General features: G+C 40.1%; 3 protein-coding genes across 9 annotated transcripts; all 3 read left to right on the forward strand.

The window, feature by feature from the left end:
• Window positions 1-2,073: 2,073 nt before the first annotated feature.
• On the forward strand, window positions 2,074-20,437 carry si:ch211-198m17.1 (mucin-2). Of its 3 annotated transcripts, none has more exons than XM_063472323.1 (13): window positions 2,074-2,261; window positions 11,497-13,077; window positions 13,221-13,403; window positions 13,662-13,760; window positions 13,880-13,989; window positions 14,073-14,131; window positions 14,229-14,359; window positions 14,452-14,586; window positions 15,298-15,340; window positions 15,498-15,535; window positions 16,805-16,892; window positions 17,493-17,688; window positions 18,747-20,437. In XM_063472323.1, the coding sequence occupies exons 1-13, from the start codon at window positions 2,210-2,212 to the stop codon at window positions 18,873-18,875; spliced, it is 2,844 nt and encodes a 947-aa protein (XP_063328393.1). In that variant the 5' UTR covers window positions 2,074-2,209; the 3' UTR covers window positions 18,876-20,437. The 3 variants fall into 3 exon arrangements, with proteins under 3 accessions (XP_063328393.1, XP_063328395.1, XP_063328394.1); XM_063472325.1 differs by having other exon boundaries at window positions 11,497-11,940; XM_063472324.1 differs by lacking the exon at window positions 18,747-20,437 and adding an exon at window positions 18,369-18,740.
• A 5,248-nt stretch (window positions 20,438-25,685) lies between these two features.
• On the forward strand, window positions 25,686-28,483 carry LOC134625567 (trichohyalin-like). 2 transcript variants are annotated; one of them, XM_063470812.1, is made up of 3 exons: window positions 25,686-25,916; window positions 26,000-28,231; window positions 28,315-28,483. In XM_063470812.1, the coding sequence occupies exon 2, from the start codon at window positions 26,872-26,874 to the stop codon at window positions 27,637-27,639; it is 768 nt and encodes a 255-aa protein (XP_063326882.1). In that variant the 5' UTR covers window positions 25,686-25,916; window positions 26,000-26,871; the 3' UTR covers window positions 27,640-28,231; window positions 28,315-28,483. The 2 variants fall into 2 exon arrangements, with proteins under 2 accessions (XP_063326882.1, XP_063326883.1); XM_063470813.1 differs by lacking the exon at window positions 25,686-25,916 and having other exon boundaries at window positions 25,929-28,231.
• A 5,277-nt stretch (window positions 28,484-33,760) lies between these two features.
• Window positions 33,761-62,110, forward strand: mpp3a (MAGUK p55 scaffold protein 3a). 4 transcript variants are annotated; one of them, XM_063472326.1, is made up of 20 exons: window positions 33,761-33,890; window positions 45,474-45,536; window positions 45,654-45,772; window positions 48,211-48,288; window positions 48,652-48,732; window positions 48,958-49,095; window positions 49,232-49,313; window positions 50,295-50,380; window positions 50,563-50,637; window positions 51,080-51,276; window positions 52,014-52,078; window positions 52,956-52,976; window positions 53,919-53,960; window positions 56,558-56,623; window positions 57,273-57,428; window positions 57,548-57,628; window positions 57,713-57,806; window positions 57,890-57,998; window positions 58,233-58,361; window positions 58,698-62,110. In XM_063472326.1, exons 2-20 carry the CDS (start codon window positions 45,500-45,502, stop codon window positions 58,875-58,877), a joined length of 1,836 nt encoding a protein of 611 aa, XP_063328396.1. In that variant the 5' UTR covers window positions 33,761-33,890; window positions 45,474-45,499; the 3' UTR covers window positions 58,878-62,110. The 4 variants fall into 4 exon arrangements, with proteins under 4 accessions (XP_063328396.1, XP_063328399.1, XP_063328398.1 ...); XM_063472329.1 differs by lacking the exon at window positions 56,558-56,623; XM_063472328.1 differs by lacking the exon at window positions 53,919-53,960.
• Window positions 62,111-71,873: the final 9,763 nt, after the last annotated feature.

Here is a 71,873-nt window from a genome sequence, read left to right on the forward strand (position 1 = left end):
AAAAATAGCAAAGGCCTGGGCAAAATCCCTTGTTTTGTTTACTAGCTTCATTGGATTGTCTGAGTAGTTACATAACAACTGCAAATATAATAAAATGCTGTACAGAACATCGCTTCTTTTCATATCCTGACAGGACCAATTTAGCCTGAATAGTCAAATCCATTTCGAAGTGCATAACAGCATGAAAGAAAGAGAGGATACTGTGCAGAGTTTATGTTTTCATCTAGAGGACTCGGTACTCTTGTGTTCTAATTCTTTGAATGATGGGTCTCTTTAAAGGAAAAAAAAAAAACCCTAAACATATTAAAACAAAACAACACAAAAAGAACACCACAAAACGTAATGAAGAACTTAAATAAGAATCACATCTCTCATTCAGGTTTTTCCTGCACATCCCATCACTCCATCTCATGTGCTAGTTTCACATTACTTGTTTGCCACTGAGATCACAGAACTCTCATTCTTTTCAAAGTCAACATGACCTGGACCTGATCCTGATCCTGGTCCAGGCCTGTAGAGGCCAGAGTTTGATCCAAACCGGCTGAACTAAATGTGAGACAGTGCATCTCAATGGGAGGACAAAGAGAGTAGATTATCAAATTAAAAAGCAACTGTACCAAAGGGAAATATTAGGATACATTGAAAATCCATCGTGAGGTCAAGGTTTGCAGCTGAAGCACTTTTGGCTTTCATGTACTGTATGTGTCATATTCTTTCTGGAAGATAAGACTGGTGCTTTTTTTAGAAACAGTCAGTGAGGCTGTAAAGCATCCACCTGATATTTGTATTGTGGGTTGGTCATTGAGGCACATTGTAAGAGAGATTTATAGTCATATGATACAATTGGTTAAATATGAGTGGAATTTCTTCAGTGTGTATTATTGTTATCTTACAAGTGTTTAGTTGAGATTTCAGTGGGTATATTCATTCTTGTAGGACTTTTAATCTTCTACTTTTATGGTTCTGGCAATTGGTCTATCAGCCTACCATAAAATTGTTTCTAGGATAAAAGACTGAGTTTTCCTCTAGTTACATCCTGAAGTTCATCTAGTAATAGGTGATCCTATCTGCCTTAATTCTTAAGTATAAATCCAACAAACTGCTGGAAACATTCCTGAGAGACTTTGGTCCATGTTGACATGATAACATCACACCGTTGCTGTGGATTTGTCAGCTGCATGTCCATGATGCATATTTCCCATTTCACCAGGTGCTGCTCTATTGGATTGTGGTTGTGATTCTGGTACCTGTGGAGGCTAAGAAACAAGTTTGAGATGATTTGAACTTTGTGAGATGGTGTAGAAGCATGCTGCTGGAAGCAGCCATCAGAAGATGGCTACACTGTGGTCAAAAAGGGATTGGCATGGTCAGCAACAACACTCTGGTAGGCTGTGGCATGTAAACAATGTTCAGTTGGTACTAAGTGGCCCAAAGTGTACTAAGAAAACATACCTCACATCCTTAAACTCCTCTTCTTTCTACTAGCCTGAACATTTGATAGTAAGCAGGATGGATACATGCTTTCATGTTCTCCCACTAACATCTAAATGCTGCACCTGAAATTGCTGATCTGATCAGTGTTTTTAAGGTTAACTCAATCCCCCCTCATTATAATATAAAATCCCCTATAACTAATACTGAAATGAATGAAAATTAAACTAATGTAAACGCTACCAAACTGAAATCAGCAAACCCCCAGTGTAAAATAACTGAAACTGAGGATTTGTCTCAGAGCCTCTGAGGGGGGCAGCCCTAATTAACATCGTCGCCGTGACCAAGTTGTTGTTTGATGAATTTTTCTTTGCGACTCTTTCGTCATTGATAAGGCGCTATTTGTTCTTTTTCAACTTTCACGTCATTGCAGAGCTAAAATTAGACTTGCACACTCTACCAAAGTCCTCTTCTGTGTTGTTGCTGGCATAATTATAACCAAAGCCCTGGTCCGTGGGTGGAGGCAGAGCCATTGCAGCTCCGGTACAGTAATGATAAGTGACAGGAGAGGCAGCCAATCAGAGGAGGGGCTAAAGCTTTTAACCGTGTCAAAGTCTGCAGCTCCCAGTCTAAGATCCCCAGCCACCTGTAGCAGACCAGAGGAGACAGCGCCTGAAGTGAACCGTTATACACTGTTACGCCCGCCGGACACGAACTTCATAACCGGCTAACCACCTCTCTGAAGAGCGGCTTTACAAACTGTCAGAACAACTTAAAGATGTTTCTCATTTGTCTGCTTGCTGTGTTTCTCTTTGGTTCTGCAGCCAAAGGTGAGTGAAGTTTACTTCCAACGGCGTTAGACACCGTGTAGTTACTGTTTATTGTTCTGTAGTTGGGATTAAATCTCCACGTGAAGCCTTAAATTGTGATCAACGAAATGTAATTTGAAGTACTTTTAGTAAAAAAAAAAACACACAGTAAAGGTAAAATGTTCCAAATTGTATTTTAATCCGTACAAGCCAAGCAGCAACAATATTAGAATTTATTTTAGGGTCAAAGTAAATATAGCCCCTCTTTAAATTTAGTGCTGAAATAGATATATTACAGTATATTTCGCCTATTTCTAACAAGAAGAAATCTCATTTTACTGTGCACACGGTATGCATCTATGGTTAGATACTTTTATTATAAAATGCAAAGTGGATTTATCATTATTGGCCCCATGATTACATTTACATGACCTGTAGAACAGTAAAAGGGATTATTCATACAGTATGGATGAATACTTTTTTTTTTTTTTAAATGTACAACGATAAAAATATCCCACCTTCCCCAAAACGACAAAGTCATTTAAAGTACAAGATGCAAGTTTTAAAATAAAGTAAATCCTTAACATATTCATACTGTGGTGGATAAGTGGAAGAAAATGGGTGGATGGATATTTATATTGTTACAGTATACAATGTAGCTGCTACTTAAAAGGATGTTTCTCTTTCTTAATTAGGTTGTTACATTGTTTTTTCAACAGTGTTAATGCAAACAGCTTCATTACTTAATTTCAATTAGAATACGTGATTTATATAAGTTTTTAGTTATATTGAGTTATATTTTACTTATATTGAGGCAAGAAGAATGTAATTGGGCATTCTTGTTTAATTTAATGGTTTGATTTTTCTAAGCACAGAAAGCTCATGGGGCCGTTGGTGTTGTGTTTAAATTCTTAATAGTGCCATTACTTCAGTTATGAGTTAGTTAGACTTTGATTTTTCTGGACGGGTAATGTGGTTTCCAGCGCTTGTGTGGCCAGGAAAAGTGTAAATGTTTAGCTATTAACAGGCCATCATGACTGAGACTGGTGATTAATGACTCATGGTCAGTGTTCGTGTTCGCCTTTGTTGTACAAATGTTAATAAATCCAGTCTTCGTGTGCAGTAACCGAACTCACCTTCTAAAGAATTTAAGGCCATTTGTTGTGAGTTTGTTTAATAGTCAATTTAGGAAATTAAGGTTGAATAAAGTGCATAAACTTTTTTCCTTGGGTATACTATAATCAAACCACGTGACTTATCCCCAGTAAGTGCTGCACACTCAACTTTTTGTTTTTTAACTAGACTTTCATTTGTGGGGGTTTTCCCCAAATAGTTTTGAACCTGACTCAACTCCTTCAGTGTGACTCAAAGCTCTCTGGGGGTGGACTCATGCCAGGGAGAAGGCATCGTTCAAACACCAGGCGACCCCCTGAAGCGCAACACACTCCACACACAAAGTTTACTCTGTGCACCCTCCAAACTGTAGTGAAGCTGCTCAAGGAATTCTGAGAAAAATCTCCACTAGAGCCTTTGTCACTAAACTTAACCGCAGTTAAATAAATCTGTCGCTCTTTCTATTATCTTGCCTCTCAAGTGGATCTTTGTGTTTTAAGCTCCCCGTATGATGACTGAGAGTAATTGTCGCTGTCATGTGCCGGAGTCTCACTTGAAGCCTGCAGGCTGCGTGTTTCTCTTTTCTTGTCATGTGTTTACTTCTATAGCGATGCAGTTAAGCAGGCAGGGAGGAAACTGTGGGGAGCTGACGCACTTTAGTGAGTGTGACAGAAGCGGCAGTAAAGAGTCCAGATGAAAAGACCTCCTGAAGGTTGTGCTCCTCCTCCTCTGAAGCTGCCGCCTCATGTTTTTGAGCCTCCTGTAAGAAAGCAGCAGAGCACATTCAGTGCCTGTCTCTCCTCTTCCCGCTACTGCTTCCTCTCACGCCATGTGCTGTGTCTTGTCTGTTTCACGTGTCGTGTTTTCAGGCCAGTCATCATTAGGTCATTACCAGAGCATGGCAGACTCAGCAGTTAAGGAACAGATGTGGAAGTTAAAAAAAGGAGTATTTTTCTATTGAGTTTCTCTTGTGGACGGTTTTTGATTCACACATTACTAACCCTGCTTTGCAACAATCATTTGTCCTACAACACAATTGCCTCTAAGTTATTCTTTGCTTCTGAATAATGGTAATTGTTCTGCCATATTAAACGTTCCTATCTGTGCTACTATCTGCTTCACTTTCTCATTTCCCTCCATCCTACCTCTTGGCACCTGGTTTTATATCCACTTCTCATCACGTTTTCGCTGCTGTTTCTTCTCCTTCTTTCCCTCCTCTGTCACAGTGTCCCTGCTGTATCCAGCTAGATTAGACCTGCTTCAGGGCAGTAAATCTCACTGTGTAATTGGAAAGCATGTGCTGGCAGAGCTTTAATTGGATATGATATGTGCAGAAGCCCTGCAAGTGTGCTCTTGCTCCAGGGAGCCATCTGTTACTCCCAAGTTGCAGTAAAAGAGCCCTGTTTGCTCACATACAGAGGATAGAGAACTCATGTCTGTCTGGCTCCTCCCACTGTGGATAACACAAATTGGACTGTCTGATGAGGAAGGGGCCAAAGAAAAGACTAGAGTATGACATAATCAGCTGGAATGAATAGAAACTCAGATTAGATATCAGGTCAGGTTCATGTATTTATTTATTCATTTATTTAACTCCCACCTCTGCAATAAATATGTTTCTATGCGTGATGGCCAGCACATGTGGGTGTCAGGCATCAAGCAGCAGGAAGAGCTACCGTTCTGACCAAGATTACGTTTATATGATAATCCAGATGTAAGTAAGTAAAGATTTACTAATAGACTCTATAACCTGTTTTTGGAACATAAAAAATAAAATGTGTGATAAAGAATTTAAGAGTTTAATGAAAGGATTTCAAACAATAATGACATACAATAATATACACACTCCAATGCTAGCCTTTTAGATAGCTTTTATTCAAGACATGCAAAATATAAAGATATTTAATATATAATATATATAAGACAATTAAAAATATTAAAGCCTTGCACCTTTATTAACCTATTGATAACAAATCAATAAGAAAAATGCATGTTCTTGACTGTGAGCAGATGTTAGAGGATGCTGCCTCCAGGTGGGGAATCTACATTTTTCCTTAGCATCCCAAGCCTGTGTGATTGAAGCTATAGCAATAGATTTTATATCAAGTGACAGCAACCAAACCAATCGCTAATTTAAGCTGTCTGGGAATCGACATGTTTTCTTAGAGACGTGTGGTTGTCAGGGGCTCAACAACTGATCTCTAGGCCTGTGTGATTAATGATCCCAATCAAATTAAATTTAAGAATAAACTTTTTTTTACAACTTTTGCATTTGGGGGCACTTTTGCTTTCATCACAGTAATGCGTCAAAATGATTCAGCATCATGCCCTTCTATGATTTAGGCTATCAGTTGCATAAATATTAGGTACACCAAGCTTGAAGGTATTAACGAAAAAGTGCAGTAATCCTGGCTGCTGATAGACTGGATTTATTATATAACTTGGAAAACAAAAATACTTGCAGTAGTTAAAAAGCTGTAAATGCAAATTGTTTGTTGCTACTAACAAAAAGTTGTCTGTTAATTTACTATTTGCTACTCTTATCAGTTCTGTGTATATACTGTACATAATTATATGCATATAATTAACGACTCGATCCAGCTTCTGAGGCATCTGTGTGCATCCTCTTATCAGAACTGTTAACATGAGACAGTTAGCTGCATGACTGACTGTTGGTTAATGAATATTAAAAGTCTCTCTGTGTCCTGTAAGGACGCTCCTGCTCAAGTGGCATCAGCTGTGTAGCTTTGATGTGGCCTCCCTCAGTCCTGGTTTTACCCCTCTGTGGATACAGCAAGAAACTGACCTGTGTGTGTATCTGTCAGTGGTTCATGACATTTAAAACAGCCTTTAAATACCAGGAGGTCATAAAACAGCATGCAAGACTTGTTCGCTCTCATTAACCTACAAAGTGTGCACAGTAATTAGCTGCGAGCCATGGTCCAGTATGCCTGTAGCATTTTTGCCTTGGAACAGCATGTTTCAGATGTCATTTTAGATGATTTTAGGCGCACGACCACTGCACACACTATTGGTCAGCCCTCTGCACGACTCTTCTTTCTCCTTAATGAGATCCTGCCTTCTGGCTTCGGGCTCTTCCTGGCTATTGGGTCACAACCTGTCAGTTCATCTCCTGCTCTGTGTGCAGTCTTTGATCAGCTGGTCCAGCTCTGTGCTGCTGGACGTAATAGACAATTATTTCAAGACTGCAGTTAGCACTGATGAACTGAACGAACAGTTTCATAGCAACACAGAAAAGAGGAGATTCTTTGTCTGCAGTTTTGTACTGTTCCTTCTAGATTCCACTGGCCCTCGCCCAGTGTTATCGGCAATGACGACCATGTATTATCTGGGAGTGGCAGCACTGAGAGGAAGTTAAGGATGTGTGTTTGGGGAACAGGATCTAATGGTCTGTTCATGAGCAGGTACTTTATAGAAATTCTACTGCGTCACTAAAGTACAGCCCTGAACTGAAACATGAGCATCAGTGCCAAAGTCTTGTTCTGTCTCTTTCTATTTCTGTGAGCAAATTGAAGTCTGGCGAAGCTTCGGCAGCTAAAAACAAACATCTCCTTGACTACAGATAAACTTCCCCATTGTGCTTGTTTGATGTTAACATTGAGAAATAAAGGGAAAGATAAAGGTGGAGAGTCACAGGGGCTTTTAGCGATAGTTTATTAAACATCCTTATTGGAATCGGAGCAAAGCCGGACCTTCTTATCCATATCCTCCCGAGTGTGTGTTCACAGGTCGACCTTAACCCCACTTGTCACCCTGCCTGTCCCAGTCATCTCTTTTATATTTGCACGGGGATTATCCGGCTGTAGGCTAAATCCTTAGAGACAAGGCTGCCTGTTAGACTTGCAACACAGAGTGTGCTCTTAATTACTCTGTTCTTTCAACAATACTACTCACTGATTGTCTGTTTGGACTGGGTCTTGGGTTTTTGGTAACCTTTTCCAGTATGGCAACTTGCCAACTGAAAAATAAAGGCCTTAGGCTGGGCCTTACTGCACGTAGTTTGGAAATAATGTGGTCTGTGGTCAGGCGGGCACAATTTGTTGCTATTGTGCCATCAGTCTTCAGCCAGGACGTCATAGAAGTGTACTGTTCTGTACGGACTTTTTGAGACGATGTTTCCATATGAATGGTAATAGAGAAGCAGCAATAAACAAACAATAATATGAAAATGAGGACAAAAAGAGAACCATTATATTTGTGTTTCTCATGACATATGCATTCGTATCCGTGACACCCTATTGTCTGTTACTTCCCTCTGTCCATAAACAAACTATTGTTTTTACAATGTGACCGTAGCATGCACTAATTTTCATTCAGATAAATATCCAAACACTGAGTGTATCAGCAACCCTTTTAGATATTACCGTCCCTGCATTTTGGTTCCAGTTTCTTTCCAAGTATTAAGCTGTAAGCAAGAGATAAGCTGAGACAGAGCTCTGACAAATCACGATTATTGCTTTTGAAAGCAAGATATTTTTTTTGTTCCCTTGTCATAAAAGCGAGAATGAATAACAGAAAATAAATAATAAATCAAACATTTGCGTTGGTATCTGCTGTTTGCCAAATCATTATGTTAAACTTAAATATCGACCCAGAATTTCACAATCAGTACAACCCTACTTTAAATGGCTGTTAAAGTACACCACTAAATTCAATTACTTTTTACTGCTGCCAAGACATTTATCTATAACTAATCCTCAAACGGACAAAGGGCTTTCATGTCTTGGTAATTAAATCTGCATTTCATTTAGTTATTGCCACATCAGTGTTTGTAAACAATATGTCCCACAGACACAGCCAGATGGCTTTCATTGCCTGAGTTATTTTTCCAGTTTTGCGTGGCCAAAGTGGCAGATAGTTATTAAATCAGATGCAGTAATGAACCTCTTGGTTTGTTTATGTGATTATGGCATTGCATGTGAACATACTTCCCTCTCAAGTACAGTGGTTATATTGCATTTATATGTATATATCCTTCTCCTCTGCAGCTCATGGTGTCAGTAGTCGGTGATTTAAAAAGACATTCGATATAAGTTGTGATTTGATTTGTAAGATTTTGTATTAACCCAATCAAAATATTACAGCTTTGTTACTTCAATGCCAGAAACCTGATCCCAGTGACCTTAAAATGAATAACCATTAATCATTGATGGTTAAGTACCGTTAACTAGCAACAGGCCTCTGGGTGTGAAAAAGGAAGAGACAAATTTGACAAAGAGAGAGGCAGTCAATTGATTTGGACTTTGATGTTAAAACTCCAAATGTCCAACTCCATCCTAAAATTGACAGACTAAAAAAACTGTTTTTGTGTCTATAGTTGATTTGTCGCATCGTAAAAGGAAGCGGTGCATTTTTTTAACCCAACAAGACTATTCGAGCATTACTGGCAGTGACCAAAATGCTAAAGTTGATGTTTCAAAAGTCAGAGCTGAGGAACAAATGTGTGATGTCATGGTGGTTTAATATACAGTCTGTGACTAACACTCACCATTACTTTGACAGAAAAAAAATCATTGCCTTTCACTTCCCAATTGATGGCACTATTGACACATCAGATACAGCTAAAATAAACAAAATAAAATACATATTGTACTTTTTAATGCTGTCTTTCTGGCAGCAGTGTAAGGCCAAGAGATTTCACATCTGTTTAAAATGATTTTAAAGATTGGATGCCGTGACGCTGTGGTTGGGATACTGCGGTGGGTACTATTATCTCTCCATATCTCAAAATTTGGAAACTTATTTGAGAGCATTGGGTTAGCATACCTTTGCTTGCCAATTAGCTCTGAGCACAACTGTAGCTAATGTTAGGAATGACTTTAGTTCCTTATTTTAAATGACATTGATACATATTTATCAAGGTGATACTTAAAAGCTACTGCAACTCATGGAGAATGCCTGGAAACTTTCCATTCTGACCAGTATATAGAAATACTGATAACAAACGATAAGGCTCTTTGACAAAGTTTATCATGACTCCTTATACATAGAATAAATGCTACTATTTTTTTTTTTGCTACTTCTATGGGGTCAACAAGATTAATTGCAATTGTAGAATAATGCTGTGTGCTAAATCGGCAGTGCTACTAAAATGTTCAGAATTTGCAGTGCCTCAAATCAGCACGAAAATGCACCTGCTGCTGGCAGTGACATTAACTCAGCTGTAGTGGAGTCACACACCTGACAGGATGGTGTGCTTAGCTGAAACTGGCTGTTTAGTTTCAGTTAAAGCAAAACAGTTTTTAAAAAAATGATTAAAAACTTTAAGTATTTTTGATAATAAATATTATTAATAAATATTTTTGACATAAATTTGATGTGAGATTGTAGAGAGTTGAAGATATGCAGGAATGATGTAAAAAGGTACAAATTGAACCTTCATCTTTAGTTGTTCTTGGAAACACGTCTGCATTATATCTAATTAAAATGTCACTGAGAATGTAACGTCACTGCGTGTCTGGCTGGATCTGATTTAAGAGGTTTTCCATTAATCTAAATCTCTGGTTATCCAGTAAGATTAATACGATGTATTTAAGCCATAATCTTGAATATCCAGGAACTGATATGCATTTCGTAGCAATGATTTCATGCTCTGTTGCCTCATATATCAATATCTAGCTCTGCCACTCCTTTAATTTATGATCACTGAAAACGTCAATTGTGACAGTGGTAATTCCATAATTTGTTACTTTATCTATTTAACTGCTCAATGTCTTATTTTTGTCTTCCAGTACATGACTTTTGAGGTTGGGTATAGGTGTGTGCTCACTGAATGCATCATATCCATAAATGTCTACTGTCACAGGGTGTGTCATGTTGGAGCCTCTGGTTTTTCATCTTTAAATGAGTCTCGGTTACTAAGTGATAAAGACATTAGGTCACACACTGGCCTTGTGCACACAGTGTAATCAAATCAAGCTCAGGATCTGATATTAGTCTTGATCTTTTTCACCACTGGAGAAAACTATTTGTGTAAGGCGTCCACCCATCTGACTCCTGGCAGTAGAATATCTATCCTCTCTGGCTGCTGAAAAAACATGCTTTGAATGTAATCACTCATTATCAAAGACCTCCTACTGTTTGTACTGTTCCTAAAGAATGGGAACAGGCTAAATGAGAACAGGCGTCAGAACAGCACAGTGAACAAACAGAAGGCAGCTCGTTTACGGTAGTTCTTATCAACAGATTCAGTATTTTTGTCAACTGTTCTATGTGCTGTGTTTTAGATTTTTATTTAAGTCATGACCTCGTGTGATTACAGCTTAAAGTCCTTGTCCACCAAAGTAACAGGGTCAACTGTTGCTGTGGTGGACAGTCCTGTCGACCTTACTGTTTAGGTTGGTTCTCATTGTGTGATTTTCAGCAGGATCATTCTGCAAATTTCAGTTAAAAAATGATCTCTGTACAAGTCTGAGATGGTTTTGACATATGCAGAGGAGGGGTAGTGGATATATTGTAAAGCTGTTTAGCACAGAGCTACCAGGCAGGAGGAAAAGAGGAAGACAACAGGTGAGCTTTATGGATGTAGTGAAGAAGGACAAGCAGAAGGCTGGTAAGACAGAAGAGTAGCAGAAATCCTTTCATTTTTAATCTAGAGTAAAGGGCATCTGGACTTGGAAAGCGTTGATAAAATTTTCAGGTCAATTTAATTCAGTCCATGAGTAAACAACTACCCGCTCCACTGCAGGTGGGATTGATTTAAATAGGAGAGTATCTTTTCTTTTAGACATTGGATGTTTAGCATTAAAATTTGGGCTAAACACTTATGCCTGAATTATACCTGAATCTATGTTGTAACTTGGGACATAACCGGTAACCCCTCTTAACCTTACACCACAACCTTCCACGCCATTCAGTCAGTGCGGACTTCATCGGTCCGACATGTAGTTACATTTCTTGGGAGGGGCACTTCAGGTTACGTGGAAGGTTATGGCAGATTTAAGAAGGCTTTTCGGTTACATTGTAAGTTATGACGTAGATTTCCCACTAAAGAATAGTTGAGGCAATATATATATCTGTCCTATACATGCCTTTTTTAAAAAATTCATTTTACTGTGGCAAGCTTTGGACTTGAAGAGAAGGTAAAAATCTGATTATTTTTGTGCTTTTGTGTTCATTCTAGGAGTAGCAACTGAATCTGTTACATCTAATTTCACAACCAGTGGAGAAATGAACAATGGGACTTCAACAGCTTTTCCAGCATCACTCTTGACTACTGCCACAAACTCAAATCCAAGCAGTGCCCTCACAGACAGCGGCTTGACAACTGCTTCAGAAGTGACAAGAGCAACAGAAAGTACTACTCGAGAATTCACAACTGTGCACACAACTCTCACCAATGCAGAGACATTTAATGTGAGCTCTCAGTCCACGATCACTACTAATGCTACGGTTACTAAGAATGGTACTGTGACCACTGGCAGCCCAGCTCCCTCTCCATCACCTCCAACCACTGACGCAATCATGTCGACTGCAAGGCCAGGGACGAGCAATTCTACCAGCGATAGCGAGACTACAAATACAACCACCGTTCCGGTTCCAGCCACGAATCAAACAATGAGCACAAGTACATTGATCGCACACACAACCACCAACATATCTCTAAGTACACCACACTCCACCAATGGCACAACTGGAAGTACATCAATCACACAGACTAACAATGACACCACTAGTAGCACAGCAGTTACAGACACTGGGAACGGCACAACGATGACACATTCAACCACCTACACAACTCATAGTACACCGTACACCAACAATGACACATCCGCGAGCACAACAGTGACACACATTGCCAATGACACATCTACAAGTGCACCAGTGACAAACTCAACCTCTCACACAAATGTAAGTACACCTGTGACCCAGACTAACAACGACACCACTGTTAGCACACCAATGACCAACACCAGGAATGACACAACTACAGTTATGCCAATCACAAACTCAACTACCCACACAATTGCAAGTACACCAGTCACCCAGACTAACAACGACACCACTGTTAGCACACCAATTACAAACACCAGTAATAACACATCTACAAGTGCACCAGTGACAAACTCAACCTCTCACACAATTGCAAGTACACCTGTGACCCAGACTAACAATGACACCACTGTTAGCACACCAATTACCAACACCAGTAATGACACAACTACAGTTATGCCAATCACAAACACAACCATCAACATAACTGCAAGTACACCAGTCACCCAGACTAACAACGACACCACTGCCAGTACACCATTTACACACACAAGCAACAGCACGGCTATGGTTACATCTCCCACAAGCAACCATTCAACTAGCATTACTCCAGTCACACCCACAAGCAACAACACAACTTTTATTACAGCAACTACACCACTAAGCAACATCACAACTTCAACTACTGAAGAAACCAGCAACAGCACAGCAATTACCACAACACTCACCTCAGTAAGCTCTACAGCTGTGTTAACTCCAACTACTCAACCAAACACTACTACCACCTCTCCTAAGACTGCTGCATCTACTACCGCACCCTTGTCCTCAACTGCTGCCATAAACACAACACTCACAGCTGGACCCTCACCCTCTTCACCCAACACCATCTCCAACTCCAGCTCTTTCCCTCCAAGCACCTCCCCAGGCAATAGCACCGTACCCCCCAGTGGAAATGCCACCACCCTTAGTCCCTCAACAGCAAGCTCAGGAGGTAATACTAACAGCATGATACATGTTGATGTGTGTTCTTGTAAATAATATACTATAACATGGAGGTGAGAAGGAAATTCATGAAAATCCATCCATGTATTTTCTATTGAAGATCTGATTGTTTCTCTTTTTTTGATGATATAGTGACAAATCACACTGCAGTAACCGCAACTACAACTCTTTCAACTGAAGCTAGTGGCATTACAACTGCCATTCCAACAACCATCTCTAACATCACAACCACCACCCTGCAACCAACACAGATCACTACCAGCAACCAAACCACTCCAGCTCCACCCACCACCACCACGCAGAGTCCAGTCATAGGTTTGTACCTTTAAAGTGCTTTTCCATAGACGAGAATACAGATTATGAAATCAGACATGCACCTTGACATGAATAGTAATGTTCCCACATATCCTGGAAATATAAAGAAGCAACTGTTAGCTTGCAAAAAAACGTTATTTAAAAGCTGTCTATGACTTCTTTTTGTGCTCACTCCATGTGGCCAAAAAAGTATTTTGTAATTAACAAAACAGAAATAACATTTGTTTATGGGATACATTTTATTTTCTTGCTTGCCAGTGTGTCCAGCTGTCCCATGTCCACTTGAAAGCGTCTGTCTTAATGGCACTTGCCAGTGTCTCTCTGGTAGCTACCTGCTGAATGGACGTTGTGTACCTGGTAAAAAAATTAAAGCATTTTATGTCTGTTCAGACAAAAAGTCTGTGTAAATGAAAGTGTAATTGGGTGTTAATAGTGAATTTGTCGTCTAATATTCTCTTCTCCTCTTCATCACGCAGCCCATGTGTTCCCAGGGAGGCTTCATCTTACCAACTTGAAATTTGAAAATGAAATGTACAACAGGTCCTCAAAGATATTCCAGATGACAGCTGCTAATATTTCAGCAACAGTAGGTCATGAAGACAGAAACATGTTGGGTAGCTCTAGAATTTGTCAACTTAATCGATAAACTGTGTTTATTCTGTTTCACAGCTTAGCAATATCCTCAAGAACCAGCCAGGGTATATCCGATCTGATGTTGTGCAACTTGAGTGAGTACATGTTTCACTTTCCTATTACACAAAGATGCGATGCCACATGTTAAAAAAGGTGTCTAACCTCTGTTGGTTGTTTTCTATAAATCTCCAGACCAGGAAGCGTGCAAGCAACTGTAAATAATGTGTTTAGTGGCACCACTGAAACTCAAGCTACCGTTGATAAGGCCATAAATGAAGCTATAAAAACTTCCACTGGAATTCTGGCTCAAGCTACATATACAGGTAAATGCTGACTACATTCTATACAAGTCAAGTGATCAATTAATAACATATCTTTGATTTACAGAGCCTGTTCTGTTCTCGTCCCTTCTTAGGTACAAACCTGTGTGAGCAGAATCCATTACCTTGTGAAGTTTCCTCTGCAGTATGCACAAATGCAAATGGCCAGGCTACATGTGCCTGCAAAGACGGCTACATCTCCAATGTGTACTCAAACACTAGTTGCAAAGGTAAAAGTGACTATTTCGGATTATTACTTTTTCCATAATCCAGACCTGTGTTGGATTTAAATGAGGAAACTACCACATGCTCTAGTATTTACGTCAAGTCTTTAATGTTTTTTTTTTTGCCTTCACAACGTCCTGCTGCAATAGTGTTATACATTAAAGGCTCATGCATAGACCATCAAAGCTGACCACCTGCAGCTTTTAAGACTAAGCTCGAGTGAAATTTCCCGAGCTTGTCTACAGTCACGAGAACTGTAACAAAACCTTCTTATCCTTGCAAAAAAAATTCTGTGTGGGAATGAGAAGGAGAATCAACAGGGAGTGAGACTCACGTACAAGGTCAAGAGCTGTAGCCTTTTCTCCATGCCGACCCCTGACACTTCCTTCATTTATCTCTCTAATTCATTTCTTTTTAATGGGGATGTTTCCCTGGAAACATGTAGAAGAATTGCAGCTTTGCCTCTGTGTATAGGGTTGTGACCAAGGAGATCGGCTATAGGAAATACTGTTAAAGAACAAGACCGTAGGCCTCAAACAAATCCAGCATACAACTCGTAAACTGTTTAATAGCAAGCCTTTAAGTGAAGAGACTCCCAGAGTGCTCCTATTTTTGGATGTGCCATCATGAGCACTAAATGTTTCTGTCCAGTGAATCTGAAACATTCATTGGACAAAACATGATCTCTATGTTACAATTGCTGTTTCTTTTTGCAGCGTGTCCAAGCGGACAGAGGGCAGTGGGAGCAGCGTGTGAAGCGTAAGTACACACATTTTTAAATTCTGTCTACTGGTTTTGCACGTCTTCCAGGTGGTGCACAGTGTTAAAATATGGCTCCCCCATGTGGATTTATTGTTGAACTCCATTATGGTTCTGGGGAGTTCTGAAATGTGAATGTCACTGTGCTTTCTTTTAGATGTCCCTTTGGGTATGCTGGATTCAACTGCAGTGACTGTGAGTATAACATCAGTATTACAAAGGGGAAATGCTAAAGAAGCAGAACTCATATAGACTGCACAGTATATGGACTGGTTCCTATATAGCGATTTTCTGCTTTCCCAGAGTACTCAAAGAGCTCTATACAACATGCCACATTCACCCATTCACACCCATTCACACAAGCACTGTCTTCTATGTTTGTTTTAGTGCTTAGTTAGTGCTTTCTAACTACCATTCATACACATTCATACTCCGATGGATGCATCGGAGAGCAACTTGGGGTTAGTATCTTGCCCAAGGATATTTGGCATGCAGACTAGTGGGAGCCAGGGATCGAACTACCAACCTTCCGATCAGTAGATAATTTAAATATATATCTGAGATTTCTAACTAGGGATATTAATACCTAAGGGAATACTTCTGAAGTAGCCACAGGGATATGTTAAAAGTTCTACTGTTTAGTTGAATAACTAAGTGGCTCTAAATATGTTAGACAGCCAAAGGTTATACATAAGGGATTAAAATAAAGGGCTGTCAAAAAGTATTTACCCGCTTCCTGATTTCTTTTTTTTTTTTTTTTTTTTTACATCTTTGTCACACATGTTTCAACTCATCAAACTGATTGTAATATTAGTCAAATATCACCAGAGTAAATACAAAATGCTGTTTTTAAAAGGTGATTTCATTTGCCATATTAAATCTTTGTGTTCCCCAAGACTTTGGGGAAAATATTCTTTGGACTGACGAGACAACAGTTTCGGAAGGTTACTAGAGCTATTGTCCTAGTCCAATTCAGGACCATGGCGTGAATTAAACGGGCTGGAAAAACCTCCAATGTGGCTGAATTAAAACAATTCTGCAAAGAAGAGTGAGCCAACATTTCTCCACAGTGAAGTAAAAGACTCATTGCCAGTTTCTGCAAATGCTTGATTGAAGCACTTGCTCCCAGTGGTGTTACTACCAATTATTAGCTGTTGTTTCCTTTATGTAGGGCTAGGTACAGTACGTTTGGTTAGTCCTTTTCCCTTAATAAATAAAATAATCTTTTAAAACTGCACTTTGAATTTTCTTGGGTTATGTTTAGCTAATATTAAAATTCGTTTGGTGATCTGAAAGTTACACAGTAGTCAAATCGATGAATGGTGGTGATGGTTTTATAAGATGAAAGTAGAATACATCCAGTTTAAAATGAGTTTCAATAAGTACAAAATGATGAATAGTGTTGATGAAGGTGTTCTTGGGTCCATCTGACAGGGCACAATGTTTTCAATTGTGTGTTCACAGCGGCCCTGCTGGCAGTGGTGATCATTTCCTGTGTACTAGGAGGAATTCTACTCATTCTTATCCTGGCTTTGCTCATATACTGCTGCTGGTAAGAATATTATAGATCACTTATACCCCCCCCCCCCCCAACATTGCTCATATGTACTGATTGCCTGTGATTCACACTGAAATATAATGAAGTCGCTCTGCATCTTACAGCTCCACTTCTCTGTGCAAATGGTCGTTTGTAGCTTGGACTAGATTGGATGGAAATGGGCAAGTTGTCATATGCCCAGAATAAATAAAATGGCTATTAAAAATCTTTAGGACTTGAGGCTAAAGTTGTGATTATATTCTGCACTCCTGTGAAAAACAAAGGCCTCAATCGTGTTAATTTTTCTCTATGAAAAACTATACTTAACTAAAGACTTAGTGTGTCTGCAGAACTGAATCCAAAACTGTTGGACAAGCAGACGGAATATGTTTTAAAGAACTGACACAAATTTTAAGATTTTAAAAAACCTCAGGACTTTGTGTATATGTGGCAACTATAGCATTAGCAAACACGAGTAGCAAAATTGCTCAGCTGCAGTTAATAATAAACTATTGTTGCTGTGTCTGTGGGAGTTCACTGCTTAAATTTAAAAAATAAAGCAAGATATAAAATAGAACATAAAATGTGACTGTTGCTCTATTTTCTGTATGTCAGGAGGCTGTGCTCAAATAGAAAGCAAGACATTAGCAGCAGCCCTTACTCAACAGAAGACTTAAACCAGCCCTGGCCTACTGGCATCATGCCCATCCCCCGTGCCAACAGTAAATGGGATGGAGCTCCTTCTATAGAGATGACAGAAGGGGGCAGCAGTAATGCCCTGGTGGACAAAAGGCATCAAAGCAATGGAATGGTGAGTTACCGCAGCTGTTTTTCTGCTGTCTCAGTTATTTACTGCTAATCCTCAGTCTAACAGTCCTGCATATTGTTGCTTACTAACTAAATCAAATGTTTGTTCACTCAGTTGCTTCATTATCTCACATCTAGATTGGATCTGCTTATTAACCCACTCAGTAAACAAGGATTTGCAGGTTGAAAACAAAACAAATTGCATGGAGATGGAACATGAAACAGCACTTATATAAAAAAGTTTTTACTATAAGCCTCATGCACATAAATACATTTAAACAAGTGCTTTTTTTCTATGCTTAAGAACTTAAAATATTTACACACTTACTTGGATGTACTGGGGACAACTTCAGTAACTTGTCCAAGGATACTTCAAATCACAGACTGGGAAAAACCAGGAACTGACCCACCAATCTATTGATTAGTAAGCAACGATCGCTAGCTCTCAAGCCACAGCTGCAACTATGTGTGGGCAGAGCTTGCTTTCTGGCAGATTTAGCTAGACTAGACTTTTGTTTTTGACCTGCAAATTAATAACTGGGCACATAACCTTCTTGCATCACTCCCCAGATAAATCAGATGCTTTGATGATGCATTTTAACTCCTGTGATCATAAATAAAGTGCTAGCATGTAGCCCCCTGCCACGCTCCCTGCTTTGCCTGACTCCCAGTATGTTGCTTTAGGGGTTTCAGCGGAAGCAGAAAGGATGGAAAAAGGTAAGGCATGGCTTTGCTTTTAGATTCTTGATTTGCCTTGATACACCCCTGCTGATAACTTAGAGATGCCAGAGTGAGAAGGTGATGGGTTTTCTGGGTGATGGGGAGCTTCAACGGGGATTTCTCAGCAGTGTGCTTTCATCTTCACACTAAATCCAGCATGTTCAAAGAAATTCATCTGATAATATTTTTGGAAGTAGTGATGAATAATTTTTCAGTCTACACTGGTGACTGGGGTTACCTATGTGTGTGGGTCTTGAGTTTTGTGGGTAAAAGTGTGTGAACCTATGAAGTCCCTGCTTCTTTATGAAAGTGTCACACTCACTCCTTCTACTGACTTTTCAGACGGGATCGTACGATCTCAACCCAGAAGGAATGATGACCTTCAAAGGTAAAAATACATCTCGTTACTCGTATCTGGTTCAAGGCCATGAAAATCCTTACTTCTTACCTGGAGACGAGAAGAAAAACTGAAACTAAAACACTAAAACCTTCAAATGAGCGAGGAAGACGGGATCAAAAAGAAGTAACTGGTTTGAAACTCTGGGACTACAGATACATATCCTGAGAAGAGTTATTTATAAAGATACTTTACCCTCTGAGCTTATTTGCATTAATGATGAATCACAAAGGACATTTAAAAAAAAAAAATCTTGAAAATTACCAAAGAGATTCATTTGTGTGCATCATGTCTGCTCTTAATGGTTACAACCAGTGGATGTCGCTGTTGCTCATTACATTCATATATAGTATAATAGTTTGTTTGTTTTTTAACAACAGAGCTGACTTTTAATCCTTTTTTTATGCTTTGATGAATTCAAATAGAATTTTAAAAATGAAGCATCTTATTTTGCTAATTGCACTAAAGTATATAATATGTTTACTATTAGTTTTTATATAAATCAGAGGTAAATTGAATGTTGGTTCTTATGGGGTACCTGCTATTTTTCCTAAAAGGATGTGATCTTTTTTGTATTAAGCAAATCATGAATGACTAAAGGGGCTGGATCCCTGTTTGGGAGTATTTAAAGGGATTTATGTTGTAGCAGTCTGTATCTGTTGAAGCTACACTTGCAAAATGTGCCTGTTTAAGAGTCTGTTTGATGAATAGGAAACATTGTGCTAAGCTGGTAAAAAAAAAGAAAAAAAAAAAGAAGCCTGTCTGCTTTTTTTGGATGTGCCAAAAATCATTTGTAAACATTGTTTTGAGGATTCTGTATAAATTATATATTTATCTTTGTGCTTCTGAGAGAATGGACTGTTTTATAAGTGTGTGTTTTTGTAAAGAAAAAGACTGTGCACACATCCAGCAGAAATAAATTAATTTAAAGAGGCATGCACTTGGTTTTCATCATTCACATATGTAAGTCAGTGTAACTGTAGATTTTTTGTAAAATTATAAATATATGTAACCAAAACAAAGAATTACAACCATTACCAACTTGGAATATAGAGCTACAAGAATATTATGGCTGCATGCAGCTTGCACTAAACTCCCACTACAAGCTCACATTGTCCAGTCCAGTAACTGTTAAATATTATTTTAAACCAGGTGTTTTGTGCACAGTGGAATTAAAAAAATGTGGGTTATATTAAATGACTGTAGGTTGTAGTCGATTAACAATAAGTAGCTGTTTTTGTTCAAGAGGACTTCAGTCTTTGGGACCTAACTGCATCCATTAGTAACTTTTTCCACATGTCACATGTAATGCTTTCTTTTCTTTATTGTAAAAAAAAAAAGAAAAAAAAGAAGAAGCTTTGTGGTAATTTCTGTTTTGTTTTCACGCATTTGTCAAATGTGCAACCTCTGGTGTTGAGAAAGAATAGCTCCGCACTTTAATAATCTCAACCAAGAACTTCCCTCAAGGCATTCCTAAGAAATCATGTTCAACAGGAAGGCACAGACAAACAGACGACCTAAAAAACATGTTGCCTCCAGTCATAGTTGTTGTTGCTACTGAGGCATGAGAATGAGTAATTTACAACAGATATATCAGCGTGGCCTTATAATGAGGAAATAAAACAAATATAGTGACCGAAGGTGTTTTATTTTTGTATTCTTGATTTTTTTTATATCACATATCGACCAAAGTCAATATCAACCGTGATCTAGCCTCTGTTTGTTTGTTTAGAAATTATATGCATAATTAAGCATTTAATTAAAAGTATTACCACTGTCATAATTTAAGCTGAATATGAGCGCAATTATATTACAGCTGCAGAAGGCTGTGGGATATAATTTAACTGCTATATGAATCTCAGTGTTGATGGGACTATTCTTGGAGGTAGATGCAGATGCACTTTACCTAGAAACTCCCCGCTCTGTATATTATGCTGCACTATGTCACATAGATTGATGAGGTGGTTGCTGCTGTGGTGTTGCAGTCAGTCGGCAGTCAGCCAAGCTCTTAAAAACTGGGATTTGGTTTGTTGGTGCTAAATCTGGCTTTGCCAAACCTTAATCCCGGGCACTGGGTCACTTGAACAGACTGTGGCGAGTATACAGGAGGAACAAATCAGATGCATGTAAATCATGCATGTAAAGATTAAACATGTGTGTAGAACCCTGATCCATTGCTTAATAGCAATGGCACGTATATGGCTGGAACTTAACTAATCTGAGAGTGAAATAAAATTTAGAATAGAATAGAATAGAATAATCCTTTAATTGTCCCACAAGGGGAAATTTGGTATTATATTTAAATATATGGTCTGGTCCAATAATATATATGTGTATATAAACCCTAATTCAAAGAAGGTTGGGCCATGTGCTATTAAGAATAAAATGTGGATTTATGAAATTTACAATCATTTGATTCAGTGTTTATTTACATTTTACACCTTTTAAAACTGTGTTTGTATGTTATTGGTGCTTACAAATGTTTACAACCATTTTATTATGGAGCAGTGTCTCCATTTGGTTGCCTTCATTGTCAGTTATGGCAATAAAGATGATTTACTTTTAAGTCGTGCAAAATAATCTTTTAATATGTTTGATTACTTTGTTGCATTAATAAGAATTTAGGTGCTTAGAGGCTAAGTAACATGGGTCAATTACAATGATTGCTCAAGTTATGGATTTTGTCTTTTGGCTTCATTGTCTTCTGTTACTTGCAGCAGTTGAGACTGATGTGTTTTGTCAGAGCTTTTGGGACAATTGATTGAAATTAGCAGTCTTCACACAACATCACTTTAGTCTGCGAAGCAGCAAACAACTTAATATTGCTGATATGGTCAATACTTATCTGAAGAGGCAGGAGAGCGAGGATTCATGAAAATCTCTGACTTTGGGACAAAATCAATGAAAGTTTGTTCACACACACACAGTCGAAATTAAAAGGTTTTATTTCAAATTTTCAACCACTTTTTGAACACAGCCATGGAACTATACTCTGGTGCTTCTCATCTGTGTAGGAATGCTTTGTATTTTACAGCCATTACCAGCTTGCCAAATCCTGGCCGAGTCTGCTGCAGCACATCCCATCAGCCCACAGACTCAGCTGACTGATCGATAGACCACTTAGCGGCCGTGAGCTACACATCCCAGTCATTTGACCCGCTGGAGCTGTGGGAATGGGCACGCAATTCAATAAGCATCGAGCCACTGAAACAACTGAACTGGACCGCCAGCTTGAGGAACTTCCTCCTCCCGGATAGATCCACATACATCTGCTCTGACTGCAGAGTAGGTGCGTCAAAGCTATCGTCACACACTCATGGTGGGATCGAGATGTGGATTAACATGGAGCTATTGATTCCTTCTTGTTGCATATAAAGAAATAGTTGAATTAACTGAAAGCTTATCCCTTGTATATTTCAGGTTCTGGACTCACCTTAAATGTGAGTCTGTGAATATATCGTTTTAGGATCAAGAATATTTCTGATGGCATGAAATAATAATAGTAACTGTACATCTCTACCAAGGCCATTGCCCAGTTTCACAATTTTAAAGACAGTTATCTGAATCTGCATAAATTTAATTAGCTTGTTCTCATTTTTCATCATGCCTCATCATCATCAAACTTCAAAAATGTTTTATGGTTTTTCAATGACTGATCACAAACCTCCATGTCTCACCTTAGCAGAGGAAAAAGGCTTGTATAATACAGTTTTAGTGCAGAGATACATTTAACATTGCAATGAATCTATTCAGCTTCAAAACTCAAAACATAAAGAGTTGATTCAATCTAATCTAACTTAAGATCACCACCTTCTGCAGCTCTGTTGAATTTTAAGAACAAAATAAGCAACAAAGTGTAGCAGCGTTGTGGTTTTGTGGTATTCCCAGTCCCCTTACAGTAAATGATCCTTTTCATTCGGTCCTTTTGAAAATGAAGGTATTTTATATCAGTTAATAAAAAGACTGACATTTTGAGGTTGCACACTTTTCAAAAGACCGCACAGAGCATCAGATAAAATGAGCCGCTCTTTCTTTCATTTGCGGCCAGTTATTCTGTCAGATTCTCAAGGCCCTTAAGTTCAGCTATTTAACATGAAAAAATAATGATGAAAGTTTATTTTCAAGTTCATAAAATATGCAAAAACTGTCTTCTGTTTATAATATATCGCATGAGCAATGCAATTCTAGGACTTCACGCTGAAACAACAGAGGAACTGCAACATATGAAGCAGATGATTGTTTGCAAACACTAAAATTTACACTGCACCATTGCCAACAAACCAGTCTAATAAATTCCTGCCAGGAGGCCCACAAAGGAAGCTGAAGCCACCTGCTCTACCATTTTATCCATTTTATCGTTGTGAATGAGCAGAAATCAGTCGCTTTCTGTCTTCTCCCCTCCTGTCTCCCTTTCCCTTCTCCTTCTTTCTCTATCAGGTCACACAGAAGGCTGTAATTCACTTTCACTAATGCAGTTCGGCAGCAGCCTGTGAAGGACATGAAATTGTGGAACATTTCCCAGCAACGTTGTGTGTCTGGCATTAAGCTGCCAAAGTATATAAATAAATGAAAATAAAAGAACTGCAGTCTTCCTCTGCCTCGCTTTTTGATAGAATTATAACTTTTGATAAAGGGGTCCCTTAACTTGAGCTCACCATTTTTTTTAAATGTGAAAAGAACTTATTATTATTTTGATTCAGCTTACACCCTTCCCTTTACATGTTATATCACCTGTTTCCGGGGCAAATTTAGTGGACGTTGTGCACACAGTAGTGATTGTGTACAGTGAGTAATTGTTGTTTTGTTTTTTCATCTCTGTGTTTTGCAAGTTGTGGTTGCTGATTTGAATTTCTTTGTGGATTTTTTGAATCATTTTCTGGTCAGAAGAAAGCACACTTAAACAAATTTCACATGCAGGTTACCAACTATCTGTCCCATGTTGATTCTATCAGAGGTGGTGGACCATGCTGCTACCCCCGTCAGCTACTCTGTCTGGCGCGTCTAACCATGCATCATCATCATCAAGTAAAATATTATCAAGCAAGATAAAGTGTTCCAAAATTATTGCTTTAGCTTTGTTTCTTATAAGTTCCCTCTGACAAAGTAGTCAAATAATCTAATTTGTTATCCTTTCATCTTGCCCTCGGTATCTCAGGCATTGGAGAAGGGCTCGGCCTGAGTGCCAGCAGATAATGTACGAAGGGCCAGACAGACAATCAAATTGACGGGTCCTGGAGGAAGAGAGAATGGTGAGAAAGTTGTGGCGCCGGGCAGACGTTAGCCTGAAAGGACGTTAAGCCTTCTTCTAAGCAGCAGAGATCTGACTGAAGGGAGAACAGTAAATATGCATATCTTCTTCCTCATTAATCAGCCGCCACTTACAAGCCAAGTGCAGACTAAACTAACCTTTTAAAATCCACACGCCGGACGATAACATTATGACAAAAATTGATTTTTTTTTCTTATCCTTAAAATTAATCAGTGTTTGAATGTTTAGCTTTTAGTGTAAGATAAATTAGGAATTTTTTTTAAAAGTATCTAGTAGAGATGGCACGATACCACTTTTTTATGTCCGATACCGATACCGATATCATAAATTTGGATATCTGCCGATACCGATATTAATCCGATATAGTGTGTTTTTTAATCAATAAAACTGTTTTTTTTTTAATATCTTGCTGCATTTTGTATAAGTTCATACTCAAGTTTAAATAAACAACAACACTAAAGCTATTCTGTTATACCTGTATGTAAAAAATACACTGCACCCAAAATATTTCATAGTTCAGCAATACTGATCAATCTAATAAACTTAAACCTACTCCATCCTTCCTATTCTGGTATTTTAAAGAGTACTTAGCAGAAATATTAAGCAACCTAACTAATAGGGTTACAAACTCCCAGCAAAAAAAAAAAAAGGGAACCACCCCCACCCTCCACCTCATGATGCTTAATCGACGTAATCAACTTTAATTTGATGCAGTGTGAAAAAAATGCACAGAAATAAATTATTTTTCAAGAATAATTAAATATATTCAACATCTTTCTTCTACAGAATTGCAGACTGCACAGATGGTTCCCAAAGGAAAAAGTAGTATAGCTTACTAGGGTATATTAGACTTAACAGTTACTATATACAGTAATGACTTCTATACATTTTACATCAGATTAAAACTTTGGGTGTAAGAGTCAGATAATTATTTATTAAAAGCTAGACATTTTAAATGAGAATAAGAAAGATAAGTATGTCTTTGTGCCCCCCTTTTCCCTGTTAATGCCCTATCGGCCCCCCTGGCTAAACTTTGCTAGATCCGCCCCTGCACAGTTACCAGCCGTCAGCTACGTAGAAAAGGATCCTGGTGTAGAAAGTAATATTAAATAAATTCTAACAACAGCTTATCAAGGTTAAACGTGCTGCTGTTGTTCAGCCGCTGGTTTCCTCTTTCTGGTGCAAAGTGGGCCAAAAACAAAGAAGAGAGACGGACTCGCGACAGAAAAGCCGATCAGCTGATCATTAAGCAGTTTCATGATTGAAGTAGCAGCAAGAGAGAGGGAGAGAGAAGAGGCTCCATATATCGGTTGTTAAGCTTAACGTAGGTACGCTTTACAAACATTCAGAGATGAACTTACACACTTGCTTTACTTCTCTCTGGGATAACTTCCTCGGAGATGAAATGCTGGATTGCTAGCGAGGTTACAAATAAACACAGCCTCTCTATCGTGAGCACACTGCTTCGATGTGCTACGGTTACAATGTCACGGATCCGGCTCTGGGGACTCGGGGTCCGTGGGCAGTGGGGACTATGACTATTTTTGTTATTAGTATTATCATTATTATTATTATTGTTATTATTTTTGTCATTACTATTATTATTTGGTGTGTTCTCTGCACTGCCCCTGTGCGCATCTGTTTGTAGGCAGGTATGTGTGTGTGTTGCCTTTCTTCTGTGGCCAAGTTACAGGCACCTTCAGCCCTGGGGGCGTGGCCTGACTTGAGGGCTGGCCACACCCGAGGTCCTTGCCGCACACCTGCTCCTCATCTGGGCTCGTCGGGGAAGCTATATAGATAAGCGATGGAGCTTCCACCGACACTGGATTATTGCGTTTGACTACACGTCAGTCTTCAAGCACAGTCAAGTGTGAGTGTATGCCTGCTGGAATAAGTGTGTAATGGCTGTCTCTATTGTTGTCCCCTCAGGAGGAGTGTGGGACGAGAAGGAGCAGTGAGCACGAGGAGTGCAGGGACACTGGGGCAGAGAGCACTACACGGAGACTTTTGGGAAGAAGACACTACACGGGAGTCTGGGAAACTGGGGATTTACTGTTGTTTACTTCACCACCTTGTAAATAAACACTGCTGCACTGTAGAGTCCGGCGTTTGGGTCCTATTTCCCCATCTCCCCACGGTCTGCCTACACAGACCCTGACAGAATAATCCAGCCTGTAGCCGTAGCACAGCCAGCTGCCCAGCCTGTAGCCGTAGCACAGCCAGCTGCCCAGCCTGTAGCCGTAGCCCAGTCACCTACTCCACAACCGCTTTCATCTCAAGTTCAGTCAGCCGTAGCTCAGTCTTCACCCTCGCTATCCATAGCTCAGTCAGCCGTAGCTCAGTCTTCACCCCCGCTATCCATAGCTCAGTCAGCCGTAGCTCAGTCTTCACCCCCGCTATCCATAGCTCAGTCAGCCACTCATTTTCACCCTCAGCCAGGGATCCCAATTGCCTCTGGCCCTGCATCTGCTCTAGCAGGAGGGCCCGAGTTGCCCGTCCAGTCTCAAGTTCTGTCAGCTGGAGGGTCTGAGGAGCCCATCCAGCCTTTGGCCACGTCTGCTGAGGGTCCTGGAGGACCCAGCCAGCACATCCTCACATCTGCAGCATTCGCATCATCGCCTGCAGCATCATTACCTGCGGCATGCGCATCATCGCCTGCAGCATTCACATCATCGCCTGCAGCACCGCTGCCGTCTGATTCCGCAGCTGTCCCGCTGCCGTCTGGTCAAGCCTCTGTGTCTTCATCCGCGCCGCAGCCGAAGGAGCAGCTCAGCGAGCGGGAGGAGCCCGCGTCGCCAAATATGGAGCTCAGCGAGCCGGAGGAGCCAGCACCGCTGCCGGTGAGGCTCAGTGAGCCGGAGGAGCTCAGCGAGCTCGAGCTGGAGCTCAGCGAGCGGAAGGAGCCCGCACTGCCTGAGGAGGAGCCCTGTGAGCTCGGCGAGCGGGAGGAGCTCGGCGAGCCGCAGCAGGAGAGAGCGCCGCCTGATCAGGAGCTCGGCGAGCCGCAGCAGGAGAGAGCGCCGCCTGATCAGGAGCTCTACGAGCAGGAGCGCGGCGAGCGGGAGGAGCGCGGCAAGCCGGAGGAGCCCGCACCGCCATCGGAGGATCTTGGTGAGCCGGAGGGACTGCCACGTCCGCGACGTCCAGCAGCCCGGCGTCCACGTCCAGCAGCCCGGCCGCCGCGTCCACGTCCAGCACAGTCAGCACATCGGGAATCGTGGGTTGTGCTGGAGCCGGAGCGGCCACGCCTCCACCGCCGGACCCGTGGCCGGCCACCAGAGGAGCAGCAGCGCCGCCGCCGCCGGACCCGTGGCCGGCCACCAGAGGAGCAGCAGCGCCGCCGCCGCCGGACCCGTGGCCGGCCACCAGAGGAGCAGCAGCGCCGCCGCCACTGGATCAGTGGCAGGCCCCCTGAACCGTTTTGTCGCTGCTGCGGGACCCATGGCCCTCCACCAGAGATCCAGCGTTCCCTCCGATGGACTAGAGGTAGGCCTCCTGAACTGTTTTCTGCCTCTGCCTACCCACAGCAGGTTTCGCCTGCATTGCCAACCGTCGGGTCGGCCGCCTGAACTGTTTTGCTCCCGCGACGGTAACTTGGGGGGTTGTTGAACTGTTTTGTGCCTCCGCTGGAGTCGCGGTTGAGCCTCTGGGACTTCATGAGAGTGACTGTTTGGTCATTTGGGGGTTGGTTCCAGCCCTCTGTCCTGTTACCCCCCGCCGCCCACCCTGGGGTGGTTGTGTTGTGGTTTTTGTTTTGTTTTGGGTCGTCGGGAGCCGACCCTTAGAGGGGGGGTACTGTCACGGATCCGGCTCTGGGGACTCGGGGTCCGTGGGCAGTGGGGACTATGACTATTTTTGTTATTAGTATTATCATTATTATTATTATTGTTATTATTTTTGTCATTACTATTATTATTTGGTGTGTTCTCTGCACTGCCCCTGTGCGCATCTGTTTGTAGGCAGGTATGTGTGTGTGTGTGTTGCCTTTCTTCTGTGGCCAAGTTACAGGCACCTTCAGCCCTGGGGGCGTGGCCTGACTTGAGGGCTGGCCCCACCCGAGGTCCTTGCCGCACACCTGCTCCTCATCTGGGCTCGTCGGGGAAGCTATATAGATGAGCGATGGAGCTTCCACCGACGCTGGATTATTGCGTTTGACTACACGTCAGTCTTCAAGCACAGTCAAGTGTGAGTGTATGCCTGCTGGAATAAGTGTGTAATGGCTGTCTCTATTGTTGTCCCCTCAGGAGGAGTGTGGGACGAGAAGGAGCAGTGAGCACGAGGAGTGCAGGGACACTGGGGCAGAGAGCACTACACGGAGACTTTTGGGAAGAAGACACTACACGGGAGTCTGGGAAACTGGGGATTTACTGTTGTTTACTTCACCACCTTGTAAATAAACACTGCTGCACTGTAGAGTCCGGCGTTTGGGTCCTATTTCCCCATCTCCCCACGGTCTGCCTACACAGACCCTGACATACAAGCCGAGTTACGTCATGTCGCAAGTTTTGTGAGGTGCTTTTTTGATATTTAATGGATCGGATTACATTTTTTAATTTCTCGCTGATATCCGATCCAGTAATTTAGGTCAGTATCGGACCGATACCGATACTTAATATCGGATCGGTCCATCTCTAGTATCTAGTACACAGTCATATTGTGACATGTTTTTTTTCTCCTATCCCTGACGCTTTTATCTTTGGTGTTTTGGGAATGGTTCGGATTGAAACTGCAGTTCAAATAGAAATTAAGTATGTTTTTCTGCTTGTTTGATAAAGTAATTTCTCAGTTTCATTGTATACTTACTTTATTAAATTCGTTTTTTTCAATTAGTGCAGTAATAGAATATATTTCTTCACCTTCATTCTAATTTAATTCACTTCAAATTTCAGTTTTCCTCCATATAATTAAATTAACTTTGCTTAATGTAAACTGTAGACATTTGTCAGATTTTATCAACGTCAACTGAACGTTGGTACATTTTTGGCTCTTGAAACTGCTATATTTTATTTTGAAATGATAAGTTTTCATATTGTTATGCCTATCCTGTGGTACTAATTATTAATACATGAATTAATTCAACAGAATATCTAAAATTGGAAGAGGAATGCAATACATTTTCAGGATATTATAAAGCAAATGACTCAGTCTTCTGAAACTGAAGTCACTACCTCCATTAAACCAACATGGAACATCCAAAATCGCAGTTTCTTGAATGGTCACTTGAGGCAATGAAAGAAAGTCAGTCTCTGCCATTTATTTATATGGGATACACTGTCATTCGAACTGCAACATAAGATGGGGGAACTCCCCATCTCACCCCTTAGTCAGTGACACAGCCTTGGCCAATCGTGTGACCAGCTCCACCCTGCAAAGGTACCAGCTGTTACAGCTGTGCGGTAAATTTCACTGTCTGATTGTTCTCTTCAGTTTTTTTTTTTACTTCATTCGGCCTGTTGTTTTTATTTATCTGGTTGTTTGTGCATCATGCAGCTCTTGGTGGGAGGTAGTGGTGCAGAGATGAGTCATGCTCAATTTAGACTCAATTTTTAACAACTATGCGTAATAATCTACTGGTGCTTTAGCTTTTTGGTTCCTGCAGTCTGCTCTAAGTGTTACATAAGGCTGAGTTCTCATAGATTAAAACAAAGCAAGGCAAATCTGTAAGGAAACAATGAGAAACTCTCATGTACCAACTGTTTTGTTGGGTGGCTTTTTTCGAATAATTAAAAAATTACTACTAAATTACTTTCCTGATACTGATAGCGGTTTAATCATGTGAAACTTTAGCTGTATAGGTGATGCTAATGCTTTCTGTCTTTCGAGACACTTGTTTTACTATGTTGCTCATAGTTTTGCTGCTGCCAAAAATGTAGCTTCTCATACGCTACTTGGCGGTTGTGATGTTTAAACCAGTTACTCTCGTAGTTCAGTTAAGTTTAATTTTTTTTTTATAGCACCCATTCACAAAAATGGGTGTTTCAAAGCACATATACTGTGAGCTAGAGACTCTGCAAGGCCAGAGAGAGAGAGAGAAAGAGAACCACCATGTTTCTTTAATTTCTGTCCAAATGGAAGAATATAGTGTGTCTTCTATCATCTTCCAAAAGGTTAGAATTTCAATGTTTATTCTGTTACCAGAATGTATTTAGACAGATTTTTACTACGGACAGGAATTTGCTATAAAAAATGACACCTGTTAGTACCCACTGTTAACTGATTATCATAATTAAAATCACATCACTTTCATTTTTTTCATCTTGAATTCACAACATCACTTGGCTGTTGTTGTGAATTAAAAACAAACAAAACCACATATTTGTTTAAAAATGTGTAAGTTTTATATTTCTGACATTAATGAGTAGAGCTCATTACAATGTTTCCAAATATTTAGAAGTGATTCATAGCAGTTTCCCAAACTCTTTTGTTAATCTTTTAAAATCTAATTTCAGCTCAGCTCATTTCATTATTCATTCTTCTCGCATGGTGAGAAACTTGATGACAGGACATGTTAACACAGTAATATAGGTGGCTCTTGGTGCTTTTTATTTATTTATTTTTTTTTAATGTAAGTAAATACAATCTGTGCCCTAGCACAGTCTCAAAAGCATGAAGGAGATTTTAGGAGACAAGCAGTTACTCTAGGAAAGCTGGACAAGGCTGTAGAGGTTCCTTTACCCCTCAGCAAGACTGATATCCTCTCCTTTGTGCACAGAGGACCAGAATGAGCATTGCCAAGCTCTATAAAATGACCTCCAGAAGGAGACTGGTGTGAATGTCTCTGACCAAACAATCAGAAACAGACCTTGTGAGGCTGACCTGAAGGCCTGATGTGGTCTAGTGGGCCCTGTGTTCACTGTCCGGCACTGTGGAGCCAAATTTGGCATTTACTATAGAATACCAGAACTGGCAGGTCCACCAATGGCACCCTGTGAGAGCAGCTTCAACCTGAGCACATGTGACAGACATAAAAGTATCTGGAGAAGCTGTAGAGAACATTATGCTGCCTGTAACATCATTCAGCATGATCAGTTTGCTGATGGTCTGGGGAGGCATACCCATGGAGGAATGCACAGACCTCTGCAGATCAGGCAATGGCACCCTGACCACTATCAGGATGAAATCCTTGGACCCATTGTCAGACCCTACGCTGGTGCAGTGGGTTCTGGGTTCTTCTTGGTGCATGAGAACGCCCAACCTCATGTAACAAATGTATGCAGGCAATTCCTGGAGGATGTAGAAAGTGATAATACTGACTGCCCTCCACACTTACCTTACCTAAATCCAATGCAACATATCTGGAGCTTTAGATTTTGGTCTATCCATTGCTGCCAGGTTGTACCTCAGACTCAACAGGAGCTCACTGATAGTCTGGTCCACCTCTGGCATTTATACAAGCACAGTGGGGCCTTGTAGGAGCTTTGTAGGTTGATTTTTTTTTCATTTCTATCAAATCCTAACACATTACCCAATCCATATCAGTATTGATATCCAGCTTGATTTTTTTCTATTGAGATGTGGCGTGTTTTCAAAGTGCTCCTTTAATTTTTTGGAGCAGTCTATATCAGAAGAGACTGGAAAAACATCCCTCTCCCAAAAGTCCAGATGTTTACACCGTTGTTAAAAGATAAGGAATGCTACACAGTAGTAAACATGGCCCTGTCCCAGATTTTTGAGAGTTGTTGCTGCCATCAAATTCAAAATGAGCTAATATTTTTTGCAAAACAGTAGTTCAGCTTAGTTTCTTATTTTAAACACTTGATATGTTTTCTATGTTCTATAATATGTAAAATATGGGTTTATGAGATTTACACTGCATTCTTTTTCTATTTAGATTTTACGCAGCACCAAAACATTTGTGGAATTTGTTTTGTACTTGGAATTTGTTTTGTGTCCAGATGCAACCAACGCTGTGTCTGGTTGCATCTGGACACAGCATGGAATAAATTCTCACACAGTTTCCTGCATGTGTTCTATTATCTGATGACAGCTCTATCCCTTTGGTCCCGTTGGAGCAGGCTGAACACAGAAACCCAGTTTATGGCCTATTTGTGAGGTCAGGGGACAGCTTAGCCCTCCTGCCCCTCCTCTCACTGCAGAGCCGACCCTTCCTGGTCCTCAGAGAAGGAAGTTAGCAGATGCTTCTGAATCAATTTACCCAAAGAATCACAATGACCGTTCAGAATCCCTCTGTCCAGATCACCTGCTCTCACTGAACAGTCCTGGCTGCAAAAGGTCAGAACTCAAAGCTCTTTAATAAGTTTATTTCACAGATACTCACTGGAATAATAATTTATTTGTTAATAATACCGAAAAAACCCAAACAAATAAAAAAGACCATATAGAAGAAAGAACACGCACATAACATATTTAATGTTTAAGATAACATTTATTTAGGTCATTCTCCCAGTGAATGTTTGCTTTAATATCATTAAAAGCTCAGTTAGTGGCAATATTTATAAGACATCAGAAAGAAAAAAGACATTTTGGTATTTCCCATTTATTATTGTACATTTGATTTGACTGCATCGTGTACGCACATCCCTGAGAACAGATGGAGGTCACCAGTTCACTGTGATTAAATTAAATCACTTGTTGGCATGTTCATGGCATGTTTGTATGTGCAGTTCACTTCTTTGTGTCCTGACAGCTGTAAAGGTCTGGTCCCAAAAAGAAAAAACCCCAGAAGAGATCCACAAATACAGACTGGGAACGCCCCCAATTATCATAAGAAAGAAAGTCTCTGCGTGTGTGTGTGTGTGTGTAGGTGTGTGTGTGTGTGTGTCCACTCTGAACAGCATGCATGCAGACAAAGCGAGCAGCCGCTCCCTAACTGGATGTGGGCTCAGCTTCATCCTGCCTGGCTCTGAGAGGAGGGGGAGGGGAACTCCCTGTTAGAGGCAGCCACTCAGATCCAGTAAGTAACCACAACATGTGACAGTGAAATTGAGTCAAAATAAAAGGAGAAAATATTATATTAAAGAAAACAATAAGTGGATTCTCTGGCAGCATTGTGCTTGTGCCATTTTGTCCCACTGCTATTACTTTCTTGACAAATGAGTCACACAGCTAAAAATATAGATATTTTTAAAATCAATCTTGAGATGTTAAATCAACAAGGCTATAACCAACCCTAGTTGAAAGACTTTGAAAGTGTGTAATCAGACTGCTCTGTCTGCCTGTAAATACAATTTTGGCTGCTGTAGTTTTGGCTCTGCTTTTGGTCTCCACCAAATTGTTCTCTCAAAACTGTTGTTAGTTACAATGTGTTAAAACACAAGATGAAAAACAATAGAATTTGGTGATATTTCTCAATACATAACCTTGAAGATATTGCACAGTATTTCACCCACTGCTAATTAAGTACAGCTTTAATGGTTTTTTCAACTGAATATCTTCATTCATTATCACATACTTGTGTTTTTTTTTCTATTTTTTCTTTTCTTAAATAATGCAACTCATATTACAAAGGCTGGTCTATTCTAACAACCCCCTGAAAAAAAGAAGATTAGATAGCAGACTCAGGGGCATTGAGTATGAAAAATATAAAATCTTAACCCCACTCTGGCATTCTTTACTGATGTTGTTAGCAGAAAGAGCATCGGGGATGTAAAGGGAGGAGGATGGGGAGGGGAGGGCTGAGAGAGGGCACGAGGCAGAGAGGGAGAGGCGCTCACTCAGTGGTAGCAGGTTTGTGAGACCAGCAGCCAGAAGAGCAGGAAGAAAGAAGGAGGAGGGAGAGGATTCAGAGCGAGACAAACAGTGTGGCTGCAGTCAGGAGACACAAACGGAGAGAGAGGAGGAGATACAGAGAGAAGCGAAGGTAAGAAGGCAGCTTCTGTCCACATTGATCTGTTTAACGCCTTTCTGTTTTTCAGAGTGAACATAGGGTATCAGCTGGAAGAAAGGATGCTCTGCTACCCTGTGCGAGCTCTCCTTTTCTTCCTCTGTCTGCCAGCTGACGGCACGCTGTATGTCGGGAGAGCAGAGCGCTGTAGCACTGCAGAGTGATGCAGAGAGATGGAGGAGAGAGGAAGAGGAGGGGTGGGGGGAGGGAGGGATGGGCAGCATTATGCTCTACAGACATGAGGAAGTAAGAATAGAGAGATCAGGTGGAAGAGAAGTGGAAACAGGAAGAGATAGCAGACATCTGCCTCCGTTTTGCTGTGTAGAATTCAGGAAGTGGGTGTAGGGGGATTTAGCAGGGGGAAGCCTTTTGTGTGACAGTGTGCAGGAGCAGGAGTGTGTCAGCTGTCAACATCAGTAGTTTCCCTCCATGTTGGAGATGATATAAGTTTCTGTCTGGCCACACCCTCTGCTTGCTCCTGTGAGATGAGATTAGATGATGGGAGGTTTTTGTGGTTGCGCAGAAGTGATGGTGTGAGCCTGGGAAGTGTGTGTGTGTGTGTACGTTGTGTGTTTGTGTGAAAAGCATTTTGGATGTTGGCCAAACATGCTTAGTATTGCCTCCCATTACTGTCAGTTCAGTGGATTAGCCGTATGTGAGTGGTGTTCATTCTCGAGGCAGCGACAAGTCGAGCCAAGCCGCTCAATCATGTGCTCACCGAGATGTTGCTCTCAGCTCTATGTGTGTGTGGAGACCAGCACGGATTCTCCAGTGTGTGTGTCTGTGTGTGACTGCCTATGTCTTTATGTGTGGAATACTGTAGTGGAGCACACACAGCTGCAGCTGTATACAGATCGAGCCTTTAACCCCCGGCATGATTCCTCTTTACAAGTTCCTCACATCCATTCTTTAGTGACATGATACAGAAATAATATATTGTAAAAGCAGAAAGAGACTGAATGCTCCTGAAGCAGGGCTGACCCTTGTCATCTGGCAAACTGAAACAGTCTCTGAAAGGCAGCACACTTAGAACAGCTCGACCAAGCATATGTTGCTTTAGTATCTCTATACCGAGGCATATTACAGCAAAGTAGACAATGCATTTTCATTAAGCACTGCTATGTTCAACAGGGGGTTTCTAATGATTCCTACACACAGGCTGCACAGTAAGCACTGCAGCTGGCCTATTTTGTGTTGTAACATCTTCAGATATACACAGAGAGCAAGGGCATAGTCTCTGTGCACAAAAACAATAACAAGCAGCACCACGATGACTGAATGGAAATATACTGTGACAGGAATCAACAGTCTGAATGATTCCAGATAATACTGTATGAAATATATAATATTTATGATGGCAAATCAGTTCTTTGTTATTGAAAATAATGACCAAAGAGAGTTTTAGCCCTGTTTGTTGGCCTTTAATGGAAATATAATTCTGTCAGTTGCATAATGAGCAGCTTATTTCATATGTGAACAGACTCTTGTGTATACCGTTAAAACACCTCGTTATGAATTATCTACAAAGAACCTGGAACCTTTGAGAACAAGCAGGATATAAATTTTACATCCATACTTTCCAACTTCTGCTCCAAATCGTTTATCATGCATGTCATGAAAATGCACTTTTTTCCTGAAAAAGCCATTATTTAAATGTCTAAAAGAAATCATGTTTTTGGAAACTGTAAATTTAGGAGGTAATAGCAATAAATTAAATATTAATTACATAATTAAAATAATTAAATTAATTGTTTGTGTCCTTGGAGCAGTGAAAAGTCGTCTTGTTTCCATGTAGAATTAGATTTATTATTTTAACCCTCTACTGCATGACTTTTTAATTTTTGGGGAAAAAAATATTTTTCCCTATTTTGGGGGAGCTTTAGGGTCACTAACAATATATCAATCATAAAATTTGACACCCTGCCCCCCCCCAAAAAGATATTGGTTTGTTGCCTCAAGGCAACACTGTGCGACAAGGGTAGTAAAATGCCAAGTTATTCTATAATAAGTTGTATTAGTACAACAAGGATGAACAAATAAATAAACAACAAATAAACAATGTAAACATTTTACAGAACATAAAACACCAAAATACATCCAACATTTGACCCTAACCCCATGTACGCGCGCGCGCACGCGCACACACACTCACACACCCACACACGTGTTGTGTTTCCATCACTTTAGGGGACATTACATTAACTTACATTAATTTCCTGGAGATTTATCCTGACTCTACCCATCACAAGTCCCTGCCTGAATCTTACCTTAACCCTGACTCAAGCCTTCACCCTAAAATTGATGATTTACCTTGCAATTTGTCCCCATAAAGTAGGCGAGACCTCAAAATGTGAGTGTGTAAAGAAATTTGTGTCCCCACAACAAGTAATACATGACCACACACACACACATACCCACACAGCAAAATTGGTATGGCCCAGATCAGGCCCACACAATGTGCTTACACATGGCCCACATACCGCAAAGAATGACGGCCCTGTGGTGGCCCCGACCTGGTTTGCCAGAGGTGGCCCACACATGGGCCAGCACAAGGCCAGTTTCAGACACACTGGTGGTCCTGTGCTGGCCCATGTGTAGATTCCCTTTGGCAAACCTGATCTGGGCCACCAAAGGGCCGTCATTCATTGCAGTATGTGGGCCATCTGTAGGTGGTGTGCAGCCACGGGCCAGTTGTAGACACACTGCTGGCCCTGTGCTGGCCCAGAACGGTTTCAGCTCTGGCCCCAAATGTCGGCCTAATGTGGACCTTAATCAATCCATGCAATAACAACATGTGCCAGAACATGCAAAACAGTGCACAAGTAACATGCCGAAACTCTGTTCAGACAGTGAATGGACTGATAGCACTTTTCTACTCTCCCAGATTACTCAAAGTGCAACATGCCACATTCACCCACTTTCGCTTAACTGAGTGCTTCCTAACTACATTCATACACATTCACACTCTTGACATGCAGACTGGAGGAGCCAGGGATCGAATCACTAACCTTCCGATCAGTTTGTAACCTGCTCTACAAGCTGAGATATGGCATGCCATCGCATAAACAGTGGCGTCATTGCCAGACCTGGTACATATCTGGTTGACATACGTCTTGTCATGCCAGAAGTCAGCCAGCAGTGACGACTTGATACCAGATCTGGGCCAGACCTGCTTGCTATGTGGGCACTAACACAAACACAGGCACAGTTACTTTACCAACTGACCCCTGACCCCTGAGCTCCTAAGTGTCCCTCAAACCTCATTTAGGGATTCACTCCTCTACTTCACTGTCACTCCCTGAAAGCTCACTGTGCTCACTTTCTGAGGACAGAAAGTGCACATTCCCTTGGTTTCCTTCCATAAAAGGTATTTACATCCATGTCCTGTAATTATGAGTAGATTGTAAAGTAAAAAACATATACTATGATCATATAAATGCACACAAACACATCTGTACACACATATGCAAATGCATTATATTGCCTGAAAAAAATTGGGCTAACTGCGCAGTGTTGCCTTGAGGCAACGAATGAAAATTAACAGTTTTCCTGTATAAATAAATTTTAAAAAGTAGAACAAACAATCAAATATGCTTCTTAACATATTCATGCACATACAAGTATTTTTTATTATACATTTATTTCACTATAAACATGTAAAATAGTGATCTTTATCTTGCCTCCTAATCGAGATGTCTCTCATGTAGTGCAGCTTGCAGAAAGGGGTCCTCCCCCCCCAAAATGAAAGTCACACCACCTTCAACTCATCATTTTATTGGAAAGAGATGTGTCTGGTAGCATTATTTGAAAAAAAAAAGTTGGTTTTTTTTGAAGGGCCAGTGTAAGGCATGAAAATGTGGTTTGTTGCCTCAGGGCAACGCTATGCTGTAGAGGGTTAAATTAAATATATTTAACATTCTGACAAAGTAAGACTGATTTGAAACAATTTTCTTACATTTTATATTGAAAAATCTTACAAAGCCCTGGATCCTTTAAAGGAAAGCTCTCCCTCTGTTTGTTGCAGGAGAGCAGTGGCTGCTCTGTAGCTCTCTTAGGGCTAAGATTTTGCTGGATGAGGCGTCAAAGAGACTCAAAGCGACCTGATGAAACTCTTGGCAGTGCGCTGAGTACTTTGAGGGCCAGTGACTCTCATGGTGAACCGCCTGATATCATGCCACCTCCGGGGCTCGTGACTGAATGCAGAGGAATAAAAGGCTTGTGGACCAGCTGTGTGGTTCTAACAAAGATAAAAGATGAATCAGGACAGAAGAGTGGAGGAAAAGTGAGAGCAGGATGTGGTGGGAGGAAGATAGAGGATGTCTGAGTATGTTGGTTGTGTGCTCACACGGGGTGGCTCTTGTAAGTGTAACCTGTTTGTTTTCTGTTAATGTGAGTATCACTTTGGATAGAAATCACTGAGATTTCTGTTTAGAATAATTTTGATTTTTAAATGTCTTATTTAAGGCAGGATTATGTTATTTATGCAGTAATAGGAGTGTTTGCATTTTAGCAAAGTACAGAAGAATACTGTATGACGAAAGCTGTTATCTGGTCAGCTGACTTTTGAGCTGTGGCTTCACCACTCCATCATGTTTATGTGATCTGCAGTTAAGCTCTTAACTAGATTTCAAGAGACATCAAGCGTCATTTTTGCTGGAACAAAGTGCAAAAAACGTAATGTCTGAGTCTATTTCTGGATCAGTGACGTTGGGCGATTTGGTGATTGTAGTCCTGCTGATGTTTTGAGCTACAAAAACATGAACTCAACTGTGCAGGATTTCAGAATTCAGGGTGTGACAGAAGAGGCTGATATAAATATGCATGTTGACGGTGGATCTTCTGGCGCATGTCATACCAGGCCTCAAGATACCAAAATGAGAAGAAATTTCAGACTAAAATACATCATTTCAATGCACAAGACATCATTGCAGTCCGAGGTTTTGCCCTTAAATCCACATTAAATGTTCACAATGTTGTTTAAAATCTCCACCAAGTTTACACATGTAGCAAGTTTGTTCACTCAGCATCTTCCAGTCTCCTAGGAGTGCTCGCTTAACGGGCTGGGTTTGAGTTGTGTTGTGAATGATACAAACTTTGACCAGAATGCTGAATGTGCAGCATAAACAGTATCTTTGGATTTGCTTTGATTAAAAATGCTTCTTTTTCTTGTTTTTAAATCAAAGCATTTTTAAAAATGCTTTTTAACCCCCGTGACCTTGAATTTGATAAGTGGAACTTTAAACTTTGTGAATTTGATGCACTGTTTGGCTGTAAAACGTCTTAACAACACTGACCTTTGAGGTAGCAAAGAGTTTAGAAAAACCCAGATGTTATAAACTAATGCGTAGCATAGTATATGTAGTATGTGTACTAGCTTTTAGCTTTCTGGATTAACCCTAAGCTACTAATACTGTAAGACAATTAAGACAGCAAATAATGATTAACTTTAACACACTGGTTCTTTAAAACCAGGTTTTATAAAACTATTGCATATAAAAGATAGACATAGTCACCCGTGTGTCATCCTCTAGCTTTGGGTTTGGTATTTTGACTGTCAACATATTTTTGGCAAACAAAAACCAATTACTAAAAAAAACTAAACAGCTTATAAGACAACTCAATACAGAACATAAAAAAGGATCTCCATCTGTGTCTGTGTGCCTTTTAGTGCATAACCTTAAACATTAATACAATGTAAATGGAGCGTTATTGATAATCAATCAGCAGACAGTCGCTATGATGGGGTAGATTAACTACTGAAACCAAACCTGTGTTTTTACCGGAGAGCAAACATGTTTAATTCTTTTCAGTTTTTAAAGTGGGATATTTTAAAAATGCAACCCCTGAAGGAACTGAACAGCTATTTAAAGTTTTTGGCTTGTGTACACTATTTTTCATCTCTGGAGGTTGCCACTTCAGCAGAGCTATTATTAAAAAAAAGAGACTTTGATTAGCATAATTTTAGCAACCATCCATTTTCTAAACCAGCTAGGCAGCTGGGGGTTGTGTGGGGACTGGAGCCTATCCTAACTGCCACCAAGAGACAGGGTACCCCTGACCAGGTCACCAGTCTACCACACAGGTCTAATGAGGTGACACAGACAGCCACATGTAATCATATCCACACCAATAGTAAATTTAAATTCAACAATTAGGTAATATGCTTGCCTTTGGATGTGGGAAAAAGCCCATGCACAGGAAGGCCTGACTTAATGAAGAAGTTAATGAAGAAAACTAGGAACCTTCTATTTACCATATAATTGCTGACATTAGTGCACATGGTAATAATGTATATTTTGATATCTTAGTGTAAATGTTTTAGCAGGAATACATATGCAGTGATCGTAACAAGAGCAGCAAAGAGAGATGCAATAAAGCACGAGCTTTTGATTGTTTGAAAGCTGCAGTTTCAATCATCAGTTTAATTATTCAGAAACATATCACTTGGATGCAGTTTTTAGCAAATTAATCTTAAATTCATGAACACATTTCCTTTCGTGCCAAGTCGCTTTTGTTTTTGGATTTTGACATTGTGCGTGTTGGGGATAACAAACGATCTGAACAGATCCTTCTAATTACTAATAAAAGGGAAACAGTCATGTAACATGCTGTAAGCTGCTGAAACAGGAAATTCTAAACTGAGTCAAATATTTGGAAACAAACATCAAGCTCCAGGATCCCGCACACATAGCAAGCTCTACATACCCGGGATATCTTTCCATTATTTGGAATCACTTACCGCTACACGGTAGATCAAGATACGCAGTCACGCTAAGCTGGTCATCAACTTACCTTGCCAACCCAGGGCTTTCTGATCTTAGGTATAAGTGTGTTCACAAGAAAACAGTGGCATTCATAGCATAATATAGAATGAAAGCAACACAGCTGCTTCAGATAAATCTACATGTGAGCGCAAAAACACTATATAGTAGCTAAGTGTTAAAAGAACTGTATAAACGCATGGTTATGCTTTAAAAGTTTTGGTCAGTAAAACAGAAAAAGAACTATTATATTAATAAAATTTGGCCTGTTTGATGGCAGGAAGAAAAGCTGGCAAAAATCCTAATTTTGTGAGTAAACAGACTTATCAACATCCCAATTATTATGACAGGGAAAATTCAAGTACGCCATTAAATTCATTCTTAAATTAGCATAAGACAGTTTTGTTTTGTTTTCCTTCCAGCTGGAGCCCAGGTCGTGTTTAACTGAGAGCGAGTAAGAACTAACAATTAATAAATAACACAATTCAAATATAGGCTTAGTTAATGTTCAATTGATATAATAGCTAATAATTAATAATAATCTAGTAACTATCCATGCACAAAGGTCTGAAAGATCTGACACTATTTTCTGAAGTAAGGGGTGATGTCATACTTGGTGATAGCTAATCTCTAGCAATAATTATAGTAATAATAATATAAGTTATCATGGCAGTGTAACCTGATAAGAGCCCTGAAATTTTTTGGATAAAACAAAATCCTGGTTTGTGGTACAGGCCTCAGATCAAGTATCAATATTTGTATGCTAATGAACCTAACAATAGTCATCACATATCAGTTTAGTTACATGTTTTGTTTTAAAGTGTTTTTAAGGTCACTGTGAAGTTGTTCACAACCCTTTCCAGAGAGTTGTTTATTCGGCCACAGAAGTCAATTTAAACAAAAAACAAGCCCCTCTAAAACCCACCGTGTTCCACCTACTCAGCACTAAAAGATGAGCTTGCAGGTGAACTCTGAGTATTTAGCAGCTGCAGAATTAGATGTTTCCCAAAGCAGGAACCCAAAATCATCAAAAGAAAAAAAAATGCAGTCAGTTTAAAGGAGATTTGTGGATTTGTGGATCTGTATTTTTTTTGTTTTTTTGATTTTTATTATCAGACACTGGAAGTAAAAGTGAAGGAAAATCTCCAGTATGTCTGTGCGCTCAGTATTGCCTGAGTCAGGCTGCAGAGTAGGAGCTTAATTATTGATCCCACTTGCGGCAACTTTTCACTAAAGTATAGCTTGGCTGCCATCATAAGATGTTTGCTACATGGTGTCATGGCTATTATTGCTGTTCTGACTTCTGAAGTGGTTCAAATCACACACAAAAGAAACAAAAAAATAAAAAGGAGACAGTGATAAAAGCTAAAAATGATAAAGACATCTAATCAAATGCGCAGGACTGACCCTGTAATTCTCTACAAGGATCAATACTTAAGCACGGTCTAACCATACATTTAATATAAATGAACTGCTTGCTCATTACAAAGGAGGATATTAAATTTTCATCAAGTGGAAGATAGTTGTGAGGAGATGAGAGGAAACCTTTAAAGCATTCTTTGATGTAAAAATGTATCAGTGAAAACAGTGACCACTAAAGCCAGTCTATCATTCCTAGAAACACAGAACTGGCATTTTTTTTTTCCTTCCTGTGAGTTAAGAAGTCAAATCTAGCTGACAGAGTTAAGAATAAAAGGTTGTCTTTTGTGTTGACAGAACAGAAAAAAGTGCAGCCCCCTCCCTCTCTGCCTCCCCCACCTCCTGTAATATCATCTCTGTTCATTATTCATGAGCTCGCTGCTGTCTCTGCTGAAGTTAATCAAATTCTGATTGTGAACCATCAAAGGCCTTGGATAGATTTTAAAAATGCTTTAGGAGGAGTGAGACAGAATGAAGAAGCAAAAGAGGCAAAGATGAACACACTTGCTGAGATTCGAGATCTCTCTGTACATAACAACATAACTTAAATTTCTAGATGCATGGCCCAAGTGCACATGTCAAAATACAGATGGAAACAGAAGATCCGTGTTCAGGTGTGATTTATTTAACTGTAAGAACAGCGCGGATGAAGAGAAACTGAGCCAGCTGCAGTTTGTTGATGTTGCTCTGTCCTAATTCAAGAAGTCTTCACTTGCCGCGCTGCATATCAGTGATGATATATTTAGGTTACAGACCCTAAGAATACACTGCTGCTCTGTTAGCACACAGGAATGAATGCTGTTCTATGTCACTGCAGACTCTCACCTAATGACCACGGGTTGGCCACTGTAGTAATCCAGTGCTTTGAATTGAATGCTCATCACTACTTGCTAACATCCTCACTATGGTCACTGTTGGTGTGACTACCTGGTTTTATATTAGCATATTACCATTTTACATTTTCTAATAGTGCTAAAGACAATTTTAAGCCTTTTTGTTGCAGTTTTGACACAGTTTGAAGGGTTTAATTGTATTGCTAAGATATTACACTGTAAAATCAAATTAGGTGTGAGTATTGCAATAAATAAATAAACATGCAAGCTTGTTGTATTAGAAAAACTAAAGTACAGTTTACTTTAGATATCTAAGTTAGGGTAGTACTTAGAATAACTTTATTATTTTGAGTGAGCAATATAAAATGAAGTAGTAAAGCTAATACAATAATTTTAAGTTCAGGGAACCTAAAGGAAAGCTTTGGAGTAACTTAGTTTTTGAGTACATGACACAAATTCAAGCCAGTTTAATCACTAGCCATATATGACAAGCTTGTTAACTTTCCACTGAAAGAATTCTAGTACATAACTCTTTCTATCAATATAAACATTAAATAAAAAATAATGTTAATCTAAAAATACATTTAGAACAATGGCATTAGATCAATGGCATTAGAACTTTTATTTTTAACTTCCAACAAGTACTTCAGCCACGATTCAAAGTTGGATCGATCTGGTGAAGAATAAATAATTATGTTTCCATTATTACTGCGGCGAAAACAAAGATATATATATTTAACCAGGAAGACTAATCTGTCTCTGAACACTGAACAAGATCCAGCTCTCTAAAAACCGTTATATCTCACCTCTGCTCTAAGCTCCTTATTCCCTTGTATTTCTAATCCCAGACTTGCTATTCATCACCTGTCTTCTAGTGACTACTGCCGAGGCCCAGTCACTCCACCGCCCAGCCTCCACCTTATGTCAGTTGACCCAAACTGGACTGGATGGATCCTCAGCCTGGATTTTGAAAATCCACCTGCTTATTTTAGCTTACTGCTTTCACCCCACTGGCTACTGTTAAACCTGCCTCTGGAAATCCACTGCTTCACACCTGTTTCTTCAATGTGGCTGAGATTATACAGTAAAAAACGGCTAGCATGCTGTGCTAACAGTACAGAAACCAACGTTACTTCTTGGATTTATTTTCACTGACTGGATTTGTGGGTTGTGTATGTTTAGAAAAATACATTGCTTAGGTGTTACTACTTTTAAAGGATGATCATATTTGATAGGTAGATAGACAGACAGATTGATATATGGATAGATATGAGGGCCTCATACTGTGAGATATACTGTGTAAAGTGTTATCTATGCAAACAGTGAGAAAAAACCCCAAAGGAAATATGAAAATTAAACTCTATCTTCTAATTTGCCATTTCCTGACATGACTAAAAGAAGTCCCAGAGTCTGATTCATAAATGTCCAACATAACTATGAGAAACAACTGAAAATACTAATACGCTTTGTTAATGTTTTAGCCATAGACTGCGGTTTTGGCTTTGCTGCAGTTTTCTGTTGTTCTGTCATCAGATTACAGTGTGGCATGAGTGACTCTGTGTTTTTTTTGTTTTTTTTTTCATATTGATCCAGGTTTCCAAGTGAGGAAATATAGAGAATATTGAATCAAGTGACAAAGTTATTGATTGGCTGGGACTGCAATAATGCAGCAGTCTGTGCTGGGCTTACGCTAAATAGATCTTTGAGTCACTCACAGGTCTGAATACCGAAGAGTGCTGCCTTCGTTTGTTACTTTAACTTTTCATTTAGCTTGGTATTTTGCCCTCAGAATCCCAACTAAAGTTGTTGCTCTCATCTGCCTCATTTATGAAAGTAAATTCCTCAAGACAAACTGGGATGAGCACTGCTTGTTTTGTTTTTAATTAAAATAAGTCTCAGTTGTTATTAAAAGACTTGTGACAATAGATGGCTTTTGGTTTGTATATCACTGAAATTATTCATTCAAGCAAGGAAGGGTGGCTCTTTTTTATAAGCAAGGAGGACAGATTTACAATAGCATAGTGTACTGTAAATATGTGATAGGTATCCCTTCGAGTCCTCGTATCAGCATCTTCTTCCTTAGAGGTTTGACACACTGCTTGTTTCACACAGGTTTGTGCCAGAGTATCCCACTCTGCTCGTTTCACACATACCAACACAAGCTCAGACGGCCTAACGAGAGTCGGTGTGATTAATAGTACCAGCAGTGACTGTTTATCTTAGTAGTACTGCCCTATAATGCGAGCAGACGTGCAGATCCACACCTACACATTCACAGATGAGGTAACTACTCTGCAAAATGGAAATTGCAACCCCGATTTATTGCTTGAAGTAGAAAAGAGGATGAAGTACAGCTATAATTACCAAACATGGGTTTCTAGGTACGTCAAGCCTACATGTTCACACACAAACACACCCTTACATTTATTTTTTTAGGAAGAAAGAAGTTCTTTTTTTTAATCACTCAATTAAACTTCTCGGAAAGCAACCGCCAGAGTCCGAGTGGAAGTGTGAGGAAATGCTAATTATATTTTTTCCCCTCCCAGGTTTCCCCTCCTCACCTCACTGACCCATGAAAGAAGCCATGCCGGTTCTCACAGCAGGAGCGGGTAAGACAAGCGAGCGCAGATGCTCAACACATACTGTCCATACTGCTCAAGGCTAGCTGTGCCCCATCTGTTCATGCTAATATACATGATGGATTTTCTAATTCATGTCCTGTGCAGGGCTACATGAAACGTTGGCCCTGCTGACCTCTCAGCTGCGGCCAGATGCCAACCACAAAGAGGACATGGTGTTCCTCAAAGATGTCTTCAGTGAGAGGAGTTTGGGATACCTGATGAAGGTGAGGAATTATGATTCTTGTGAGGATGGTTCAAGCTTTACAAATGATAACTTGTAATATAATTATTTGGATAACTAATTTCTAAATTGAAACATCTATTATTTGTTTATGCAGTAAAGGGGTTTTTTTTTTTTTTTTTTTGGATGACTACCTGATTTCATGGAACAGGAAACTGGTATCTAGTAGTTTCTTTGTGAAACAGTGCAACTACAGTAGCATCATGCCAAAATGCTCCCAATGTCTTTATAGTCTGTCTATAGGTCTACAGATGGCATAATTTATAAAAAAAAATAAAAACATAACAAAACTCAAACCAAATCCTAAAATTTGATCATTTTGATGTGCACGATAATAAAAGTGCAGAATTTGGAAATAAAACCAGATCACACAGCTTTCATCGGAGGTCTTCTCTTCATGGAAGTATGCTCCTGACATAAAATTAAGCATCTGAAGACATTTGATCTCAGTTATATGAGTATTCAGTCTGAATCAAAAGCATATACCAGTTATTTTTTATTTGGCTTACTTTCGATGTGGTAGGTCATTCTACTTGTAAAATATTACAGCTGATGGGTGGAATAGTCAGGATTATGTACTCTGACCATAGGCTGTAGATAAAAGATGGACTTAGCTTCCCATAATGCAGTGCCTCAAACTGGCTTTTAGCCATTCTTTCTACTGACATACAGAGGGTGACTGTTTTGGTTGTATAAAAGTACTTGGTAAAATGATCCAACTCACGTGATCTATGACCTCCATAAAGGCTAAAGCAAGGTACACTTTAGGGCAGGGATGGGGGAACTCCAGGCCTCAAGGGCCAGTGTCCTGCAGGTTTTAGATCTCACTCTGGGTCATCACACCTGGATAAAATGATTAATTCATTACCAGGCCTCTGGAGAACTTCAAGACATGTTGAAGGTGTAATTTAGCTATTTAAATCAGCTGTTGGAACAAGGACATGTCTAAAACCTGTAAGACATTGGGATGCTCTCAATGGCACAGCGATAGAAGGTCCTGAGGATGCGGGGGCTCATGCCGAATCTTTTCAGTCTCCTGAGAAAGAAGAGGCGCTGCTGCGCCTTCTTCACTGTTTTGTTTATGTGTACTGACCACGTAAGATCCTCAGCCAGATGTACACCAAGGAAGCGGAAGCTGCTCACTATGTCCACAGCGGCGCCGTTGATGGTGATGGGGGTGTGTACTCCTCTGCACCTCCGGAAGTCCACTATCAACTCCTTTGTCTTTGCGACGTTGAGGGTGAGATGGTTGTCTTGACACCAGTGGGTCAGGGCGCTGACCTCCTCCCTGTAGGCCGTCTCATCACCGTTGGTAATAAGACCCACCACTGTAGTGTCGTCCGCAAACTTCACAATGATGTTGGAGTTTCTAGTGGCCGTGCAGTCGTAGGTGTAGAGTGAGTACAGGAGAGGGCTCAGTACACACCCCTGTGGAGCACCAGTGTTCAGTGTGATGGGGGATGAGGTGGTGCTGCCCAGTCTGACCACTTGGCGTCTGTCAGACAGGAAGTTAAGGATCCAGCTGCAGAGGGAGCTGCTCAGTCCTAGATCCTGCAGTTTCCTGTCCAGCTTCGAGAGAACGATGGTGTTGAATGCTGAGCTGTAATCTACAAACAGCATTCTCACATACGTGTCTCTCTTCTCCAGGTGTGACAGGGCAGCATGGAGTGTCAGGGCTATGGCATCATCAGTGGACCTGTTGTGGCGGTATGCGAACTGTAGAGGGTCCAGTGAGTCGGGTAGTGCAGAGCAGATGAAGTCCCTGACCAGCTTCTCGAAGCATTTGCTCACGATGGGGGTCAGGGCTACGGGTCGCCAGTCGTTCAATGAGGAGATGGTGGAGGATTTGGGTACAGGGACGATGGTGGCCATTTTGAAGCAGGCTGGGACTACAGACAGAGAGAGGGAAAGGTTGAAGATGTGTGTAAACACTCCAGCCAGCTGAGCCGCGCATGACTTGAGGACGCGGCCGGGAATCCCGTCCGGACCAGTAGCTTTGCGTGCGTTCACCCTCCTGAAGCACTTCCGCACATCCTCCTCAGACACAGTGTGCGCACTGACGTCATCCGCGGTGCGCACACTGTCCGGTCTCGTGGTGTTCGCTGTGTCGAATCTAGCGTAGAATACGTTTAGATCCTCACACAGAGAGGCCGTGGTCTGCGTGGTCTGCGGTGTGCTGGTTTTCCCTCTAAAGTCAATGAACCAATCATGGTGGCTGTGTTCATTTGTTGTTGTTTTTTATATCTAGTTGATTTGGGGCCAGCGGGTTTATGCTTATGTTTTGTGGCTGTTGGAAAAGAATGGCATGAAGCTGGTACACATGTTATGGAATATCATATTACTGTACTTCACTTTTTGGCCTAACTACGCAGCACTTTATTAAAATCCTTACTTCTATACATTGATTGTGTTTTTTCCTAGATTCACGAGAAGCTGAGACAGTATGAGAGACAGAGCCCAACACCTGTCCTCCACAGTGCTTCCTCTCTGGCAGAGGATGTAAGTTCCTCACACACACACACACAGACACACACACACACACGCACACTGTAAATTACTTTTCCACTTGGGCACAGCATTCAGTCACCATGAGTTAGCTCCGACGGAGAAGCAATGTGGGTATGAAAAGTGAATTTTAATGTTCTCAAAGTGCTGAATCATCCCAGTGCTCCTCTAATGAAACTCCATATCCTGCTGCCCTGTTGCTCTCACCAGTTATCAGAAGAGCAAACTGCTGACCCTAGGTGCTTTCCACTTATCTTTCCCACTCTGCATCTCTGAATCTGTCTTCTGCTGTTCTACAATAAACTGTGTGTGTTACTAGTATACACATTCAGAGTTCATGTGTATTGGGATTGGCAGGTGGCAGAGGAACTACAGAGTGGTTCGATGAGCACAGAGGAGAAGGAGCTGCTGAATTTGCTACTTTCCCCTCATCTTAAGGTAAACACATTTTCAATTAGTGGAGATTTTGTGGCAGTGACACACAAACTCTTATTTCATTCATCTCCTGTTGTGCTGGGTTGTTTCACTTGCACTCATATCAAACTGAAAATTCACTTCTGATGCAGTTCACAAGCTCTGGCAGATGTCAGACTGCTTTGTGTGCTTCCCGACAGCTGAACGTCAGCACTGTAATCTCAGCATGTATGTTTTCTGTCCCATCAGGCTGTTCTGTCAGTGCATGACACTGTAGCTCAGAAGAACTTTGACCCTGTTCTGCCACCGCTGCCGGACGACTTTGAGGACGATCTGGAAGAGGAATCTGTAAAGATTGTCAGGCTGGTAAAGAACAAAGAACCTCTGGTGAGTTGTGACATAAAGTCGAGAGTGGGAATGAAACTAGAGAGCCTTCAAGAGAAGCAGATGAAACAGGAAGGATTATGGGACGGAGACCTTTGGCCTCTTCTGCTAATGGAGTTGTTACTTCTTTGTACTCTAGGGAGCCACCATCAGGCGTGACGAAGCCACTGGAGCAGTGATAGTGGCTCGGATAATGAGGGGAGGTGCAGCTGATCGAAGTGGTAAAATGCTGTTCATTTTCTAAAAGCTTGCATATCTTATAACTACTATAACAATATCTGTGGTACCAGCCTATGAGCAAGAGGATGTGATATGATTATCAAGGAAGAAACTAAGAGCATTTTTTAAAGGTTCTCTATTTTTATTTTCAAATAAAGATCTATCACGTTATATATTTAATCAACAATCAATTCGCAAGAAGTAAGTAGAATTACTTTTATAAATGATGTCAGTATCTGTCTTTAAAAACCAACAGTTGAGTAAAAGTGTACTCTTTGCTGCGTTTCTGTTGTTTTTAATAGTCAGAAAAGGGGAAACTGTCATGAAGAAAAACAGGCCCAGCATGAAACTAAACTGCTGTTGCAGTAATGTAGCGTAGCCTTGAGCCAGCATGGTGCCTCAAGAGCCTCCTGATTTTTACAGTGGTGTGGCTTCATTTTTCTTCTTGCAACCAGCGAGAAGGAGATAAATAATTTCATTAAAATAAGCCAAGAAAACTTGATGTTCTAATGAATCCTCTGGTAGAAAGATTGCATCAGGACAAAAAATTCAGCACAATTGTTGGAAAAGCAAAAACCTCTTCATTAGTAAGTCATCGTGTACAACGTGTAGTGGTTACACCAGTAAAATATAAACTACAGAATGCTGCATGGTGGTAAATGAAAGTAAGCAGTGAGTAATCTTTTTTCTTGCTGTCAAGTGATGAAAAAATGCTCATCAGTATAATATCGTGTGCTCTGTGCTTCTATCCTGAGGGAGAAATATATCGACCTCCCTTCTCTCGTGCTCTTTGGTCGCATTGTTGTGGCTGCAGATAAACAGATCGCAGCCGAGGACAGAAGCTGCTCGTATCTGAGGATCTAACAACAGCACTGATCTTAAGATACAAATGCTAAACCCCAAAGACCCGGGAAGCACACTGAAGTCTCTTTGAACATCATTGATGTTTCTGCCAGCTCATCCAGCGTGTACCCTCTTCACAGGTTTGGTGCATGTAGGAGATGAGCTGAGGGAGGTGAACGGGGTCTCTGTGATCCACAAGAGGCCTGATGAGATCAGTCAGTTGTTGGTAAGATGGACAGAAGGACATGTGAATGCTGGAATAACTCCACTAAAAAAACAAGTGTCTTTTATCCATTAAAAATAAAGTCCACTGCAAGTTGACAGTTAAGCGTATTATATTTCAGTGTTTGTCTTTAATGTAAGGATGCAGTCATAATCTTCCCCTGCTCTTGTTTATTTGTGATCCAGTCCCAGTCCCAGGGCTCCATCACTCTAAAGATAATCCCCGCTATTAAAGAGGAGGACCGGCTGAGGGAGAGCAAGGTGAGATAAAGTATGATAGATGGATGTGTTTCCTCTGAGCTGCACTCAGTATTCAGAGTGTGCAAGGGAGAGAAAAAACAAAAAACGAAACACCTTTTATTGTGCTACGATTTACATAATATTCAGTCTTTGTGTGAACTGCTGAAAGTCCAAATCCAAGGAGATTTCAGATGTGGTTTTTGGCATTTAAGCAACAACAGTGACTGTTTACACTGAATAAAACATGAAAGATGGTAACCCTGTGGTAACCCCATTTAATTTCAGTTAATAATATTTATATTATTTTTAAATAAGATAATCAGAATATAAATATAATTGTGGCACATTGTGTTTTACAATCACCTTCTCACTTTGCCTTGTGTTTTACATCCAGCACACTCTGCTCAGATAACTCTAAACCCTAAAATATGGTGTTTCCACCACCTTGTGCATTTGACTCCAGGTGTACATGAGAGCCTTGTTTGACTACATCCCCTTGGAAGACAAGGCCACACCCTGCCAGGAGGCGGGACTTCCCTTTAAACGGGGAGACATCCTGCAGGTTGTGACGCAGGATGACCCCACTTGGTGGCAGGCCAAGCGCGTGGGAGACAGCAACCTGCGTGCTGGACTCATCCCATCCAAACAGTTTCAGGAGAGGTGAGAACGCTTAGAAGAAGGTCTTGTCTTCACAATTAAAATGAGCCTGATGTCGCAGAAGCTAAACGGTTCACCCATACACCACAGATATTTATTTTACCCAGACAATAATCTTTTAAATCCACATTCATGTGTTCCACTTTAAAGGGTCAACTGTGATTAGATGGAGCATCAGATCATTGTGGAATAAATTTAGTTGAAACTCGGACTTGGATAGGCACGTGCTGAAACTCTAAGTGTCAAAATTGCTGTTAAGATGATCTCAGCTGATCTCCAGCCAAACACCGCAGCATCTGGTGGATTAATAACCATAGCTTAAACGCCGAGAGAGATATGGTTCAGAACTACCTAAAATGGATTTTTTTCATGTTTGGGACAAACAGATTAGGGTAAGACTGGATTACATTGATTGTCACTGAACAAAAGTGGCATGAGCTCAGGTCTGCTCATCAGGGATGGATTACTGAATAGGCCCAGATGTCTTTTTGCAGTGATTGTTGCCATTTCTTGCTGGAAAGTCCAATCTCTTCAGCAACACAAAGTAAGCACAAAAAACGTGCAAATAGCTGTCTTATTTGTCTCTGCCCTCATAATAAAGCCATCCATCCATGTTTTGTATATTCCTCTGCCTTTTCAGATTCACATCTTTTAGTCCTGACAGTCCCTCCTTACTTTTTGCTTACTCTCTTTCTGCCTTTATCGTCTCTGGTTCTTTGTTCCGCTGCACACTTCCCCAGGCGACTGGCCTACAGGATGAAAATGGGCACACTCCCGAATCCAAAATCCCCTAAAAAGTCTCTCTGTAAGTTTCTGCTTCCTAGGATTTCAGTGCATCTTTAGCATCTTTTTATAATTACAATTTATGACTGACACCATCTCTCACTATCAGCTCTCCATTCTCTACTATTCTCTCACTGTGATTATAGGATAATATAACCACTTAAAAAATGCATGCATTTTTTCCACTGGCTTTCATTTTTCTAACCTTTTTTTGGTTATTAATTAGCACTCTCAGATCCATTAGTATCTACTGTACGTTCCCTAAATGCTGCAGTGTAGATAGGTTTTGAAAAAAAGATGAGAGGTGGAGGGGAACAGAGACACTGGGAGGGATCACACATATGAATTAATCTCTTTCATGTTTAGTCTGGCCAGTAAGCGGGCTGCAAGTTCAGCTTAACTCAGACTCTGTAACAACAGTCGTCCGCTGGGAAACAAAACCCTGTTAATATGCTGCGCTTCTCACTTTTCCAGTTGATACTATAGTGGGTTCATGTAAACAGACAGGTGAGTGGATGATGTGAGCGGTGGCTCTTCGTGGCACATAAGCTGCAGGCGATCCGATTAGGCGGGAGCTGCGTGGAGACAACAAGAGCTTAGCAATATGGCAACTAGCCCTGCTATGCTGCACAGCAGCAAACCTGCGAGGTCTCTTCTGTCTCAGCCTCCATCCACACTCCCCCAGCTCTCTTTATTAATTCCACCAAATCCCAGCAGGAGCTTTAACATGCGGGTCCCCCTCCTCGTCTCAGAGTGACGTCAGTTTAATGCCAATCTCCTAAATTTAGACTAGCTTTCCTCTGTAACAAATTTCCAACGTTCCTAAAGATTATCAGCACAAAATCATTTATACTTTAACCGTGCTTAACATGTTACTCTGCCCTTCACTGCTGCATCAGATGATCCAGGATGTGATAAAGGTGGGTACATGTGCAGCCACAAACACAGCAAAACAAGCAAACACAAACTATTGAGTAATATTGCCATTTGTGTGCATATTCGTGTGTGTGTGTGTGTGTGTGTGTGTGTGTGTGTGTGTGTGTGTGTGTGTGTGTGTGTGTGTGTGTGTGTGTGTGTGTGTGTGTGTGTGTGTGTGTAAAGCTTGCATGTGTGCTACTGGGGTGTGCATTTGGGATTTCTACAGCTTCCAGCTTAATTCCTTCCCTCCTCCCATTAGTTACCAGACCAGAATAGAGATTCTTTGTGTGGCTAGTTTGAGTGTGTACGTGAGTGTGTGTGTTTCTTTTGTATCAGGTAAGGTGCAGGCAGAACAGCATCCCTGGAGACTTTCGTCTAGCAGAGATTGTTGAATAGAACAATACCTCCACCCCTCTCTTGCATCAACCTCACCTCTTATTATCTGTCTTTTGTTTTTCCATATTTGTCTTTACATGAATGTTTCCTGTTCCCCTTTAGTCTATTAAAGAAGCGTAGAAAGCACACATTTTGCTTAGGAATTACAGATGGGTTTGTATAGGCAGTTTGTACACGAGCTGCACATCTTTGGGGACACAGAGCTTGTTTGTGTGTGTGTGTACACAGAGATCTGTCTCATAGCTGACTCACATACAGATGTAGAGCCATCTCTCTTCTCTCCCTTCTACTTAAATCTCTTTATCAAGCCTTTGTTTAGTGGCTGTTGCCTCTAACAGCACATCTTCATCATCTCTTGGCTGCCCTTCCACTCTCTCCTCCTGCTGTCTGCCTGCCTGCCTGTTGCCCGTTGGGCCCTGCTTCCCCTCTACAGCTACCATGGCCCGCCCACCCCTTTCTTAAACTCTTCCACATCCCTTATTCCTCAACTCTTCCAGGTCTCTTACCCTGTGCTTACCCCCCTCTTTTCCCTGCTTGCCTCCCTACAGAGGACTGTGACTGTGAGGGCTATTTCAATGGACAGTACATAGGTGAGAGTGTGCACATCTTTCTCCACCTCCTTCTCCCTATCTGCTCTTTGCCTGCTGCAGCCTGGCTGTGTGCTGGTTCCCTGGGTGCTTTGGGCTGGGGGCCAAAATAACTGCTTGGAAGGTTGCCTCTTCGGGGGCCAGGGTTGAGGGATAAGAGGAAGGGTGAAGGTTTTGAAGGTTCAAAAAAGATGGTTTTCACAGCAGTCCGAGAAATTAGATGAGGGTCAGTGATTCATTTCTGATAGTTGAAGAGACGGTAGATATGCATGTGAGTGAAACACTTAACTGCTACAGTGTAAAATGAGGAAGGGCAAAGGAAAGTGTAGGAAGTACCGTCTCACACTCACAGCAGGTGTTAGTAACAGAGTTGCCTCTTTGAAGACTCCACTGAATAATTAGTAAGGAGAGAGTTTAGGGATGCATCACTGTGTCAGCTCCTGTGGTGCAGACTGTACAGTTCTACATTACGCAAAACAAGTTATTATTTTGTTAGAAATTTCCTGAAGGAAAAAAGAGAAAACAGCTCGTTACTTGGTGCTGTTTAAAGCACAACTTTCAATTTCAAGCTACTGTGTTTCCACAGCATCTCTTTCAATGTCATGGAAGGACAATTTGAAAAATCCACATTCAGGTGGGGGATTTTTTTTTGCACATTGTTAATTGGATGTTTATCCATACAATCACTGGTCACTTTGTTAGTGCTATTGCTGGGTTGGACCCCTTTGGCCTTAATTCTTCAGGGCAATAAAAATGAACAAGGAGCTGCAAACATACCAGCAATATTGGTCCATATTAACATGATGGCATCACATCATTGTTGTTCCAGATTTGTTGGCTGCATCTCCATGATGTGAGTCTCTCATTCCATCACATTTAAAAAAGTGCTCTAATGGCTCTGGAACTGGGAACAGTGGAGGCCAGGTCAAGAATCCAGTTTTAGATTATTTCAGCTTTTTGGCATGATATGTTTTGCTGCTGGAAGCAGCCAGAAGATGTGTACACTGTGCGGCTAGATGGAGGATATGGTGTTTAAATGATGCTCATTTGGTACTAAATTAGATTTGGGATCCAAGGTTTGCCAAAGAAATATCCCCTACACCCTTACATTACCACCATCTTTCTTATTTAAGGCTGGATGGCTCCATGGTTTCATGTTTATGCCAAATTCTGACCTTAGCATCATAATGTCAGATGCCAGTTTTACTAAGCCCATGTCACTTCCAGCTTCACCTTCCTGGTCTTAGCTAACAGAAGTGGCACCCAGTGTGGTCTTCTGCTGCTGCAGTCCATCTACTTCAAGGGTCAAAGTGCTGTGCATTCAGATATGCTCCTCTGCATACCTTTGGTTATAACGAGTGGTTATTTGAGCTAATGTTGCTTTTCTATTAGCACAAACCAGTCTGGCAATTCTTCTTTAACGTCTTGCCTCAACAAGACATTTTGTCCCAGAAAACTGCAGCTCACTGGATATTTTCTCTCTGTAAACTCAGGAGATGGTTGTGTGAGAAAATCCCAATAGATCAGCTCTTTCTGGTATACTCAGACCACCTTTAATCCCCGTTCTGGTGCTCGGTTTGAACTTCAGCAGGTCGTCTTGAGCACGTCAACATGCCTAAATGTATTGACCAATTAGATATTTGGTTTAACGACCAGTTGAAGTAGAGTACCTAACAAAGTGGCCGGTGAGTGTTTTTTGCAAATGTAACACAGACATAACATGAAAAAAAAAAGTAGTGCAAAAATAATTGTGTAACTTTTATTTCTTACTATATCTTTACCTCAGTAGGACTTAAATTCACCAAATGTGCTGGTTTTATTAAAGATTTTTTTACTTGATATAAATATACATGAACTCCTAGCATACTGAGCTGGCTAATGTGTAGCATATAGTTCAATAATATGTTATGTTTGAATTTTCATTTTACTCTCCTCCTTAAAAGTACAAACCTATAAAATAATCTAATAGCTAACGACACAGTAATTTATAAAATGTTGCTTACTGTATTTAAATGGACAACTAGGCCAAAGGTAAAGTATGTTGCAATAAGCAAGCTTTACTAACGTTACGCTTTGGAAGAGGGCAAAAAATTAGTCCCCATTTTCTTCCTGTGCTCTTTAGCCTTCCGCTGACCTTCACTCCCTCACCCTTCTTTAACCCAGCCTGACCCCTCATCTGCTCCCCCATCCTGTGAGCTGCTGTAATAAGTGTGACAACAAGGAGCGATCTAAACACAGCCCTCTCACTGTAACACAAAATACTTCAGTAAACAGTATTTGTGCTTCCTGTTAACCTGCTTGGAGCTGTTAAACCCTTCCCCTTCTCATCCCTCCCCCCACCGCCTTCACCTTGCAGTGTTTGGATCCCCTTAAACCTGCCCCTCCCTCCTGCCCTGCATCTAACTAACTGTCCCTGCTGCTCTGGTTGGTGCACTGCTTACCCCTACCCTCAGAATCAACCCCTTCCCCCATCTTCTCCCCACCCACGAGGGCCCTGCTGCGTTGGACGCATTGCACACTCAACCAGGCACGTTTGTTGCTTGTTCACCCTGTGTGGAGGTGTGAGGCTGGGTTGTGTGATGCTCTAACGCCAGTTATAGTCTCTCCTAAGTGTAAAGCAGTGGCGCCCTCCTGTGGCCAGGTGTTTTCCTGGGAATTTTATTCAGGTACAGTGCCCGGCTCATTCCTGCAGGTACACATCACTGACAGGGGAGGATACAGACAGTCCTGATCATGGGAGATGCAGTCTTTTCCTTTTAACGTGGCGTCTCCCAGGGCCAGGTTGTCCTGTCTGTCCTGCCTCAGCACTGTAGCCTTGTTGAAAGCAGCATGCTTTTTCTTAATACATAAAAGCAAAATGGTATTTACATTGGGTCACTAAAATCAGTTTTTAAATGCAAAAATGATCAAAATATGTAATATAACAGACTTTCACCTAATATATTTACTGTCAGCTGCATGTGATCCAATTTTTAGTTTAAGCATGACATCCAATTGGCTTCTACTTACAGTATATCTCACACTATCAAATATTATAATTGATATATTAAATATATTTGATATATAATCTATATAATATTATATATCAAATATTTAACTATTTGCACTTTCAATAGGATAGATCTATATTCATCCATGTGCACTCTTTACAAAGGTTTTTAATGCATGATCTGTGGGTTGATCTTTAATTTATCCAAAAGGTGTTTGTCCACAACTTTATCAAACTGCTGTGCACTAGTAAATGTTGTCGTACATCTGACCAAAGACCTCTTGTTTTCTGTTTCTTCTTCCTTCCCATCTGTGACCTCACTGTAGCTGGTTTGCGGAGGAGTTTCCGCCTGAGTCGTAAAGACAGGCAGGGATCATCAGGAGAGGGTTCTGATCTTGGAGAACCAGAGTTCCTGACCTATGAGGAGGTGACCCGCTATCAGCAGAGGCCAAATGAAAGGCCCCGCTTGGTGGTTCTGATTGGTAAGACTGAAAAGCACAAAAGGACTCCTGTGATGATGGCGACATCTAGTGGATTACAACTTGTGTTACAACATGTTGTCCTTTTGTTCACATGTATATTCACCATTTGTTTCCAAAAGGTTCTCTTGGAGCAAGAATTAATGAACTCAAACAGAGGGTGATTGCTGAAAACCCACATCGTTATGCAGTAGCTGTACCGCGTGAGTCACTCCACATTTTACACTTGCCTAAATGAATCGCCAAAACTCTACAAATATCACTAAGGTACTCCTGTGTTCCCACAGATACAACCAGACCCAAGAAGCCGCATGAGAAGGATGGTGTAGAGTACCACTTTGTCACCAAACAGCAGTTTGATGCAGATGTTTTGAACAACAAGTATGTTTCCGTTGAATCCATGTTGAGTCGTGCAAGTTTGGTTTATTGTGTCTTTAAGAAAAGGTTTAATTCTTGCTGCATAGGTTCATAGAGCACGGTGAATACAAGGAGAACCAATACGGCACCAGTATCGAGGCTATCCGCTCTGTGCAGGCCAAGAATAAGATGTGTATAGTAGATGTGCAGCCTGAGGTAAGGGTCACATTACAGAGAACATCCTGTTTAATGTTCATCCAAAGAATCCACTGTCATAACATGTCACAATGAGTTACTTAGTCTGCACGCAGCAGCACTTTACTGAGTACCTGAGTGGGCAGGGGCAGGCAGTCATGTCAGGCCTGCACAGTAAGCTGTTGACTTTGCTTCTTCCCAGCTCCTTCCTGACCTCTGTTTTCTCTGTTTGATGTAAACCTTCCACTACTCCAGGCTCTGAAGAGGCTACGGACATCGGAGTTCAAGCCTTATGTGATATTCGTCAAGCCTCGTGTTCCTGAGAGCAGACGTCGTCGCAGTGCAGCCACCTCACCAGGAGGGGGCGAGCATGGCCGCGTTACAGTGAGACATGTTTCTCTAAGCAGTAACAGACGTCCTGTTAAAAGTTTTTTCAAATGTAGTTGGGCCTGTCATGCATTCTTTTGCTTAATAGATAAAAAGTATTGCACAATTCTTATCAACTCACAAGCTTTGTAAATACGCAGCAATCTCATTATACTAATGTACTATAGAATATCACTCCTGGAGCATTAAGCCAATGCAAAACTGATGTGACACAAAAAACAGAAAATGGTCACTAACATTAATATATATTAGCATATTTTCTCAAAGTACACTATCAATCTACAACATCCACTGTAAAGAAAAGAAAATTCTTTAATTGCCTTTCTTCAACAGGATGAAGACCTCCAGGAGATGCGTCAGTCTGCCATTCAGATTGATCAGCAGTATGGACACCTAGTGGACCGTGTCCTGATCAAGGAGGACTCGGCCAGTGCTTGTGCAGAACTGCGAGGTATTTTGGAGAGGCTGGAGCGAGAGTCCTTCTGGGTGCCTATCAGCTGGGTGCGGACCTAAGCTTACCAACGCACTTCACAAATCGTTCCAGAAGAACTTCACAGTCTGTTCACCAAACCCTGCACTGGTCCTCTCCTAGAGAGCTGATATTCTTCCCTTCTCTAAAGGCCTGCTGGCCAGCCTTGGAGTCTGCTGAACTTCCTCTACATAGTCCTCTGAATGCTACAGGGCTGGTCAGTCAGCCAAAAATCGAGGCACCAAAGGGAGAGAATGATGTCAGAGGAATACCTCAGTTTTAAAGCAGGTTGGTTAATTAGCCCAAAAGTCACAGTCTTACTTCCTCAAACAATCACTACTTTGTCTTGTCATATTTATTCAGGTTTTGATTTCAATTTATTTACTTAAAAGACAAGGATGGAAATTGTAGTTCTAAATGGTTGGCACTGCTCTCTTTTTTTAAACAGTCCCATATTTTTTCAACAGCTTTCCACAGTTTAGCTTGGCCAAAACATCCCCCCCCCCCCCCCCCCCCCGAGAAAACGCTTCATTGTATTTCAGCTTAATAATAGATCAAAAAATGTATTTGTTAAGCATGGAAAGAGTTTATAAAGTTAGGAAAAGCAAAGTTTTCCCACATGCAGAAATAAACCTTCAGGAAAATTGGATGCTAAGCAGAAAATATAGATTTACATAGAGGCAACCTTCCAAACAGTTATTTTGACCCTCTTACATTGAGTTATTTTTGTAGCCCCTTCTACATTCAATTTTCCTTCCTCTTAAGTTGGATAAATGAAGCTTGCTGCCCACAAGGCTTCCACAGACAGAAAACAGAGGAAGCCCCGGCACATAATTAGGTGGATCACAGCTCTACTGTGTATGACCTCTTAAGATCTGGCTGTCTTAAAAAATAGCAATGATAATGATGATTTCTTAGAAAGACTGAAAACACGTTTGATTAGATGGGACGTGACTGCGATGTGTGTCAAGAATGGCTTAAGTTGGTTTGAAACGATTACATTTTAGCAGTTATGTTTAAATGATAGAATATGATTTATCTTGTAGTTTATTGTGAGGCTGAAATACAAAAAAATAATTCCCAGCACAGGTGACAATTACAAAGAGACATCCAAGTTAATAACAGGTGGCAGAAATGAATGAATGTTTATCTTTCACAAATGACTCTTTGATGCCTGGCACTTCAAAATTAAACTGCAGTTTTAATAAAAGTGATGAATACTGATATCAGCTAATAGACTTTTTCATCTTGAACAAAATGTGTAGTTTCTCATTAACTGCAGCTCCATTTCCCTTATAATTTGAGCCAAAGTACCTGGTGAAATGTTCTGGTAATTTATAGCAAACTAGTTACTTTGTTGAAAATATGGGACTCGTTAAAAAAAGCATAGCTCAAATGTTTTACTCTTCAAACTATTGCACTTCTAGCTGAGTGTGTCAGGTTTGGTCTCCCACTCAGAGGATTGCTCAGTCAGTCAGTTTATTGTGACTCCTGTTGGAGTACCTTTTGGTAGCATGTTTGTTAATTTCAAAGCTTTATTCAACTCAATGCCAATTGCAGAATGCTTCCTGTTTATTCCTACTGCTCATGCATCATGTAAAGTATAATCACACAGTGACCAGAACAAAATAAATACACGCAGAGTTAAGTGACTATCATTTGACACGAATGCATTCTTTTCACGCAAACAAAAACAAAACAAAATAATCAAATGGAATGTGAAAAAAGTATTTTCTACAAGAGTTTGTTTTTAAGAAATGCATGAAAAAAACTGATCATTTAACCGCAGTTGTAAATACTGTAAAAGTGACTCCTTTTGTGCCAACGAAAGATCTCGTAGCACTTCAATGCAACCTGTTTACCTTGGATCCCTGGGAACCCACATGAGTTTGTGTGTAAAATGATGTTGTGCACAAAGTCTGTGTGGATGGATGTCAGAGTGTGTTTACATGCACCAACCTGTGATGCTCCTTTACATGCAGAAATGGATTTTGTAGAGTTTTCTTGCAGATATCTGTATTTTTGACTGCAGAAGTGATGAGTACTTGTTTGTTTTTTCATTACTGTTGTAATGTTGCGCTGAAAGACACTGTGTCCGGAAAATCTGAATTAGAACTGAACCAGTTTTTTTATTGAGTCAGAAAATAAGCAGGCTAGCCATCATTTCACCTTCTTTACTATGATGTCATTTTCTACTTCATCTGCTTAAGTCATACAAATCTGAATTTGACATTTCACATATCAATATTTTATATATCATACTTTGAGCTCTTCCTATATAAAGACCTATATAAAGTCTAAAATGGATTTAATCAGAACGTCAATAAAAGAAAAGGGTCAAGTTATTTTTTCAATTACCAACACTCATAATTTCTCAGCTGTACTTTAACATTTCCCTCCACTGGTTGTGAAAACATCTAGCCCAGTTTTTAATAGGCAAAAGCAAAATTCAATTACTAAGTCTTCCAAAGTAAATTCTCTTATAAAATTACCTCAGCTTATGATGATTTCTGGTAAAACACAAGGCAACTTTGTAAAAGAAATACTTCAGTTAGCTAACTAAGAGGACCCAGAACCACAGACTGTACATAAAAGATAGACATAGCCACTGACAGGCAAAGGGATGGCTATGACTGAGAACACTAAAGCTTAAATTACATCATGCTTCGTCTTTTTTAATTCAAATGTGACCATAATCTACAAAAATGAACATAAAGATGTGTTAATGAAAATCTGAAACTAACGACTGAGAGTATTAAGTAATATGAAAACTGTTAAAAGCTATTAAATAAAAAGGAACGGGGCAGTTTTATTTGAACTCTATTGTGCCCCCTCCTTACCATTAGAAAGCGTTCAGGCTCTTTCTCATTGACTCTATACGCGAAACAATTTTCACTTAGAAGGAGAACCAGTGTACAGAAGGGGAATAACACCCAAAAGCTGTTTGTGTCATTCTAAGACAGGCCTGAAAAATATCAACCTGTCCTTAAATGACACAAAATCAGAAAACCAATCAGACACTCAGACTGCGTCTCACCGGTGATTACAAAAAGAAATGACTGGTTGGAGAAAATTTCAGATAAACTGTCACTACTAGACTGGGATTTGATTGAATGTAAGTGTCTGTATGTGAGGTAAAAAACTAAGCAGCTTCCAGAACCCTTCTGTCTTTTTTTATGCAATGAAATAATGTTCTTGATTGTTTTATGTGCTATATGAACCAAGAAACCCAGAATGTTGAGTTTGTATCCTGACATGTACAAAGTGCCATAATAAAGCTAGCTGATTCAAACTTTGAGTGTTTATTTAAATACAGTTTGGTGGGTTTTGCTTGAAGTGCTACAGCTTGCACTGACATTTTTAATGTCAAAATGTTGAATGTGTGCGTTTACCTGTCACTCACTCTCTTTAGTGCCAGTGCAATCTACAACACTGCCAGGAGTCCTGCCTTTAGTCCCAAAGAGCTCTCAACACATCGCATTTGTATTCTATCAGCACTGTTTCTCCGGTGTTCTGATAAGAGGAGAGATTACTGTCACGGTGATAAATAAGTTGAAAACAAGCTAAGGTCCTGGAAAGGAATTTAAATGCAGTTCACCAGAACCTGAGCACCATCATTTCCATTCCTATGATGTGGCAGTGGAACTCAGGAACTAGAGATGTGCGAGGTCATCAGAGCTAATGAAGCAGTTGAGCATAATGTTGATTAGAATATCAAATACTTATTACAATGATGACAGTTTCTTTTGAAGTGACGAAAAATGGAATTTTAAACACAGTATCCTCATTTCCTTCAGCAGTTGCACACTTCATTTGAATGACCAGTCATTTATTATAATTTAAGAACTGTCCTTGTGGGCCAGTGGAGAACGTCACCGCTGATCGATATTAAAAATAAAGATATCACAAAAAAATACAACGTTAACAGTCAACTTCAAGCTGCACTAATCATTTTCTCTAATAAAGGCTATCACAAAATCACTTTTAATATCTAAATGAGAGTTATAGTTTTCGATGAGCCTGTGTGGGAAAATCCCAGCAGATCAGCAGTTTCCTTTTCTTGCGTACATACCTAAATGCATTTAATTTCTGCTATCTCAATGGTTCTTAAACTGTGGTACGCTTACCACTGGTGGTACTTGGGCTCCCTCTAGTGGTATGTGGGAAATCTGCCCCCACGATTTTAAGATTAAATAATATACCATGTTCTGATTAAGGGATTTCTGAAAAATTAAAACGTACAGCTCTGCTATCACTTCCGACATAAATGAAAACAGAAAATTAAACAGCAGTGATGTTTGTAGGGTTACTGAAGTTGGGCTAGCTGGTATATAATGATGTGCAATATTCTGGCTAGCTACACAGCTATGGTTAGCATAACATAAACACAGTGAATCTGAAGATGAATGCTAACTTTTTTCCACCTGATAAAAGTTAATGTGAGGGTTCCCGATGGTCAGGGACAAATGCAATCGCATGGCAGGATGCTGTAAACGGACCAAACTTCAGTCAGGAGAACAACTGAGATAATCCATCCACAATTCGAGGTTAGTCACTAATACACTGCTGCATGGGCTGGGCTGTAGTTACATCGTAAGGTTTTAAAAATTGAGCTTTAAAACTAATAGAGAGAGAGGCCGACAGTGATCACTGAATTTTTTTTAGGGGCTTGTTCAGATTAAATGGAACAAGATACAGAGCACTAAAACATGTTAAAAACACAACAGCCTTAATAAACACAGAGTAGTAGCAGAGAAGCAGGGTTCATACGTCATCACTTAAGACTGGATATCCCACCTTCTGTGAATGTTTTAATGCAGTATAGTTGTTATTATTATCACTTGTCACATCTTGTTTATGACAAATAACATTCATACAAGAAATTGTCTCGTGTAAACTGTATGTGGTGTTAAACAGGCCTTCAGTCATAAGGGTGTACTTCAACAGCCATATATTTTATGAGGTGGTACTCATTGTGAAAAGTTTGAGAACCACTGTGCTATCTGATAAGCTGACTACATATTTCCATTAATGAGCAGTTGAAGAGGTGTGCCTAATGAAATGACCAGTGAATGTGTTTCCACCATTTTTGTGCATAGGTACAAAAAGTGACTGCATCACCCAGCTTGAGTACAAGAGTAGAAGACTCCCAGTATATGCAAATAAACACAAAATACAAAATGATAATTAAAGTTAGATTTTAGACATGAAAACACATCTCATTTATGGTGCAGGGCTTCAAAATTGCAGCGTCTTTCTGTGGAGTCTCAGACTCGTATTTCCTTATTATTACTTCTCTGCGGTGAAAACCTTTTTGGTCTTCACACTAATTCTTCATTACAGTCCCCATTCAGTTTCTGTAATTGAAAAAAGATAGGAAACCCATTATTGTGCCTGTGAAGAGCGGCTTTTTGGGAAGTTTTGCGAGAGTGCATCAACCACTCTCACTCTGTCTCCTATGCAATTACCTCTGTGAGCATCCTGTGACTCCTGAGACTGCTGCTGGCAGACCCAATTAAACCGGCTAACAATCATTCTAATTAGCAAAGTTGCTCTGCTGAGAAAATGGAGCTACATTAGGTGAAGGTGTGCTACCGCTGCACTCAGATCCACATTCATTACGGACAAACAAAAGATGCTGCGTTTCAAAGGCTCAGTGGTTAATATGGAGGCCGTTTACTCCTGCCAAGTGAAATCTGTTTTAAAGGACGGATTACAGGAATCAGCCTCCAACCAGAAGGGCTGTTGTTTATGGTTAAAACAGCCTAGTGTGATGTGATGCCACCCACTCCATTACAAATTGCCTAAAATTTGTTGGTTTGAAGACACAGGGGTAGATTAACTGGGATTTTATACACTGACAATACTAAAAAAGGAAGGGCAGGAATTGTATTTTTTTTTTAAATCTGAAATTAGGAAAATATTGAATTGAAAAGTTCATACGTATTGTCAAAGCAATCTGCAGCTGCTTTTCCTCTGGAACCATGCACACATAGGCAGGTAAACAACCATGTTGGAGCCAGAAAAACAAAGGAGGAAGGTGGATAGCACATGTTGCCAAATCATATGCGATAAGATCTGGATCCTAAAATAAAACTTTATGGTTATGACGAGCCAAGGGCTTAAAAGTCAAAACTATATAACTAGTTACCATATGTAACAAATTTTTTGAAAATTATATCACAGATTTAAGTATTGAAAATTTGTTGCACTTCCATGGCGCAACCTACATTAAATTTTAAGGATTAAAGATGGAGGATATCATTATGTTAAACACAAACGGGGCAACAGGAGGTGGATTATTGGAGCTAAATAACACGAAGTAAGAATTTAATGGCAATACTATATTTAAACACTGCTGAGATGAGCAGTGGTGGGATGTAACTAACATTTAACATGTTTTAGTTTATAGTTATACATGTATTGAATGATTTAGTGTATGGTGAGCTTAATATGATGCACTGATGTTTATAAATATAGTCAATGTATTTCTTAAATTAAAATATTTGTAGACCCGTGATTGAAGTGTTAAAAAACTATTCTCTACTCTCTGCTTTTTTTCATGACATCATAGTTTCCATAAATTTGTTTTGACAGTTGTCTGGACAAGACATTTGAACACCTCAGGAATTTAGGATCCTGTTAATGTAATTATGTAATCAATTAGAAAGTTAGAGGCAGACTTAGCAGTTATGACAATGATCTGCCAGCTTATTAAAAATTGTTCAACCTCAGACAGCAACAATATTAAAATGCCACTTTGATATTAATGCAAATGTCCATTATCTGTAATAATATACCGCTCAAAACCAGTCTTTGAAGGTTTGTTTTGCAAGTGATGCCAAGATTGCTTCTGTTTTTCTGTTTTTGCAAATACTATATTGTAAATACTATATTTGAGAAATGTTTATATTGGATTTTATTCTTTTAATGACTCTTGTGTGTATCTAGTTATATCTTGGACTTTAGAGACCTTGTATATTTTCAGATTTATTTCCTAGGCTTGTTAGTTCAATCTTCAGTTTGTGACTGAGGATTTTATGTAGTTAGCTTCCGTTTGTATTTCCATTATGCTTCCCTGTCTGTCTTGTCTCAGGGTGTCTTTTATATTTACACGTTCCCCTGCTTCGGCCTGTCCTGTGCCAAATTAATCCTGTTCTCTTTTCTTATTTCCTGTTTTATTTTAAGTGACTTGTTCATCTAGTTTCACTTCCTGTCCCTGTCCTCACAGATTTCCATGATTGTCTCCAGCTGGGTTCCCCACCCGTTTTCTCTGATGCGTGAATAAATTGTCTCAAGACCCCTTATTCTTGGTTGCATTGTCCCTCACAGCTGTATCATATTCTGATTTCTTGCTCCTGTCCTCCAGATGTTTTTGGACTTTTTGTACTCATAATGTGCCTGCTGCACAGCTGAATAGTGTTGAAATTTGAAGTTCCATATAACCAAGCCATGAGAAAAGGCATTTTAATTTTATTTTATTAAAAAAGAGTGAAAAAATGAAATGTATGAGACAGCTTTTTTAAGATTTTGGTGTTTTTAGATGGAGCCAGTCTACCCTACCCATGCTGTAAGAGAATATTTCCCATAAATTACAAACCATTAGGATCTTGAAATAAATAAAATAAATCCACTTGAAGCCTAATGTTTTTTTTCTTTCAGATCTACTTTTACAATTAAATTTCCAGCAAAGCTTTAGTTCACAGAGTCATGTTGGGCCAATGCAAAATGATTCAACTATAATGAAAAGATGAATTAACCTAATTATCAGATGAATGATATTTTTTGCAAACAGAAGAGCAGTGCGTGCTTTAAGGAGGTCTTTAATATAACATTTTGCATGCTCAAATGATTTCAAGACTCAAGACAAACCACGAAGGGCAAATGCCAAACTTGGAGAAATAGTTAAATTATAGAGAGGAACCATGCAGGGAATTGTAATCAGTCTTGTGTCATTTAACTTGATGATTAATGATGTTTTTTAGTTTTGCATTAGGTTTGTAGTCTGTTGTGTGCTTGCAGTGGTACTTTTATTTAAACATTGCAAAACCTAATTAAATGAACGCGAAAGGTGAAAGGCTTAAGCAAAGCAATGTATAAATACATGATAAATGTAAGCTTTATAAATGAGTATTTTCAGGAATGACAGAATATATTTTTAAATGATTTTTTTTTACATTTTCTGTGGCTAGAACTAGTCCGGGTCTTTGAAACAGCTATAATGACGGTGATATATTGTGCCATAATTGAACCTGAATTCAATTACAGTTATATGGTGTTCAGCACAAGCATGCCGGTATGAGCCAGACTGGATGTAATTCAAGTTAAGTACCCTAGTTGAAGATAAAGTGGAATTTGGAGAATAGCTCTCTCTCTCTGAACACATTTATTGGAGATGGATGAAATGACCTTCAGATAAAAAAAAAGGGTGAACTTTGCACTGAAATCATATTTGAATTATGGGGTTGAATTAGTTGAGATGCAAATCACTGAGAAAAGTAAAGAGTATTGACGTATTAAATATCGAGAGATGAACCTTTTTAGGTTTATAGACCGAGAATAAATTGGAAAAAGCTGATTTTTATAATAAAAACCAAGAAACTGATGAGGTAATAGCGAATAACATGCTTCCACTTTGCACATCTTTAAAGAGTTAAATTGTTGTCTAAAACTCCTTCATAAGTAAAATTTTTAAATCTTATCTTGCAGCATTGTCTTCTTTTTGTGGATGTTCTTTTTTCTTTAAAATTGTGTAAACAGTGATAATTTGCCATAAATTAAGACACCACCCATCTGGCACTTTCATCTGTGTGCTTGTTCTTCTTGATCTGAAGCTGATGATGACAGGTGTTGTCAGTGAGTTGATTTCTCAGCTGCAGAGTGGGTCACAATTGTTCAGGGACTCGCCGTCTCCTTGTAGAAGAAGAACAGCTGCTGCCAGATGTTGCAATTACACTAAAAAGTTTAGAATCTGTGTATATTTTAGTTTGTTAAGGAAGTCTTTAAACATGAATCTTAAATGGACCCAATTTAGGGTATTTTGGACTAATGTGATCTTAAATGACCTCTTTATATGCTGTCATTTTTTTGATAAAAGATTTTCTTCATAAGAAATGGTCCCTTCTTACTTGTGCTGGATTGCCATGCTGTACACCAAAAAGAACAACTAAAAATAAATACAAACTGCGACACCAAGCATCTTAATGCCAAATTGCTTGTTTAATTGTTTTTTTTTTTTAAAGACTCAATATTCTACATCTACAGCTATATATTTACCGAAAGAAGACCATGCCAGAAAAATGCTGGAACACATACTTATTCTTGAAAATGTGAATATGAATGCCCACAACTCTTTGGCAACAATTGGACTTTTTGCTGGTTTAATTTCCCAAAGCTCAAAAGTAATAAATATAAATAAAAGAGAGCTGAGTTAGAAGAAAGTATTTTAATGCTAGAAAAAGCTACATCTGAGAGGAGAGACAAATCTAAAGAACGCCAAAGTCACTGAATCCTGCCTGAATCACAGCAGCTGTACACCACAATAAGAGCAATGATAAGGAAGTGTTATGTTAACATTATTGTGATGCACAGTCGCCTCACACTTTTAATCTACTGGTTGTTCTCTTTGGAGTCCAAAGGTATACATTTTAGGTTAACTGTGTGTTAACCCTCTCTTAGACTATCAGCATGTCCAGCGTGTACCTCACTTCTGGCCCAGTGATAGCTGGGAAAGGTTCCAGCCCCACCACCACCACCACAAACCTTGAACTGGATAATTGGAAAATGGCTGTATAGATGGATGGCCCATAAAGGTACTGTAAGGCTTTATAAGTTTGGAAAATCTGTACTCGAGTCCTCAGATCAACCAAATTAATATTTGGAATTCCGGCTCCAGAAACTTTACACTCACTCCTGTAGAGATTGGAACATTTTGCTTTCCGTCTTTCATTTGAGGACCTCCTAAGTGGACTCCATCTTATTTACTGACAATGGATATAAATGCTTTCTCTCAAACTCCCAGTCTAACCTGGTATTGGGTGTTTTGATGAATTAGATATGTTAATAGACTGAGACAGTCTTCCCAGTTTCTGGTTTTGCATTTTTATAGTCTTGTTTGAAAATATGTCTGCATCTGTTTGGTTGTAGCTTGAGAGTTTAAAAGACAAATTCCTGTCTTTAACCTTATTTGGCAGTGTGCTTAACTTGCTGCAGAGCCGTGCACCGTGAGGGCAGTAACACTGTGATGAACTGGAATACAGGCTGTGAACCACTCCTTAATCATCTAGCATCAGTCACCAATCTCTGTGTTGCTCTTGCATTCCTGCCTGGCAGCAAAATTAGAGTCAGCATCTGGTGAAAAGCCTTTCTGGAGAAAGAGAGCCTGTAACAGAGGCAGATTAATACCCACGGTTTAAACTAAGATGAAAAATAATCAAACATGGGTATATACAGTGCTGATTTCTTCTTTTTTTTTCAGTGGGGGGGGGTGTGTATTTGTCACACTTACAGGTTCAAGATCATCATACAAATTTAAATATTAGACAAAGTTAATCTCAGAAAACACAAAATGCAGTTTTCACATGACAATTTAATTTATTAAGGGTGAAAAGATATCCACACCTACCTGGCCCTATGTGAAATAGTACTTGACCCCTGAACCTAATAACTGATTGTGCTACCCTTAACAAAAATGAATTACAATCAAGCATTTGTGATAACTGGCAATGAGTCTTTCACACTGCTGGGGAAAAAAATGGCCAACTTTTCTTTGCAGAGATGTTTTAATTCAGCCACACTGGATGGTTTTTGAGCATGACAAACCATCTCAATCAGATTTAACTCCAGACTTTGACCACGCCACTGCAAAACCTTCATTTTAATTAGTTTTTTGGAAACCTTCAAATGAGGATTTGCTGGTGTGTTTCAGATCATTGTCCTGCTGCTTATCCCAACTGTTCATGAGCTTCAGGGCACAAACTGATGGTCGGGGATTTCTCTTTCAGGATTTTCTGGTAAAGACCAGAATTTGTAATTCCATCAGCAAGTCGTCCAGATGCTGAAGCAGTAAAGCATGGCAGACTACCACACTGCAACCACTGTGTTTGACTAACGTTCTTTTTATGAAATGCTGTGTTCGTTTCATACCAGGCATAATGGGAGTCAAACCTTCCAAAAAAGTTAAACTTTTCTCTCATCAGATGACAGAATATTCTCCCGAAAGTCTTTGGGATCATCAAGATACTTTCTGGCAAATGTGAGATGAACTTTGGCGTTCTGTTTGGTCAGCAGTAGGTTTTGCCTTGGAACTTTCCCATGGATGCCATTTTTGCTCAGTCTCTGAATTATGAAATCAGACCTTAACTCAGACAAGTGAAGCCAGCAGTTCTTTAGATGTTGTTCTGTTCTCTTTTGTGACCTCCTAGATGAATCATCAGTGTGCTTTTGGAGTAATTTTGGCAGGCCAGTCACTTCTGGGAAGGTTCACTACTGTTCCAAGTTTTCTCCATTTGTGGATAATGGCTCTTACCATGGTTTGCTGGAGCTTGAAAGCCTTAGAAATGGCTTTGTAACCCTTTCCACACCGATAAAGGGCAAATGGACTAGTAATATAGCGCTTTTCTATTCTAATTGAGCTTTTTTTTTTTTTAACTAAAAACCTCATTCACTCAATCACCCACACATTCATAAAAAGCACCTTGTGTAACATACATGCACACTCCGATGGATCCATTGAGGGCAACTCAGGGTGAGGGTAACCCATGGATACTTTGACATTCAGACTGGAGAAGCTAGGAAATGACCTGGTAGATGAGACTCTGAGCTACAATGTCAAGGATTCTCATCTGTTCTTGAGCTTCTATCTATTGTGGTATGATGTAATGCTTTTTGAGATCTACTTCACTTTGGTAGAGAATTTATTTTTAAGTGATTTCTTGATTCAGCGGGTCTGGCAGTAATCAGGCCTGAGTGTGACTACTGAAACTGAGCTCAGCTCCCCCCCAGAAAATGTAGTTAATCACAATTAATTCATGGTTTAACAAGGGATTCCTTTTTCACATAGAGCTATGTTTCTTCTTTCTTAAATTTCTTAACTTTTTTCCTTTAATAAAGAAAAATGATCATTTAATAACTGGACTGTTTATCATTATGAATAAAACTGACAATTTAAATGATGTATACATAAAGTGATCAGATATATAAAGTAGCCCAAAGAGAACATAATTAAAGTTATATTAGGTGAGCTGCTCTGTCGCCACTAGATGGCACAAACAGAGCACGACACAGTGTGCTGGGTGACATGTTTCTGGCAGTAGATGTGGTTGAAGATGTTTCCCACCCTAAAATCATTTTGTAATGATAATCCTAACATCCTAATTGTAATTGCTTTCAGGCACTGAGAGCCATGTCACACTTGACTTTGTTTACTCACTTGTGCTTTGAGATACGAGATGAAATAAAAAGCCTGTAAATACATATTTCTCAGGAGTGATGCGTTTAAAGGCCATGTGTTATTGAATCAGGACTCAACATCTGGCCATGATAACGCACAGCAACGACCTGCTTCTCTGCTTTCGGGCGATTTAATCTAATCTGTGCGGCCTCTTAGGTACTGTATACCATGAAGGCCACGCGGTAATCTCCCCAGATGACTTTTTTCATAATGTAACCCCGACCAAGTACATTTTTCAGTGATGGATGAGGCACAGAACAAATGACTGCAATTGTGGAGGCTCTTCTCTAAAGGTTTCCCTGAAGCCCTCTGTTTCATTGCTGTGGCGCAGATCTTCCCCACAGGTAGCGTTATTTATCACTGTCTGACACAAAACATTTTAGTGAGGAATACACACATACACACCACCAATAATATACAAGCACACATAAACACTCACTTACTGTGACTCATTCCCCTCCTGGTTCCACCATTATCACTGTTTGTTTTGGGATTTGTGGTTTCTTTTTTATCACATTTAATTTAAAATCAGCAGCAGAGATGGGGTTTTTTTTGCTTAAACTTATCATATGAGATAAAAGTTGCCTGG

This window comes from Pelmatolapia mariae, linkage group LG4, assembly GCF_036321145.2.
Source record: "Pelmatolapia mariae isolate MD_Pm_ZW linkage group LG4, Pm_UMD_F_2, whole genome shotgun sequence".
NCBI classification, from domain to species: domain Eukaryota; kingdom Metazoa; phylum Chordata; class Actinopteri; order Cichliformes; family Cichlidae; genus Pelmatolapia; species Pelmatolapia mariae.

Bases quoted from the DNA above. Each gene is read 5' to 3' on its own strand.
- si:ch211-198m17.1 (XM_063472323.1), top strand. From the start codon at position 2,210: ATGTTTCTCATTTGTCTGCTTGCTGTGTTTCTCTTTGGTTCTGCAGCC. The intron at 14,360-14,451 runs GTAAATGCTGAC...GTCCCTTCTTAG, and splicing joins GGCTCAAGCTACATATACAG to GTACAAACCTGTGTGAGCAG. The intron at 15,341-15,497 runs GTAAGTACACAC...GCTTTCTTTTAG, and splicing joins GTGGGAGCAGCGTGTGAAGC to ATGTCCCTTTGGGTATGCTG.
- LOC134625567 (XM_063470812.1), top strand. From the start codon at position 26,872: ATGGAGCTCAGCGAGCCGGAGGAGCCAGCACCGCTGCCGGTGAGGCTC.
- mpp3a (XM_063472326.1), top strand. From the start codon at position 45,500: ATGAAAGAAGCCATGCCGGTTCTCACAGCAGGAGCGG. The intron at 45,773-48,210 runs GTGAGGAATTAT...GTTTTTTCCTAG, and splicing joins GTTTGGGATACCTGATGAAG to ATTCACGAGAAGCTGAGACA. The intron at 52,079-52,955 runs GTAAGTTTCTGC...CTGCTGCATCAG, and splicing joins ATCCCCTAAAAAGTCTCTCT to ATGATCCAGGATGTGATAAA.